This window comes from Episyrphus balteatus, chromosome 2, assembly GCF_945859705.1.
Source record: "Episyrphus balteatus chromosome 2, idEpiBalt1.1, whole genome shotgun sequence".
Lineage (NCBI taxonomy): Eukaryota > Metazoa > Arthropoda > Insecta > Diptera > Syrphidae > Episyrphus > Episyrphus balteatus.
The window spans coordinates 30,741,333-30,813,421 of NC_079135.1; the positions used below are offsets into that span (position 1 = coordinate 30,741,333).

General features: G+C 32.1%; 5 protein-coding genes across 15 annotated transcripts; 2 read left to right on the forward strand and 3 right to left on the reverse strand.

The window, feature by feature from the left end:
• Window positions 1–255: 255 nt before the first annotated feature.
• LOC129909140 (cilia- and flagella-associated protein 410) lies at window positions 256–28,800 on the reverse strand. Of its 11 annotated transcripts, XM_055986112.1 has the most exons (11): window positions 28,107–28,799; window positions 20,390–20,455; window positions 13,808–13,981; window positions 13,423–13,753; window positions 13,130–13,216; window positions 12,512–12,622; window positions 9,556–9,648; window positions 9,182–9,435; window positions 9,019–9,112; window positions 1,031–1,193; window positions 256–987 (listed from the first exon to the last, which is right to left on the reverse strand). In XM_055986112.1, the coding sequence occupies exons 1-10, from the start codon at window positions 28,184–28,186 to the stop codon at window positions 1,080–1,082; spliced, it is 1,404 nt and encodes a 467-aa protein (XP_055842087.1). In that variant the 5' UTR covers window positions 28,187–28,799; the 3' UTR covers window positions 256–987; window positions 1,031–1,079. The 11 variants fall into 11 exon arrangements, with proteins under 11 accessions (XP_055842087.1, XP_055842088.1, XP_055842086.1 ...); XM_055986113.1 differs by having other exon boundaries at window positions 256–1,193; window positions 9,019–9,109; window positions 28,107–28,800; XM_055986111.1 differs by having other exon boundaries at window positions 256–1,193.
• Window positions 28,801–31,899: 3,099 nt separating this feature from the next.
• On the forward strand, window positions 31,900–33,745 carry LOC129910040 (lebercilin-like protein). The gene is made up of 5 exons (XM_055987282.1): window positions 31,900–32,078; window positions 32,147–32,357; window positions 32,410–32,666; window positions 32,723–32,948; window positions 33,000–33,745. The coding sequence occupies exons 1-5, from the start codon at window positions 32,011–32,013 to the stop codon at window positions 33,723–33,725; spliced, it is 1,488 nt and encodes a 495-aa protein (XP_055843257.1). The 5' UTR covers window positions 31,900–32,010; the 3' UTR covers window positions 33,726–33,745.
• An 88-nt stretch (window positions 33,746–33,833) lies between these two features.
• LOC129910039 (ribosome biogenesis protein BMS1 homolog) lies at window positions 33,834–39,565 on the reverse strand. The gene is made up of 3 exons (XM_055987281.1): window positions 37,830–39,565; window positions 35,668–35,836; window positions 33,834–35,610 (listed from the first exon to the last, which is right to left on the reverse strand). Exons 1-3 carry the CDS (start codon window positions 39,459–39,461, stop codon window positions 33,932–33,934), a joined length of 3,480 nt encoding a protein of 1,159 aa, XP_055843256.1. The 5' UTR covers window positions 39,462–39,565; the 3' UTR covers window positions 33,834–33,931.
• A 3,714-nt stretch (window positions 39,566–43,279) lies between these two features.
• Window positions 43,280–44,002, forward strand: LOC129910932 (DNA-directed RNA polymerases I, II, and III subunit RPABC2). The gene is made up of 2 exons (XM_055988537.1): window positions 43,280–43,480; window positions 43,557–44,002. Exons 1-2 carry the CDS (start codon window positions 43,452–43,454, stop codon window positions 43,921–43,923), a joined length of 396 nt encoding a protein of 131 aa, XP_055844512.1. The 5' UTR covers window positions 43,280–43,451; the 3' UTR covers window positions 43,924–44,002.
• Window positions 43,944–45,905, reverse strand: LOC129910931 (protein downstream neighbor of son homolog). Its single transcript, XM_055988536.1, has 3 exons — window positions 45,764–45,905; window positions 45,557–45,705; window positions 43,944–45,496 (listed from the first exon to the last, which is right to left on the reverse strand). Exons 1-3 carry the CDS (start codon window positions 45,812–45,814, stop codon window positions 43,999–44,001), a joined length of 1,698 nt encoding a protein of 565 aa, XP_055844511.1. The 5' UTR covers window positions 45,815–45,905; the 3' UTR covers window positions 43,944–43,998.
• Window positions 45,906–72,089: the final 26,184 nt, after the last annotated feature.

The window sequence follows — 72,089 nt, forward strand, 5'->3', positions numbered from 1 at the left end:
AAAGTTATTTTATGCAAACTAGAAATAATAAATAAAGAATTTGATGCTGTTAAAAATTATCAACTTTAATATTTATTGCTGCTTATTTCTTAAAAATAAATAATTAGCTTGTAGTTGTTATAGTTTTATTATGAAAACTAAAGTTCATTAGAACTAGTTACAGTTATTTTGTCAATTTAATCGACAATTTTATGTATAATATCATAATATTCATCATAATTTCTTTAATAATCTTGTCTTTTTCAAATTTCTGTGTTTATTTCTTTTTTTTTTGTAAATGAGTATAGAAACTTAATGGACGTTGTATTGTTAAATTACACAAACTCTGAAACACTTATAAATTCATAACAATGCATTCTTAGTTTTATTTGCTTTGTGCGGCAGCAAGTTTAAAATTAACACTTATTAATATTATTTTGTATTCTTTTAAGAACAAGAACAAAAACAAATTAGCAACAAATTAAATTTGTTATAAAATAAGTACAAGCTACATAAACCTAACAATTTCATAATCTTATGTTAAACTAAATCAAAAAGTGATGTCTTTAACCAATAAAATAGTTATTTCTATGTAACATTGTCAACATTTAATATAATTTTTAATGAGTAACCTGTTCAAACAAAATGGATTGCACTTAGATGATTTTTTTTTACTTTGTTAAAAAATATAATTACAACTATCCGAAACAAAAAAGTTTTTAAAAATTGGCAAGGATTAAGATTATTCATAATTATCTACGCTTCTTTTAGTTATATATCTACGCGTAGTAGTCTTAAGATAATCTCTACATTTTCGAGCTACTCAATAAAATTGATGATAGCGATTTACACATTATACAATTTATATCTGGCTTAATTCAGTTTTTTTTATAAGTTAGGTAAGATATTTTGTGATAAATAATACATTTATGTAGGTTAAACCAAAACGGATTCATTATATTAAGATATTACATTAACATCTTGTGTTTATTGGCAGGATTAAGGTAACTAAAGTATTTAAATGAAAATTTTGTTTTAAAATGATGTATACGTTAGTTGAGAATTGTTTTTGTTCAGCATGAAGGCAGACGCCTTATTCATCATTCGGCCGATAGTTCGTCGATTCGACAGCGCACTGCGTGTTCTACAACTTCTAGGCTGGGATAATCGAGTTCCTTGACAAGGCATAGTGTAGCTGAGAGCAAATTAGAACTCTGAAAGAGAAATAAAAAGAAATGTTAAAAGACATCTAAACTAATTAAATGAACAACTATAACAACAGCATAAGGTATTCTCAAAAGTTGAGTTCCATTTTGTGTGGAAGGTGTTTTTTAAAAAAATATTTTCTCAGTGCTCTTTCGAATAGAAAACTATACATATGAGTGACAATCAATAAAAAATGAATTGAATGCATTTTTAAAACCTTTTTCTTAACAAAACCGAGAAAAACTGATAGAAAACTTAGTAACGATCAACTTGTTTTCTAATATTTTTATAATTTTAGAAATTAAAATGATAATTTTTTCAACATTAATCTACGAGCTTGTTCCTGCCATTTAATGCAATTTCTTAGAAATGGATTAAATTTCACATTGCTTTAAACCCTGCTTTGGGTCAAGTAAACCGAATTGTACCCTTTTGCTTCTAACTATAAAATAATAAAAAATATCGTGCAGTCTGGGTTATTGCTTTTTAAGTCGTAGGATTGACTCCCAAACTCAATACCCTGAGAAGGTTCTCCTCCTGTTTGGTATTTCGTAAAAATTTTAAAGAGTATTAGGAAAAATCATCCTCTACAAAATTAAAATTCATTTAATTTACTTCGTCATCAGTTAGAAAAAAGCATTTTCATCATTCGTAAAGGTTTTCAGATTTCAATTCTGCAGTTTAATTTTATATTTTTTTTTCCAGCAACGCTTTGAATTACTTCGAATCAGCCTTCAAACTCATCCAACGAATCTTTACTATTACAGCAATAAAGTGCAATTAAATCTATTTATTTATTAATTGCAAACAAATTACTAAAGCACATGGCCACGCCTGACTAGATTGTTGTATTAACTCAGATACTATGCTGTAGCATACTTAAGTATTGAAAACCCATTTATGCATATAATAACGTATTCATTTGAACTTTATTAGAATTTAAAAAATTAGTTTTTAAATCTATCGCCGGAAAGCATTTTCTATCTGAAGTGCAATGTACACTGAGTATCGGTAAGTTAATAGATTTATAAACAATAATATTAACACGTTGAAATACTACCAATTTTTATAATCAAACATACGTTGGTTCACTGTGGTGTATGTGTAACATTTTCTAAATCTATATACTTAATTCACTGTTCACAACATCAAAACTCACAGCTTTGAGAGTAAAAGATAATTATATTCGTTTAAAATGATCACAACAAAAACATTACTGTTAAAAAAAGAGCCAAGTTCTCCTATGTTGAAATTATGCTGGCACAAAAAGTACTGAGATGTAAAAGTGTACCAAGTTCTAAAGTTTGGGTTCAAATTGGTATCAATAAAATTTTGATTGTTCTCTTGACAATTTTTCTTAATTATCGATTTTTAAAGTTATTTCAAAAATTGCCAAGTAAACAATCAAAATTTTATTGATACGAATTTGAACCCAAACTTTAGAACTTGGTACACTTTTACATCTCAGTACTTTTTGTGCCAGCATAATTTCAACATAGGAGAACTTGGCTCTTTTTTTAACAGTAATGTTTTTGTTGTGATTTCACTACTTTTTGCAAGGTATGGCTGTAGAATATAAAATCTCTATATTTGATGAAAATTCAGTGAAAATGGGTGGTTGCCACGCCCCCTGCCTGAAATTCTCAAATTTAAAATTTTTTCCTTTGTATAAACTACCAGCTCTACCATTCTACCAAATTTCAAGATTCTACGACAATCAGAAGTGCTCTATAATAATTTATGAAAACTCAGCGGAAATGGGCGGTTGCCACGCCCCCTGGCTGAAATTCTCAAGTTTTAAATTTTTTCCTTTGTATGAACTACCAGCTCTACTATTCTACGAAATTTCAAGATTCTACGACAATCAGAAGTGCTCTATAATAATTTATGAAAATTCAGCGGAAATGGGCGGTTGCCACGCCCCCTGGCTGAAATTCTCAAGTTTTAAATTTTTTCCTTTGTATTAACTACCAGCTCTACTATTCTACCAAATTTCAAGATTCTACGATAATCAGAAGTGCTCTATAATATATGATGAAAATTCAGCGGAAATGGGCGGATGCCACGCCCCCTGAATTGAAAATCTCAAATTTTCGATTTTTTCCTTTGTATACACCACAAGTCCTATCACTGTGTAAAATTTCAAGTTTCTACGATATCGGGAAGTTCTCCATAATTTTGATGATCTGTCAGTGAGTCAGTGAGTCAGTGAGTCAGTTACGGTTTTTGCGATTTTTGAAGCCCTATATCTCAGAAACTACTCATCGTAGGAGGCTGAAATTTTGTGAGGAGTTTGGTTTTTACGAGCTCAACAAATGTAGTGAGTTTGAAATTTCTAGCATCTTTGGTGTGGAAGTTAGAGGGGGGTCGAAAATGGCCTGAGTTGTTTCCTGTAAATAAGGGTGTAGTGCCAAAGTTGCTAGAGAACTTGGCTGGGCACTACCGTGCCCCTTGATTTACTTTTACTTGTAGAAACGCCACAGTCACGAATATAATGATTATTTATTTTGCTTTCAAATCTTTGTATTTCCGTTTTTTTAGCAAATGACAAAGAAAATGCTTCGGTCTCGATTTTATAGAAAAGAAGAATCAATGAAATTTAATCCGTAAACTAAAAGAATTTTTATAAAGCGGGACAAAGTTCTTAGGAACGTTTTTTTTAATATCTCAATACAAGAATTGCTTTCACCTGATATCTCAATTTTAATAATTGTGAAAATTATTTACTTTTATCAAAATGGGTTGCTGTGGTCTATGTGGAACATGTTTTTATGAAAAACTTCAACCAAAAAATGTTCAGCAACTGTTTTCTTGTTATTTAATTGATATCAAGGGGCACGGTAGTGCCCAGGCAAGTTCTCTAGCAACTTTGGCACTACACCCTTATTTACAGGAAACAACTCAGGCCATTTTCGACCCCCCTCTAACTTCCACACCAAAGATGCCAGAATATTCAAACTCCCTACATTTGTTGAGCTGGCCGAACCTAAATTCCTCACAAAATTTCAGCTTTTTACGATGAGTAGTTTCTAAAATATAGGACTTCAAAAATCGCGAAAACCGTAACTGACTCACTGACTCACTGACAGATCATCAAAATTATGGAGAACTTCCCGCTATCGTAGAAACTTGAAATTTTACATGGTGATAGGACTTGTGGTGTATACAAAGGAAAAAATCGAAAATTTTAAATTTTCAGTTCAGGGGCCGTGGTAACCGCCCATTTTCGATTTTTAAAGCTAATTGAAAAATTGCCAAGCAAAAAATAAACATTTTATTTATACAAATTTAAAGCCAAGCTTTAAAACTTGGTACACTTTTACATTTCAGTACTTTTTGTGCCAGCATAACTTCAACATAGGAGAACTTGGCTCTTTTTTTAACAGTAATGTTATTTGTTGTGATTTATCTATCAACATTTATCTATCCACATTTATCTATCCACATTTATCTATCCACATTTATCTATCCACATTTATCTAGAGACGTTTATCTATCGACACTTCGTCGCCCTAGTATTGAAGTGCCGTATACGCCATTTTTACATTTTTAGGAAATCGCATTTAAATATTCGGAAGATAATTGCGAAAGAACTAACCACTGGTATTTTTTGATATTTTAGTATGATATATAATTAAAATGTGTCTTTTATATACATGCTATTGGACATCTGCAATTCGTTTTGTTTTCAAAATATTTAAATTTTTGTCCAAAATGAGTTTGCCGTATACGCCATGAAAATCAGAAGTTTCTTTTATTCATATACACGTACGTCAAAGAAAAACATAACGTACGTCAAAACAATTCTCAAAATTTTCTTGCATTGCATGAAAAATTTGACGTAAATACCAAAATTTCTGGTTTTTGTCGAAACAATAGTGAATATCTCGGCAACGAAAAAAGATAGAAAAAAACGGATAGCAGATTTGAAAAGAGCAACTTCGAAAACATAGGACTGCATACCTAGTACAAAAAATGCAATTTGGCGTATACGGCACTCCAATACTAGGGCGACGATTTATCTATAGACATCTTTCTATCGACATTTATCTATCGACATCTATCTATCGACATTTATCTATCGACATTTATCTATCGACATTTATCTATCGACATTTATCTATCGACATTTATCTATCGACATTTATCGATCCACATTTATCTATCGACATTTATCTATCCACATTTATCTATCGACATTTATCGATCCACATTTATCTATCGACATTTATGTATCGACATTTATCGATCCACATTTATCTATCGACATTTATCGATCCACATTTATCTATCCACATTTATCTATCGACATTTATCTATCGACATTTATCGATCCACATTTATCTATCGACATTTATCGATCCACATTTATCGATCCACATTTATCGATCCACATTTATCTATCGACATTTATCGATCCACATTTATCGATCCACATTTATCGATCCACATTTATCTATCGACATTTATCGATCCACATTTATCGATCCACATTTATCTGTCCACATTTATCGATCGACATTTATCGATCCACATTTATCGATCCACATTTATCTATCCACATTTATCGATCGACATTTATCTATCGACATTTATCTATCGACATTTATCGATCCACATTTATCGATCCACATTTATCTATCCACATTTATCTATCGACATTTATCTATCGACATTTATCTATCGACATTTATCGATCCACATTTATCTATCGACATTTATCGATCGACATTTATCTATCGACATTTATCTATCGACATTTATCGATCCACATTTATCGATCCACATTTATCTATCGACATTTATCGATCCACATTTATCGATCCACATTTATCTATCGACATTTATCGATCCACATTTATCTATCGACATTTATCGATCCACATTTATCGATCCACATTTATCTATCGACATTTATCGATCCACATTTATCGATCCACATTTATCTATCGACATTTATCGATCCACATTTATCTATCCACATTTATTGATCCACATTTATCTATCGACATTTATCGATCCACATTTATCTATCGACATTCATCGATCCACATTTATCGATCCACATTTATCTATCGACATTCATCGATCCACATTTATCGATCCACATTTATCTATCCACATTTATCGATCCACATTTATCTATCGACATTTATCGATCCACATTTATCGATCCACATAGATCCACATTTATCGATCCACATAGATAAATAAATGTGGATAGATAAATGTGGATAGATAAAAGTGGATCGATAAATGTCGATAGATAAATGTGGATAGATAAATGTCGATAGATAAATGTGGATAGATAAATGTCGATAGATAAATGTGGATCGATAAATGTCGATAGATAAATGTGGATAGATAAATGTGGATCGATAAATGTCGATAGATAAATGTGGATCGATAAATGTCGATCGATAAATGTCGATAGATAAATGTGGATCGATAAATGTGGATAGATAAATGTCGATAGATAAATGTGGATCGATAAATGTCGATAGATAAATGTGGATCGATTAATGTCGATAGATAAATGTGGATCGATAAATGTGGATAGATAAATGAGGATCGATAAATGTCGATGGATAAATGTGGATCGATAAATGTGGATCGATAAATGTTGATCGATAAATGTGGATCGATAAATGTGGATCGATTAATGTGGATCGATAAATGTGGATCGATAAATGTCGATAGATAAATGTGGATCGATAAATGTGGATCGATAAATGTCGATAGATAAATGTGGATCGATAAATGTGGATAGATAAATGTCGATAGATAAATGTGGATCGATAAATGTCGATAGATAAATGTCGATAGATAGATGTCGATAGATAAATGTCGATAGATAAATGTGGATAGATAAATGTGTATAGATAAATGTCGATAGATAAATGTCGATAGATAAATGTGGATCGATAAATGTGGATCGATAAATGTGGATCGATAAATGTCGATAGATAAATGTGGATCGATAAATGTGGATCGATAAATGTTGATCGATAAATGTGGATCGATAAATGTGGATAGATAAATGTGGATCGATAAATGTGGATCGATAAATGTCGATAGATAAATGTGGATCGATAAATGTGGATAGATAAATGTGGATCGATAAATGTCGATAGATAAATGTCGATAGATAGATGTCGATAGATAAATGTCGATAGATAAATGTCGATAGATAAATGTGGATAGATAAATGTGTATAGATAAATGTCGATAGATAAATGTCGATAGATAAATGTGGATCGATAAATGTCGATAGATAAAATGGATAGATAAATGTCGATAGATAAAAGTGGATCGATAAATGTCTCTAGATAAATGTCGATAGGTAAATGTCGATAGATAAAATGTTGATAGATAAATGTGTATAGATAAATGTCGATAGATAAATGTGGATAGATAAATGTGGATAGATAAATGTGGATCGATAAATGTGGATCGATAAATGTCGATAGATAAATGTCGATAGATAAATGTGGATCGATAAATGTCGATAGATAAATGTGGATCGATAAATGTCGATAGATAAATATGGATCGATGAATGTCGATAGATAAATGTGGATAGATAAATGTGGATAGATAAATGTCGATAGAGACATTTGTCTAGAGACATTTGTCTAGAGACATTTGTCTAGAGACATTTTTCTAGAGACATTTGTCTAGAGACATTTGTCTAGAGACATTTGTCTAGAGACATTTGTCTAGAGACATTTGTCTAGAGACATTTGTCTAGAGACATTTATCTAGAGACATTTATCTAGAGACATTTATCACAACAAAAACATTACAAAACATTTAAAGCCAAGCTTTAGAACTTCGTACTCTTTTACATTTCAGTACTTTTTGTGCTAGCATAATTTCAACATAGGAGAACTTGGCTCTTTTTTTAACAGTAATGTTTTTGTTGTGATAATTAATAAATTGGAAATAAACATTGGCATTTTATGGCCTATTAAGTTTTTTTTCTCAATTTTTTTTTAAGAGCAAATGAAAACAAGTAGCTATATTTCAAATATTTGGTACCATCTTCTTAAAGTACTATATGTCTGTATGTAAGTCCCTACATAAGCAAATGTTTTCAAATGGGGAGAAGAAAATTTAAATACCCCGAGGTCTCAGTTAAAAAAAAAAAACCATAGCAATGCAATCTCGAAGAAGAAACCGACGTTAACCATCTGAATGAACGAATGAACGATATCTGGATTTTTCCGAAAATCAAAAAAACTTAACGTGAAAATTTACTTTTTCAGATGATTTAAAGTTTTCACCTATTTTCAGAGGCTTATTTAAAGGGTTAATTTTTTTGTTTTCGCTTAACTTGAGCTAGTAAAATTGAAAATTGAACGGGAAGAACATAAACGGTCTGAGGTCGAAGCAGTCAAATGAGATAATTGAGGTACGAGCGAGTCAAAAATAAAAAACACTAAAAAATCGTGGTGTTGTTTGGGAAATATTGAAAATGAACCACTCAATCATTAGTCTTATAATATGAAGTGGATAATTTCTTTAAACAACAAACAAAATTACTGATATTTTCATTCGGCTCAGGTATATGTGTGTATTACTTCCTTTCTTCGCTACGCACTTTAAACATAATCCTTTAAAATGATGATGGTCATCGAAGCTATTTAATTCTATGTTCATTGGCCTAGATACATCGCATACTTCATACCAAATTCCCAATGGATACTTCAATTTTTTTCTTTCTACAAAGTATTCAATAACACTTTCCATCACTTAAGACCCAAATACTTATCAAAAATCTCTCTCTAAAAGCAAAATTCTCCATTCGTAAGAAATTACAATTTCAACTTACTCTATTGATTGGACGTCTGTGATACGAATAGTGATTGAGAACTGCTGTAGATACTACACTCGCCGAGTCATTAAACCTTCCCTCCGGTCGCCTGCTACAAAAGTCATCCATGAAATCAATCAATTATTCAATATTTCATTTTAAATTAAATCATATCACTCACCTCGCTGTTCGCGGTCGCTCCTCACGATCTTCCCAGTCTCCATTCTCTCGCACATTTCCATTTCTATAATTATATCTGTCTGAGATTTCTCTATCAGCGGCACCTGCACTTCGCCTCTCCATTGGATGGCCTCTTGGCGCAACACCATTACTATATTGATTATTGTGTTGCTGGTGTTCTTCCCATTCTGTCAAGTCTGTCTGACTATGTCGATAGTGAGCAGGATAGGATGGGCGATCTGACTGATAGTATTCCTATTAAGAATAAACACAAAAGATATATGAGCAATCTTTTCTAACAGGTCTTCTTGCGATTAATAACATGCTATTTAGATAGAAGAGTGTTTTATTAAATGTGAAAGCATTTATCTTCACCTTCATAGAATGGGTCGATATGCTGGGCGGAATTGGACCTCTTTCTCGATATCCTCCCAATGGACTTTCTTGGTCAGAACCCGGTGACCTTTGCTATTTTTTTTTCGTTTTTTTATTTGTTTGCAATAAACCAAGCCAGATGATGATGGTTGTAAATTTTAGCATAATTAGTTAAGAGAAACAAAGCAGTGATAAAATAGAATATGTTTTTTGAATAGGAACATTAAGTTAGATATTAAAGCCCAACCCCATTTGCGTGCATATTGGTTATGATTGGGTATGGTTTATCGTAATACATAATGATATAATGAAGCATGAGTATATTTTTAGTTTGTTTGAATCAGAAAACATTTGGGTTATGAAAGAGGATTTTCAAACTTTTTTTTTCTTTTGCATGCATAAAAAATAAACAAAAAGAAAAAAAAATCTATTTCATGGGTAGTTTTATTTTTTTACTCAGGCAAATTATTTTTATGAAAAGGTAAATATAGAAATAAATATAAAATAAGTGAATTTGTTTGTCATAGGATTTGGAACATATTTAATTTTGGCAAGCAAAAACATAGAAATTGTAATGTTTTAGTTAAAAAATGAAAAAAAAAAAAAAATTGGATATTCAATATTCAACAAAAGCTTTTAAAATAATATTGTATATTCATTAAAATGAATATTTTTGATTGTATAAATTTGATGGTATTGAAAGTTCAATTAGACTTAAGTCATTTTGATGGTGACTATCGAAACATCAATATTTTCAAAAGTTAAATAATTTCATAAATTTGTGTAACTGGAGATTATAGCAAGCAATCAATTTTTTTAATAGAGATCTTTACCATGCATAAACAAATAAATGCATGAAAACAAGGTGTAGAATTACATGCGTTGTTAAAAATGCATAACAAAACAATCTACATATCAATTTTAAAACCCGAGACTTTAAACATACATATTAAAACTAAATTCATGGAAGGAATTGACAGATTTTTGTATGTTTTTCACTGCTGTTAAATGACAAACCTAGAATTAAATATTTTCAACTAACTAGAACAGTCTTATAAAATACTTCAGAGTATAATAGAACGGAATTTATGTAAAGGACTAGCAATTATACTTTAATCTAAGGTTTCATGACATTAAAAAAGGTATTTCGCAAGAATACAAAAAAAAACAATTCAAATTTAAAAAATAGTTTTCAATCTTATTTGACGTATAAGCTTTTAATAATTTTTTTAAACTTACTACCTAGTTAACTTAAAGAATCAAATAAGGAAAATATTAAGCTCTTGTCATGTCTCAAAATATCGCCTGTCATTCAAAAATATTTGTAGGTATATTATGCAATCTGGGATTTTATGTGAATTCCTCAAAGTGTGTCTGTGATCTTTAAATGCATTTTTTCGTTTTTTGACCAGTCGTTTATAATTTTGTACAGTATAAGTTCTTTTGTAATTTATTATTTGGTTATTTATAGTTTCCCGCGATAAGTTCAGCTCTCCACAGATTTGTTTAACAGACACATTGAAATTATGTCTTGCAACAAAAGATGTACTAATTTAAATGTTTAGTTCCGTCATTTTTCCACTATTTTTACAAATCGGAGCCTACAAAGTTTAACAGTTTGATACATACTATGGAGAAATGAAGCCTTGAAGCATAAATACCCACCATATGACTGACTTTTACCATCATTAGATTCATCATAACATACTTATTAAATTACTGTCAACTTTTCTCTTTTATCTTTAACCGTTACAGATTATTCTTATCAGATCAAGAAATGTTCATTTTGTCAAAATACTTAATCAAATTATTGTACGACATTATTTTTAACCTCTTGAGACCTGAGCATTATATAAAAAGCACAATAATAGTGGATTTTTAATTGTTATAGGGGTGTTAATAGAACAAAATTAATAGCAATTTTTTCCCCATTATCGGAACATTACAAAAAAAAAACAAGGTGCAATAGCCCGAAGCTGCGGACCGTCTACCCATAAAACAATTTGACTTTCAACTTTAAAAAACAAAACATACAAATATGAATCCATTGATTTATCAACAAATATAATTTTCGAGTAGGTTTTTCGATTGTTATAGCTCTAAATTCTATTTCCGAGAAAAAGTCTGGAGTACTATTTAATTTCGCGCCTTATTGAAGTGTGATAAAAGTGTCTTATAAAAGGAACAAGTGCAAACATTGAACTAGGTAGGTACTTTATGTTGTGCATTTAATATATTTAAATGCATAGGATGGATTAACACTTAAGTCTAAAATCAGAAATAAGAATGCTTTCGCTTTCATGCATATGATAGTGTTTGATTTAAACTTCTAGCTTCTATTATTAATTGCGTGGCAATTTAAATAAATGAAAATCATTGTTATACTCAGCCAAAAGCTATTCAACAACGAGATCAGAACAATGACCCATAATGGTGCCAGAAGATATTAATACTTTGTTGTAACAAATAAAGTCGTACAAAGTGCAAAAAATCTTTTAGAAGCACAAGTGTTTTCGCGCCTTAATACAAAAGTATCATTGTCAGCTAAATCTAAATAAATGCATTAAAAAGTTACAACTTCCTAAGTTGACTCATTGTTTTTATTTAACTAAATGTTAATCAATCCCGCTAAAAGTGTCTAAACCATATTAATTGTGTACTTTGTTTCTGAACTTTGTTCAACAATGTTTTTGTTTGCTAAATAAGTTAATTTCATACAAAGCTTTTTGAGGAGAATGTGCGTCTTTGTTTTTGGTGTTCGTGTAAACGAAGTACAATTTTAAACAAAAACAAAAATTACTCCATCATGCAAGGAAAGTATTTTTTTTTGTAATTTTAATGATACAATAACAACGATAAGAAGCTACACGTTATTACTCAAAACTACAACAAAGCAATTGCAATAATTTAAAAATAAAAATCAAAAAAAGCAATAAATTATCGTTTTAACTCTTACATCATATTGCGTGTAAGATAGACGGTTTTCTCTAGACTGTTGGTTATATTTTGGAGATGGCGGATGAGCTTGCTCCGGTGGTGAATAATCCTGATGATTTGTTGGTGAACGCTGTAAAAGTTCATTTAATATTTCTGCTTTTGAGTTATTCGTTTGTAGACTATGTAACTTTAAGAGTTCAAAGCTTGGGTGTTGGATGTAAGAGATAACCAATAAAGTATATTAGTGTGGTCAAGTGGAAGTAACTTCGATGAAAACAAAATTCTAAGATATGTTTTTTGGTGGCGTTAAAGAAGAGGTGATTTTGGTTTCCTTCATTAAATCAAAATTCAAAATGACTACTTCTAGGTTAATTATTCGATAATTTGTAGAATGACAAAACCAAGCCCAAAATGTCTAACACCTTTTCCATGTCTTCCAAAAGCAAGTCTTAAAAACATAGTGTTCATCGAAGCAAAACATTTCACACCCATATAAATCGCTGTGAGTGAGACAATTTAGGCAGAAAATGTTAAAGGAAATTTATGATCGACATGAACGCAACTACTTTCTACTTAAACATACAAATCTAAATACGTAGACATTTTACATAGGGGAAAACAACGAAATGAATTATACCTGAAGTGGAGATGATGGGACAGACCCTTGGTTATTTGTTTCACTCAGAGATTCTTCAGTATTATCGGGGCTAATATGTTGTGAGTTCTGTTAGTCGTTGATGATTTTTTGTTTTTACATTAAAGATAAAAATAATTTACAGAATGTTAATGATTTGTTAGTAATGTTAGCGAAGTAGGTAAGTTAAAAGTACCAACTAAGTTAAATGAATCTTATAATTCTAGCACTTTTATGCAACAACTTAAAACATTTTTGATTTTGATCTTATGAAAGATTTTATCAATGAAGTTTACCTCTTTAATTGGACTTGAACTTCTTCTTTGTTGTGATGCATACTGTTGTTGTTGCTGTTGTTGATGTGAGTATTGTTGTTGTTGAGATTGTTGTTGCTGTTGTTGGTAGTGTTGTTGTTGTGTTTGTTGTTGCTGTTGTTGTTGGTGGTGTACTTTTTGTTGTTGTTGCTGGTGGCTTGAAGGTTGTGGAGGTGCTTCATAAGAATCCTCCTCTTCTTCTTCCACCTGAGCAGGAGCTCCATTTAAAGCCTCTTCAACTTCTTCGGGGGTTACTTCAACATTATCCAATTTTTTAAGATTTGGCAACGCTCGTAGAACTACTGCTCGATAGCTAAAAATAAATTATATGAATATATTTTGTTTAAGTTATTAATAAACAACATACCTTGGACCAACACTATCACAGCAGGGATTTTCTTCGAGCCATAAATATTTAAGTCTTGGAAGATTTTGCAAATATACAATTTCACTTATGTCCTGAATATTGTTTTTACGTAAATATAGTTCCTGAAGGTTTCGACAGTCTTCAAAGTGTTGCAAGCTGTTTATTTTATTGACACTTGAAAAGAAAAAAAAAGACAAAATACAAAAACTTTAAAATGTGGAACTCAAGACTGGTGTCAATGAAAAAAAAAATTTAGGAGCGAACGCAAGTTACCGACTTTGTGTCAACAGACATTTTAGTCGAGTTTTTAATCAATATGAAAACTTTTGAAAGTGCGCGCACTATAACAATTTAGTATTCGCCGATTAAAAGTTTAATTAGCCGGTAAATAAAATTGAAGGTACAGCAACCTAAAGACTTAAGTGTTTTTTACCCAACCAAGTTGGCTTGAGACAAACTTGCAGCTCAAGCTGACCAAACCTGGCCAAACACGATATTTTGCATTTATTTTACGGACTAATAAACGGTTAAAAAAAATTGATTCTTAAAAATGGCCTGGTTTCAACGCGGGCCACCTGTAATTGAGTTCTGAATTTGTATATCTTCTGATTGGGCAGAACCAAATGTCACCTAACTTCTTTTGACATCTGACTTATCAAAGCCACTAAAAATTCAGAGGTCCAGGGTCCAGGTGGTCTGCTGAATCCGGCAAATTATCAAAAACATCCTCTTAACCTCAAAAACATCCTGTAAACACACCCTATACTATTTTAAGCTATTGCATAAATTTAATCGCGGTCCTTGGCAAGGGGATCGAATAAAGAAATTTCGTAACGTAAAAACCTGACGCCAGCCACTTGGGTGGTTCGCTTAACGTACGACTGTACGAAGCTTCCATGGATCGAGAAGAGCAAGAACAACACCTGTAGGAGATCGTTTGCCGACAACAGCCACCAGTGAGGGAAGTACGGTAATCTCAGTTTTAATTTTGACATGGTTGTCTTAAAAAAAAATTGTAACTTTTTTTGTAGGTGTCGTACAGATATGGTTGATGCATATTTTAAAAGGTTAAATGATAAGCATTCCAATGAAATAAGATTTACTATAGGTTGTCATGTAAAAATATTGACAATATGATGTGTAAAGAAAAAAAAGTTTTTTTTTCATGCTTTCTTTATGAAAAGTGTGTGATTTCAAGAAATCATTTTTATCATTTTTACAAAACATACTCCCCTGTACAAAAATCTAATAAATACGACTGATAGTCTTTAGTTATGGTTTAATTTTTAAGAAGAAATATATAAGGCTTATTAAAGGTATAATTTTTTTTTGTACTTTTGCATGTGTATACAAAAATTGACATAATGAGAAATGCAAATTTTTAATTTAATTAAATTTAATTAATTTGTTTTGCTTTTTTATTACGAGTTTCAAAAATTTTAAATTATGACGTTATCACGTAAAATTATCGTGCGTAAAGCGGATTTACAGACAACCACTTTTTTTTTCTTTGAATTGTAACTTGAACAAATTAAAGAAAAAAAAGTACTGCATAGATAAAAAATAAATAAATAATTATAATTGCACAAGTTGCTAAAAAATATTATGCAATAGCTTTACCGCGGCAATCCCCGAATGCCACAAATCTTTTTTAAAGTATTTTTCTTTTGAATACGGAATACCTATGCTTTATACAACTATAACATTCATATTATTGAGTAGTTTCAAAACGTATTTCATGTCGAAACTTTTTTTTAGTGGATATTCCGAATTTCCTAAAATTGTTTTCGAGAATTAAATCATCTAAATCTCAAAATCTAAAATTAGGTTGCGAAATATTACGAACTTAGCGATGATTTCAAACAGTATTTTTCTTCTAAACAAGTTTTGATATTAAACTAGTTTTGAATTTATTAAATAATATGCGGATCTAAGATTATAACTCATATCCTGCATTATATTCTACAAATAATCAAAATTAAAAAAAAAAACTTGAAATATCACAAGTATGTTTGTGCTACCCACTCGTGTATGAAATTTATTTAACTTCCAGAATTGAATTTCAATGTGCTTTTGTTTTCAATCTTATTTTGGACAACCACTCATGTTGAGTGGTAACCTTAACTTAACCAAATTAAGTAAGTAGGAGATTTTACAATTTCCTCATCAGTAATTAAGTGTCAACAAGACCTTCGATATAAACTTGAATTTGGCTTAGAAAAAAAAACAGTTAGGTAATTCAGCATTTTTTTTTTAGCCGTAAATAAAAAAAAAATCTTCTAAACCAATGCAATATTTTTTTTTTTTTTGCAAGGTGACGTACATACGTGCAAGTATTAATTCTTCCAAAGTCTATCATCTCATGTTTTATTTTTTTACCTAAGTATATTTTTTTGTAACAGACTAAAAACTAAGGTGTGTATGTGTCATATCAATGTCATACGTCATGTCATGACATAATCTCCTTCATTTAAATAAATTTAATTTTTCATATGAAAATTGTATTTCCTGATGCAAAGGTGGAGTCAGTCTACAGTCAAGTCGTTCAATTTCCATTTCAGACATTTCTATTCAAATTACTTTCTGTGACAAAAGAAAATCTTTTGCAATGCAATAATAAAAAGCTATTTAAATAAAATATACATACCTACATATCAAGAACCAAGGATAGATTTTTTACCACATGGTGTGAAATAGTTTCGTTTTTCCATTTAAAATTAGAATTAAAAACGATTAAAGACTATTTTGTTTATTTGTTGACGAATAAAATTCCAGAGCCATCAAGAGTAAAGTCATTTGGGATGTGGTTGTGCCTATATCGTGTACTAATCTCACTTAATTTAAAGCACAATCGATTGAAGCAATCGAAAACTATTTTTAAAATCCGTTGACACAATCGATTGTGCCAATGAAATTTTGAAGTGCAATCCTCCTAAGCATTCTCCTCTTGGGTTTGGTTTTGGGATTTCAATAAATTATTATACGAATGCTCACGCATAGTATCTATACCTACAGAAATATGTTTGTATACAATTTGTGTAGATGACGTTGATTTAAATACATTTTTTCATCTCTTATACTAAATTACAATTGAATCTGATGGATGAATAGAATGAATTTTACTCCGAAAGACTGCATTATTACATTTTGCTCCCTCGTCTTTGGAAATTCAAACAAATAACACAAATTATTATGACTAATCCATACTCGGAAGTCTGAAGACCTTGACCTATTACAGAATTTCGGAAAAAAAGTTTTGTTTTTGTGTGTGTTATGATTTATGAATCACACGTAAACATCGTTTTTCAAGTCCGAGGCCAGGTCATAATTTAGAATAAATAAAAAAAACTTTCAGAAAGTCGTATAGCAACCCAGGTACCTTTATTATGTAGTTAACGTAGCTGAACTTAATTAGTCGTTTAGTTAAATCTTTCTTTTTAAGCTTGTGGGCGGAACGCGGAAGTGTTTGCGTCCATTCTTTTTTCAAAAAAAAATAAACTTTCATTGATTGAAATGTGATATCACGTTTCTAGTTCCTATATGAAAGAGTCAAACCGGGTGTTGTTTTAATAATAATTATCTTGCACACTATAACTCACCTAGGGGATAAATTTAAGTCAAATGTGATCCAAGAAAGGAGTTCAGCCAACCTAATTTATATAAATTATTATGATACGCTTTATGAATTTTTTTGTTTACTTTATCAAATTTCATTTGTATTAGGTTCGCGCTGCGTTGCGCCGCACCGTCTATGTCATGTGGAAGTCTATTTTTGTTTGTTTTGCTTATCTCTTGGAGCAAACGACCTGGTTCCATTGTTCAAGTTGACACTTTGGAGTAAACGTCAGTGGTCTTTTAGCTTTATTATCACGCCTTTCGTGTTATTAAATTGCCTTAGATGAAAAATGAGATGTGTTTTTTGTATTCATGTTACTGTACGATATATGTATGTAATGTGTAGATGGTATCTAAAAGATACAAACGTTGATAACCTTTTTACTTCAAAAAAAAAAAACAAAAAATCGATAATAATGCTCATTTAATCATGATAAAAGGTTTTTGGATTGCAGTAGGTACTAGGTACTTATTCTAATGAAGTTTTTAGGCAAAGGTAAATGGTTTTTTATAAAGCGGTTTATGCGAAATATAAACCCTTGATTTGAACAAAGTCGGAATTTTTGTTACAACAACAACTGATAACTGTTTCTGTAGTTAAGCATTATTTCTTTGTTTATGAAAACCATTTTAACCTCTGTACCACCAAAGTTTCAAATGTACTTCGTTTGCAAAATAATAAAGTAAAAAGTCTTCACATTTCACGATTGGTTAAAGAAAAAAGTTTTTGAGGTGTTATTTAATTATTTGAAAATTTGTTCAAGAATTATTAAATGTTAATCATGGTGGATCGAAAAGATCGACGAAAACATGTAATGTGGGAAATAAGGTCGTACTTTTAAAATAAAAAAAAAAAGATTTTTTGGACCGTTATTAATGGATCTTTCCATAGAACTGTTTTATCAATATCCAACTTTCTCGTAAGCGACATGATCGATTTCAACGAAATTTTTTTTTACAAAATTTTTTCTTATACAGTATATCAAATGATATACTTCGCTTGGAGGTTGAAATAATTTAAAAACATTTAAAAAGGTGTTTTCGTTATTAAAATACAATTTTTTTATATTTTTTGTACATTTCTTTCATAATTAATACCAACATTAAATTAAAATTATTGCAATGAATATTTATAAAAAAGGCCTAGTACGCTGCTCGCGCTAAATTTTAGGTCCCATAGAAATTATCGAAAAATTTTAGCCGAGCTAAAATGAGTCCCATACAAATTATCGATAACTTTTATGGAAATCGATAAAATCAGTGATCGTTTGCAGAGTCTACAAAAAGTTATAAGCTTTCCAGCATTAAGAAATATTTATTAATCAATTTCTTTATTCATTCCAATAGCTTTAAACTTAAATTTGACTTACAAAAGTTGACTTACAAAACATCATGTCTATTTATAGGTTTGCAACCTTCTCCAAATTTCATTGTCACCGGGAAACAATGAAATTTGATGCGAAACGTTCGGGGTGAGTACAAAAGTACTTTCTTTGTTTAAAAAACGCGGCTAATCCGAGAATTTTAAAAATTATGTCTGTAAGAAACCGTGAAAGAAAAGTTATATTCTCCAAATTAATAAAATTTTCGAGCCATTTGCGAATTTTTTTCAACGTCAGACTGGAAATACCTATAAATTTTTCAAATCGTCTGAGTATATATTTAGCCACTAAAAATCCAATTATGACTTCATTGAAAAAAGCACCCATGAGCATATTAATTGGTATAGGTAGGTATATAATATTGAAAAAATAAATATCTAACTTTTAGCTCTATTAATAATATTACATTTATCTTTGTTGGAAAATGGAGAGTTTCCACTTTCTCATAACTAACTACCCACAACATTAAAATATTTAAAAAAAAAACTTAAATAGACATATAAAGCATATTTATTCGACCAAGTACAGCGACTCAGTGCATTTTATTCCTTTTCTTTTCTAGGTCGAAACTGCAAGAAGTTTTTATTTTCAGTAACTTTTTATATTTTAACTTTCCGAATTATGACTGCAACTTGTTTATTTTTAAAGTTTAACCTTCTTTTTTATTCTCTCTAGCTACATGCTTCATTAAATCTTGACCTCTATGAAAGTATAATAAAGAATCATGTCCATAACAAGAATCAAAAATAATTTGAAACAAAAGTTATTTTTTTTTAGTTTTAAAAGTGTTGTAGTTGAAAATAAAGACAGGCAAAAAACTTTATACTTAATACCAGAAAAGAAGTTAAACGGCACTAAAAAGCAATACAACTTCAACCTACATACACAGTTTCAAGTAAAGTCGCCAGTTAACCTTGGTTGTTTTTTCGTACTTGGACATCCACCAAAAAAGAAACACATCTTTGACTACATACAACCATATCGTATTCCTTGTAATAAAATTAAAGATTTACAAAAAAGAAAAAAAACAACAAAAAATCATTGGTCGACTACCCACTTGTTTCGAGCATCAACAACACACCAAAGTAGAGTCAAATACTCTCAGTCTCTATATTATAAGTGAGCCGGGCCAGTCCGGTAATGGCGAACATGTGTGTTTTTGAATGTAATAATAAGTTTTAAAAGCGTAAAACAAAACTGAGAGTGCAATTTATTCAATCAACTTATCACATACTAAGTACGCGTTAGCAATTTTAATTGAAGTAAGCTGAGCTGAGTTCAATTAGACTTTATTCTCCTTCTTGAGAGTTTAAGTGGGTTGATTATGTAAATTCCTCGAATCTGTCCATTTTTGGTCAGAGTCTCCCACGACAACATCAACATACTTATACAATTTACTGACTAATACAAAATAATCGTTATAATTAGTATGGTGGTGATATCATAGTTTCTATCTGTTTTGTGTGCCTTTGGAGGTTTTAAGTTAGCAATTTCATTTATTTATTATATAAATTTTATACGTTCCGGCTTTGATAAATTTATTTATTATTATTTTATTAAATCAAATTTCAATGGCATTACTTACCTTAGCGCCAAAACTTCCACACCACGCATTCGTTTTATTATGGAGACATCGCTGAGTTCACTTCCCCTGTGCAGAAGAAGAAAAAAAAAATAAATAAAAAGAAAATTTAAATAAATTAAATTAGTTATGATGACTTATGAGGCTATGAGCTTCGAGAAGCTTGTTATTGTATATTTTTATACCTACACAAAAAAAAAATCTAATAAATTGACTGAGAAATTCCGTTAGGAATTTTTGCAAAGCCGGTAGAGGCACAAAGCATGACAGTGACCCCATAGTTATTATTGTTTGGCTGATGTATATTAAATTTCTTTTTGCCTCGTAAAACTGGAGTTCAAAGGAAAATAAACAAACAAAAATATTTGTTTGTATATACCGTAATTTGTTTAAAAGAGACGGTCTAATTGACCGTTAAAAGAAATTTGAGGAATAACACGAATAGAAAATAATACAATTAATAATCCTAGATAGGTAGTTATTTACAAAAAAAAAAAACAGTAAAACAGAAAAAAACAAATTAGCAGCAGGTCTAACAATAAACGATGCAGCTGGAACAATATTGATCTTGAGAATGTTTTGTTATACAAGGGCTACAAAACATCAAAAAGCTTCATTATGTTTTGAATTATGTATTCCCTTTAATTTGATGAGAAGAACTAAGTTGTAAATCTATAATCCTTTGCAAAAATAAAGACCGGTTCCAAAATTCGGACCAAATTGAAAGAAATTTTGCTGTTGCCAGCTTTTATCGCAAGAGAACGTCGAACGTTTACTGAAAGCGTCTATCTTAATCCTCTGTGAATACTGAAAAGAGGCCATCAGGGTCCCCAGTGGAAGCACTCATGAGCTGGATTTTCAAAGGCACCAAAACCAAGCTTATGCATTCTTGCCTTTTAATGTCGACTTTAAATTTAATGGAGATTGAATAAATTAGGCCTTAGAGTTCCTTTGGAAAGTGAAACAGTCTATTTTTCAAGAGGCGAAAAAGTTAACCGAAGGATAACCTATCGCCATGAAAATGATGATACTGTTTGAGATATACAGCAGGTGCTGATAATTTATATTGAACGTTTCTAAAGTCTTTAGAATGGCAGAACAAACTAATTAAGCGATTGTTCCTCAAAATATTCGTTAACCAAACCTACGAAAAATTAAACTCATAAGATTTATTTCGGACAGCTTAGCTTACTTCAGAAGGGCAGGTGACTCGGATACAACCATCCACTAGCAACGCGTGATTACTCTTATCAGTACGGTATTAAGCCAGATATAACCGGCTGTTCTAGTATTCGTTCAAATTTGAAATGGGTCGACGAACCCGCCCGAAGATTCTTTAATTTGTATAAATCCAAAGATCTAATTTAACCTAGCACGCACAAGTAAGTTGAGCGAAGCGTCAACTAACTTGTAGTGCATAGTTGAACTTACTGGAGAAATATTTGACTGTTAACAGTCGAATTGTTTTTTCCTGAACACCGTTTATTTTAAATAAATATGATTTAAAATCATGAAAAAATATAAACCAGCATAAAAGTGTTCATATATGCGTTTCGCCCCGATGTAATGGTTGGGCTCATCAGAAGATGACCATTACACCTTGTCTTGACGCATATTTTCCCGAATAAATCGAGATTCCATATAATCCGAGCTGCATAAAGCAACTGCGAATTATATAGTTGCTACAAGTCTTCAAAGAAGATAAATTGTAGCTATTTTTATTGCCTTGCTATGGCATTGGAGAAATATTTGACTGTTAACGGTCGAATTGTTTTTTCCTGAACACCGTTTATTTTAAATAAATATGATTTAAAATCATGAAAAAATATAAACCAGCATACTGGAGAAGGCTATTTGTTGAGAAAGACATCTACCTTGTTCTGTAACAGCTATTTACAGTACTGAACTTAAAAAATTTTGGAATTCTTGATTTTTTATTTACTTTGGTAGCAAGGAATCAAAAGAAAAAAAAATAGTTGACCCAAGGGTGTACATTTGAGGAGAAGTGTGAAGGCTGGCCATACAACAACTTTTCTGGTACAATCTAGGTACATGCCACATCATTTGAGGATATTTTCCAATACTGAAACTTTGATTTACGAGCTTTTTCAAGACTGTTTGGAAAAGAAAAGTATTATTTTTCTACTAAGATTTCAGGGATCTCAAAAAGAATGGAAAACGATATTGCACTACTACTTTTATTGCCTACTCGTAAAGTGCATAAATGTCTTCCTATTTAAAATAAGTCGATGTCTCTAATCTTCGAATCTGAAAGGAACTGTTCGTTCTCACAAGCTACAAAAAAGATGAATAATCCTCTTTTTTTGATGAAAGTGCTCTGGTTAATACCTTGCAGGAGTTCCCTTTATACGGTAACAATTCTGGTTATGTGATGCTTTAACCTAAGTAATATGTCGTTCGTTCGGGTTTTATTTATTGCAAGTGGGTCAAATCTTTTTTGAAATAACGCACTAAGTCAATGAGTCAGCGATCTATCTCGATTACAGCTATTTTTTGGTACTATTTATCGTTATAATACTACATCGTTATTACAGCTTAATTTTAAAATTCCCCAACTAGGAACTGCAAGACTGGTAACAACAATAATAACACTGTGTTCGAAAATGGAACTTTTTTTTTCCGACAGAGGGCTCTCATATCTACTAAAGATAATTCGAGTATGCTGAACACGATGGCGCACTTAGTTTTTCTGGATTAGGTCAAATAAGAAAGATTTTTGCGTTTGAAATTTTGTTTGCACATGCCAAAACTGAGGGTATAAAACACCATATATTTTCCAATTTTCGATTTCTTATCGATGAAAAATGATGGAAAATCTATTTTTTCGGAAGTATTATTCGTAAAAGAAGTTATTTTAAAAAAAATCTTCAGTTTTGGCATGTGCAAACAAAATTTCAAACGCAAAAATCTTTCTTATTTGACCTAATCCAGAAAAACTAAGTGCGCCATCGTGTTCAGCATACTCGAATTATCTTTAGTAGATATGAGAGCCCTCTGTCGGTTTTTTGAACTATCACAGTGTAATTGTTTACTATCACTCACATCCAAAACCTGCTGCGTTCTATATTTCTTGTTTAATTTCTTGTCCTATAAGACCTAATTCTATGGGATTGTTAATTTTATGGGATTTATAGAATTTTTAAATAGATCGTTCTGATAAAAAAAAAACTTGTCCTATAAACATGATTCTGTATAATTCTAATTAATGAATGAAAATTCTTTACCTGGCTGTCAAGTTAGCAAACAAAAGCTCTAATGCAAAAAATGATACTAATTTTTGTTTGATTAAAATTTGAAAAGGAAATATATTAGGTGAAATATATAGAAAGCTTATGTACGAAATGATTTGTAGGAAATGTTCAACGAAATGGCATAAGTTGCGTGAGGTATACACTTATTACCAAATAAAGTAAACAACAATGTGATACAGTTTATGAAAGGCTTTTGTATACATAGCACGTATAATTAATGAGCTAATATAACTTCCTGAGTAGATTTCCTAAAGTTTTGGTATATGAATTTAAATTGACAAAAGTTTGATTTTATATAGTTTTTTTTACAACGCAATTTTAGTTAAATATATTGTTTAAGCTATGAAAGCTTACAATATCAACAGTTTAAACAACATTTTAACTGTCCATTCACTTTTTTTCCCACACGACAACAATATAACCAGGCTATTTGTAATTCAAAGTTCTCTCAAAACCTATTTGAAATGTACATAAATTACAATACAAAATAATAGTTAAGCATTTCTGATACCTATTATACCTACGTGCGCAATACACCTCTCAACACCAATCATCTAATTAATATGAAATCATATGCATTGTGCATTTATTTTCCATTGCAAGGTGTAATCTTAAAAAGACTATATTCAATTGTCTGATAAATATCTACCATTATACTTATCTGTCCACTTGATCATTATTTCTTTCTTAACGGTTTTATTATGCTTAATGCAATAAATTTATTGTTTACTCAAACAATCGATATGCTATCAATATTTGTATCTGATTGAGATAAGTCAAGAAAAACTTCGTCACAGTGATGACACAAAAATAACAAAAAACCAGAAAACGTAAACAATAATGATACTATTTCTTGTTGTGATGAATAATTTTTTGAATCACCACCGCATTCCGAAGAAAAAAACCTGTTGGGGAATCTGATTCAGTGCTGGACTTTATCATGACAAGTGAATCTCTTGGAGGCTTTGTTAATTCATGGAGAGCAACAGTAGCCCCGACGATTTAAAGAATTAATGATAATGAGTGAAAAAAGAGCGAGGTCGGAACACAGGGCTGTGTCTTTCGTTGGTTTTTAAAAAAGGTCCAATGTTTTGAGACCTAAACAAAATAGGTTGCCGCCATTAAGAAGAGAGCCAGATCACCGTCGACTTGAATTAAACATCAAGATGATGGGCAGTTATAATTTATAATAGGAAGAAAGGTATATCCTGGTATAAACAATTTCAAAAACGTCAGTTGGCCTCAGAAATAACAATACAAAACCGAGAGGCTTGCCGCCGATTTCTGAGTTCAACCCAGCGAACGTGTTATGATACCTTACATCATTTTCATTTTTTTAAATTCATAGATTTACAAATAAGAATGTGTTTTGATCGAGTTATGTTTTATGTGTTGTATTTGGTTTGCATTTTTCGTGTTCCATGGATTTTTGTACGTTTGGACGTCATTCTTTTTTTTTTGTTGATTTTTTTTCAAATTTTTTCTGCTTTAGGAATATCTTCCAAGTCAATTGCAATTTCAAGAAATGAACCAGGTAATAAAATAGGTGTGAGAGTATAATGATCAAATAGAGGATCAAATAAATTAAAAAAAAAAAAACATCTGATAACAGAAACAAAAAGTTCTGAAAGCGGCCAACTCAAGGATTTGAATACATATGTATAACTTATTTTAAAACGGATAACAAAACGCCAGAAAAATATGAGTTAATTGTTGATAAGCCAAAGGATTCCCCCAGAGGATTTTTTTAGAACCCTGAAATTTCTTCCGGAATTATAAGAATTAACATTGAACTAAAAAAGAAAATAAACATAATGATGATTGTATTGGTCAGTGAATTTGAAATTGAAATAAATAAGTTCCGAGAGTTTCCTCACGAAACAGCAAGATAGCTCGTTCATGAATATCTTTGGTATCATATTTCATATGCCTCCAACTCTGCATAAGTATTTCTTTCATTCATGACACTGAGATAATAAAATGTGCGTTGTTGCCAAATGGCCAGCATTCAGAGGAAGCTCAGGAAGCCCGTAACATACACTTTAAAAACATAAGAGAACATTTTTCAAGAAAATCAAGCCGTTATAAAATCTTCAATTCGAGGATATCTTCAATTATTATAATACAAACAATTATAATTATAAAGATAATTAGGTATCTTTTGCTTAGCTCGAATCCAATCATTACGAGCAAGCAAAAACTCTTAAGAAAAAAGTATACAATCTTTTCCCCCAGAGACAATTAACCATATCTTATTTTTCCGTCACTGTTTTCATTAAAAAAAAAATAATTTAATAATAAAAAATATTAAAAAAACATGTATAATTTTTACTTGCTCTATAGGGCAAGTATTGGTTTCGTGTAGAAAAAAAAAAATCGAGGTTTTAATCAAAACCAACATTACGATGATGGAGAAGATCATAAAAGTGGTTTTCGTCATGCCGTCCGTCGGTCTGTGCGTCTGTGCGTCTGTACGTCCATCTGTACATGGAGCTAGGGCCTAAACGGATGGATGGATTTGCTTGAAACTTGGTACAGATGATTTTTACGTAATTCCCTAGGACCGTTTTTTTTATTTTTTTAATATCTCTAATTTAACGCATATCTCCCATATAACGTTTTCGAGGTATTTCAAATTTCTCGAAAACGGCTCTAACGATTTCGTTTAAATTTGGTGTGCGCAGTACTCTTGTTGATTCCAACAAAACTGCGTTTTTAGTTTTTCTCAAAAAATGCCGAGAGCGGAAATATGGCGTTGCCGTTTTTCAAAAATTGACATTTTTTTAAGTTCATATATTTCATCAAAGCATAAGTCAATTTTTTCAAAATTCACAGACATCATAGGTATTGAAGTGTAAAATGTAAAAAAAAATTAAAAAAAAAGTTTTTCAAAAAATATTTAAAAAATTGAATTTTTTTAACTTTCGATTTTTTTTATTGTTTTTATTTTTTTTTCTCCACAAAATCTTAAATTTCCAATAGATATTTAAGATAAAGAAGCTTTGAACTACAAGAGCAAGTACGTGCGACCCAGTCGTGCATTTTATTTATTCTACTATTATAGAGATTTGCATAGGAAAGCATACATAGGTAAGAGGTAATTAATTGTAGCGTGGCAATAATTTAACTAGGAATCACTGTAAGAGCCCCCGCACACTACAAACTTTCTATCGGCCGATAGTTTAGTCGGTCTCTTAATCAGTATGAAAATGTATTAGAGTGCGTACACTACAACGATTAAGTATCGGCCGATCAAAGAGTTTGTTTGATCGAAAAAAAGTTTGTTTTGCTACACAAATTGCCTTCAAACAAAAATATTTCATACTAAACCGACTATTTAGTCGGCTGCCTGTGCCCACACTAGGACCCCAACCCGACTTAACAATTGGCCGATAGAAAGTCTGTAGTGTGCGGGGCTCTAAGAGTCTCAGGAGGCTAATGTGAAATTTCAGCTCCCTAGCTCTACTGGCTAATTTGATGCCATGAATTCAGTCATCTTGCCCCGGTGTGCGCTGTTTCTTCTCTCAAAGAACTGTAGAAGCCTCATATAAGACCTTCATCATCCTGCCCATTGAGGCATGGACATTGAAAAGAGGGGATCTGGGTTGTTTTGAGGCAAAGTCTTTGAGTTCAGATCCAGAGTGTATCGCTAGAGAGTGAAGAAGAAGATTCAATGACGAGCTATATGGACTTAAATGACCATATGGACTTTATGGCTTAAAAGTCAGCGGCCATCGTTATTTCAAAGCCTTCTTCCATAATTTAAACCTCATTATTGTTTAGAAACCCCAAAAATTGAAAACTTATCAGAGACCTATGAAAATGGTTCATAGTTTAAACTTTTCAATCAAACAAAAATGTTCTTTTGGAACCCTTATCTGAGATCTAATAGCAATAAATCCGGCACTGCCTAAGCCATATTATCTTTAACATAACAAAGAGTTCCAAACTACTTATTTATTCAAGTGGGAGTTTTCACCTCAGTTTTTTGTTAAATTTTATATAGTCTCGTTATAAGAACTGAGACACAAATAAAACATACCAATCGGGTTTTGGTAGCTGCATTTGCAGAAGGAAACATCACAAAGCAGAGACACACCAAAGCACATCAAAACTCTATGTTAAAAAACAAACCAATACAATCAGGGGCACTTTCATTCATTCATTCATTCGCATCGTCGATAAGTTCATAGACCGGTAGAGCGTAAATAATTCGTCTAAAAAACCAAGGGGGACACGGGCACTATACCGAACAACAAAGTGGGTATAGGCTCCCACTACAACAAAACTAAACAAAATGCAACAATAACTTGCTCCAGAGCCAGACAACAAACAAAGAATCATTATACCATGCCATGGTGTCTCTATTCCAATTGTTGTTGTAACAAAAACTAATAAAATGAAGTAAACATACGTTTCTAAGCTAAAGCTACCATCATGCAACTTACCAACAATTCAGCTTCTTTATGGAGCTCAGGTCAGATTGTTTGGATCTGGCTATAACCATTTCTTCTGTTAACCGAGTCATGGTGATGACTTGACTCAGATGAGGAGGAGATTTCTGGTTCTTTTTTTTTAGTGAATTTTCTTCTTTATTCAGAGCACCACAAACTGGGAAGGAAAAATGTTAGTTCACTGGGGAAAAATATAGACAAAAAGTAGAAAAACGCGTATTGTAATTTTTCTTACGTGTGACTACCTAATTTTTTGTGTGTTGTTTTTCTGTTTTGTTGGGATCTTTTGGGAGCAGCCTAATTATTATGCGTTATTTTATTATAAAATATTGTGGGGCTGGGCTAGGAAATAAAAATGCTCTTCTATTCTAGTAATGAGAGACAACAACGAAAAGAAGGTACACTTTGAATGCAGCAGACACTTTTTTTTGCAAATCGATTTTTTCCTGCATTTGGGAGGCCACAACGATATTTCTTTTAATTAAGAAACTTAATTTACATGCAATTGTACACTATTCTTGTTTGTTTTTCAATTTGTTATTAAATTTTATTCGATTTGAGAAGTAAAATACTACGAATACTTAATTTTTTTCGTTTGGTTTTGATGGAAAAAAAATTATTCGAATTTATTTTTTCCCCCGAAGTGATGACGTCTACCATAAACGAGATACACGCGCAAAATGACAGCGATGGCAGATTGGAAAAAAAAATTCTCTCTCATTTTGGTGAGAAAGCTGAGAAAATTAAATAAAAGCTTTTTTTTAAAGCTTTTTTATTTAGGAGAATGAGTGGAATATGCAAGTTTGATTGAGTGATTTGGTTTGTTTGTTGATGGTGATGAGAAAATGGGAAAAATGTCAAAACAAAAATAATTTGAGTTGTTTACGAATATGAAAAGTAAGAGGAATTTAAAGATAATCGTTAAACTTTGGATTGTTGCTTCTTTTTAAATTAACGGTAGGATGGTTAATCGATATTCCTTTGTTCCCAAAGGAACGCAGCTAGTGATTTTAGGCCAGTCATTATATACATTTGGAAATGCAAAATCATGGTATAAAAAGAGAAGGTATGATCATTAGAAAAAACTCTGTATCGAGAACTGTCAAAACTTAAAAATGGCTACTTAAGGTTTTGACAGCTGCCCATTGAAATTGTTGTTGTAAACAAATTTGTCTTGGAAATTGTTGTTGCTTTTGACTTTGCCAAATATTAAACGTCAAAACCTTATTACCCCATTTTGTAATATGGCGGCTCTAATGATCATACCGATCATACCTTGTCTTTTTATACCATGATGCAAAATGGCCGAGAAAGCTAAATTTTGGATATGTTGTAGAGGATGCTTAAAAAAGCTTAACTTGAAGTTTTCGACCAAGATTTCCTATGAGCTTCTTCCGCCATTTTGAAAAAAAGGATAAAATTGGTTTTTTGACAATAACTCGGCTATATGAAAATTTTACAAGAAGCTTTTTTGTAGCTTTTAACGAGTTCTACAATTCATGCATGCATATTTTTTGTGTATCATGAACCGTTATCGAGATATCGATTAAAAAAGTCAAAAATTTAGGACATGCCATTTGTTTTTTGACATACTCTATTTTTGGGTGATGAATATCGAAAAAATTATTAAAATAAAATTTGTAGACCACATTCAGACCTACAATGTCGTATTTTTATATTTTTTTTGGACAAAAATTACGACTTCCAGCCGGCCGCAAAGTCGTTTAGTCCGCGCCCACCACGAGGCAAACCGCCCGTTCGGTTGTAAAAAAAAACAATCATTCATGTTTTTTTTCAATGTTTATATTAGGTGTGTTTTTTTGTTTATCTATATAGATTTTGTGCAAAAAAACGACATCGAGATTTTTGAAATCAAAACAATTTACGTGTTAAAAACAACAAAAACTTTATCTGTATAGATTTTTGGAAAATCCAGATAATTATCCAGATTTTACTTTCTCTCGATAAAAACAGAAGTGCCAAGGTAGTTTAATTGTTGTGTTCATACAGAAATATCTGAAAATATTAAACAAAAAAAAAAAAGCGGAGAAAACGAGGTTTGAAAAAAACTCTCATAGAAAAAAATAATCAAAAATTTGTTTGACATGGTTGCATTGAAATGTTAATATCTCGAGATATACGCAATGCACTTTTCAGATAAAAGTCTTAAATGGATCCTGATAAGATTGTTGAACAGATATGTATATAAAATTACCAAAGTTTTTTCGAAAAATTAGAAATAAAATTATAAATGTTTTCACATTTGATTTTAAAAAAATCGAAAAAAATTCAATATGGCTACATTCAAACGCTTATAACACAAGAACGACGCAACTAATGTTAATGGTCATGGTCTTAAAATGTAGCTAAGAATATACAGATAATTTTTGGTTTTTTGTGAAAAAACAATTTTTTTGAATCCAACATTGATGCCATGGCCATATGAAAATTTTTGTTTGCATCCAACATGGATGTAATGGCCTTCCCACTTCGGAGTTAAAAAAAAAAAAACAAAAGCAACATTTTTGACAGACAGCTGCTAAAGTATATGTACAGTGGTGCCAAATGTTTGCATGGATTTCAAAAATCCCGATGTCGTTTTTTTGCACAAAATCTATATAGATAAACAAAAAAACACACCTATTATTATATCAGTAACACATACAAACAAATGTATGTATTTATTTAATAAATAATGAGAAGAAGATGGTAATGATTTTTTTGTAACTCCAATTTTATTAACCCAAATTTTGTAAATACAGTATACCGGCTTTTTGTGTTGATTTTGCATTTTGTAATTTGCTTCAATCTCAATATTATTTAGTTCATCAAAATTGCAATTAGATCAGTGCCAATAATTTTTGAAAATAAAAAAATTATTAGCAGCATATGGGTGGTTGGAAAATTTAGGATATATGGTATATGAAAGCGGAAAAATAAATTGCCCACAAACGCCAGATTTTTTTTGGAAAAAAAGTCAGAATATTTTTTTTGGTCAAAATATTTGTCTCATGACACATGTCTCATGATACATGTCTCATGATTCATTTGTCTCATGATACGTGTCTCATGTATCATGAGACAAATGTAATTTGTCAAATTCATTTGTCTCATGATACGTGTCTCATGTATCATGAGACAAATGTCATGATACATGTATCATGAGACATGTATCATGAGACATGTATCATAAGACATGTATCATGAGACAAATGTATCACGAGACAAATGTATCATGAGACATGTATCAAGAGACATGTCCCATGAGAAATGTCCCATGAGTCATCACTTACCGATGCTAGGAGCTGACTGCCGATGTTAACTCGTTGACGACCACTACCGGAAGCGGATATATTTCATGACCAAAACTACCTGTACAACGCAACGGTTACGCTAGAAAAAGTTTCAAAATTCATTTTTTATATCTCTCGTAGGACAATTTTTTCAAGAATAATAATTTTGCATAATAGATTATTGTTTTCGATACAATTTCTATTTATGTACTTGATGATTTTATTTCTGGTCAGGGTGATTAGAATGAAATTAAAAAAAAAATCTATTTCAAACAATTTTACCAAAAAACAAATAAATTGATTAAACAACATATTCACCACCAAAATGCATTCAACTATGACGAATGCGCTAGACCAAAATAAATACTGAAAAAAAAAACCCTTCGCCAAAACATAAAATGCATCCGTTGCCATAGTACCCATACTTAACAAGGAGAAACATAAACCAAAACCCCCATTATTCTACCTTCGTCATTGAAAATTATTTGCAAAAACAGAAACCCTTGTCAATTATAGAAAATAAACAAAAATTAAAAATATTTTATTTAAAAAAAAAAGCTTAACAGGAACATCGTTTATTTTTTTTTTCATCGGTTCTCTTGCTAATGGTGGCTCCTAATAGAACAGGTTCAGGATTATCATTGATCCCGGAAGAAAATTCTCGAAACATGCCGTAAATGATTCATGTTTTTCTAAGGTGTTTAAAATAGATATTACTTAATTGCTGATTTGTTTTTAAAGGTCTTCATCAAAAAGTACAGAAAGTTTGTACTCAAATACTTCTAGTTCAAAAGGTTCTGCAACGATACTCTATCGAAGAAATGCTCCTCTTGGACGACATTCGGTATTCATACCGGCTACAACCGAAGTACGCCAACGTGTCTTATCGGCAAGACGTTTAAGGATGAAAACTTTTCAAAACCAATTAGCTGATGCACAGCAACATATTTCGGTTAGTTCTAAGATCTTAATTTTTACAGTGTACTTAAATTAATTTTATGTAGGAGTTAGCCCATGAAAATCGAATGCTTCGTACACTACACAAACGACAGGATCTAGCTTTGTCCAAATATGAAAGTACCAACGCTGAGTTACCCCAACTTTTGCATTCCCACGCTGAAGAGGTCAGAGTATGGCAAATGAAATATCGGAATCTTCAAGCTCAAAATAAAGAACTTCTCTTTAAGTTGAAGCAAAAGGAAAGTCTAATTCTTTCTTTGGGTGATCAAAATAAACATCTTACCCAACTGAATAGGGATAAGTAAGAAAGTCGGTTATGTGTATTGGCGATAGTAGTTTTAAATCTCATGTTTACAGAAATCTAGAAGATCGACAACGATTAACAGAGAAAGTACAACAGCTCGAAACTCGTTTACAAGAAAAGGAAACTGACATGAAACTCTTAGCTAGACGGCTTCAACTTGAAACCAAGAATTCCAAAAAGGAATTGTTTTCAGAGCAAAAAAGACGAAAGGAAGCTCTAATGCAATTAGAGAAAGTCAAACAAGAACTTTCCGGTTATGTTAAGATTGATGAATTAAATGTAAGTTTTCACTCCTTTAAAATGGCTTATAAACTTCTTCCTATTTTACAGTTAAACGATAAATTAACCAAATTATCAATCGGTTCTTTGAGCAATATTACCAATGGAATTCATGGATATGATGAGAGGAACAATAAATCCCAAACAATTCTAACACCGTTGGATAAAAAATCTAGTGACCAATCGGGTGATCAAAGTAATAGATCATTAGGAACAGATAGATCTGATATTTTTGTAAATACTGGAAGAACAAGTCGTAAACTATCTGGAAATAAGTTAATAAGAACATCAACTCACCGTGGTGGCGGAGATGGTCCTTCGGAGGATGATCAACTTAATTTTATGAAATCCGTTGAAATAGAAAGTACTCCTGAATCACACACTGATCTCGTTTCATTGGATTCCAAATCGGAGGATAATAATTTCTATGATGAGGATTATGAAGAAAATGAAGACGATGATGATGGAGATGATGGAATTGAAAATGTCCGTGAGGTAAGGTCAAAAGCTTATCCAGTGAATTGGTTAACTATGTTTTGTTGTTTTCAGACACCAACTAGTACCAGTAAGATACCAATATTAGAGAAACCTTCAAAAACCGAAGATATTCATTTCATTCGAAAGGAAATTAATGAAGATTTCAAACAACGTGAGTCCTTCCTTAATACTTTTTGTAGACAAACTACAAACGAGTCAGCCAAGATAAACATTAATCGAAAAACCAAATTGCTAGCCGCACTCAAAGCCATCGATGGAGGAAGCTCTTCCCAGGATTGAGGAGGCGGCATCATCAAATTATCTACTTCTGCACACATACATATTCGTATATTTTTGACTACATATAGATTTTGCCTTATAAAACAAATAAACACGAAATACTTTTACAAATATACATAAAACAAATGTAACTCTAAAAAAATGTATTTAGATTTTTTTTTCTGTAAAAACAAACTTAACCTAAATCCTGAAAAGAAAATCCCTTTCTATCCTTTAGATTTTCCTTTCATTTTACTCAGCGCACGAGAAACCTTCTTACGCAGTTCTTTTTGTCGTTTAAGTTTTCTAACTTCGTCAGCTTTCTTTTGGACCTTGAAATTCTTCAGCCGTTGCTTGGTTTCATGCTTCTCACGCTTCTTTTTGTCCTCATAATTTGTTTCAATCATTTTCATCATTTTGGCAACCTTTTGCTCATGGGGGGACCGAATCACAGCTACACGTTCTTCTTCCACTGTTTTTTTAGGATTGGCGGAAGCATGTTTTGGTTTGTCTTTGTATGGAAGTGCACGTTGAAGAGCTCTGGGAATGGTCAGTGGTTTGAATATTTTCGGTTCCCGTTTGATTTCCGTGTACAAACTATCTAATGTTGCTTCGTTTTTGATATTGTTCTCTCGCTTCAGTTGGCCAAGAGTCTTCATACCTTGCCAATGTTGTTTTTTATCCAGTGACAGAAGAAGTGAAGTAACTGGAGCATAAAATCTTGGCACGTCGACACGGAACCACGTTCGGCAAAACACAATGTCACTCAGAAGGATTTTGTCTTCAAAAGTGGCACGGAACGATCCTTCAGGTGTATGATGGGATTTTTTAATTTGACCTCGAATACCAGACACTGTTTTAATTTTAGCTCCTTCGAACTTTGCAACTTCCAAAGTGGTATTGAACATTCCTTTGACGAATGCGGACTTTTTGTAGATTTTAAAAGGATGACCAACTAGTTTAAGTTTCTTCATGATTTGTGCAGACTTATCCAACTCGGTCACACAACCAGTGGCAGCTATTCTAAAGCCGATTCTCTTAATTTCTTCAACATTGTGACTAACACTCTGTAGGGCTAAGAATCCGGTATTTTGAGGAGTGATTGGACCCCAGAATGTCATTCCACATGTAACATGGTTGGGTGTGTATTTCAGATAACGATGTCTGAAATTATCTTCGACCTTGGCGTAGATAGGAATAGTCTGAAACCGACGCCATCCCATCGATAGAATGAGAGGATCTCCAGTTTTGAGAATCTTCTTGTACCATCTGTGTTTTTTGACTTTGCAATTGACAAAACCAATATTCTCTTCTGCCATATTAAGACCACCAACCAAAACTGGATATTTTGGATCAAAATTCTCAATAAATTCAGCTGGTATATTTTTGAAACCCAAACGAACATACATTCCAGGGCGGAAGCCTTCGATTTGAACTCTCAAATCGGAGTCTAGACTTGCAAATTCACTCTTATTCAATTCTGACTGTTGTTGGGCTTTTGTTTTTAACTCTTCGTAGTATGAATGATCACCTGTTATACGAGTTTCTTCTTCGCCTTTGTTATCATATTCAGAATCAAATTTAGCTTTGAGTTTCATCTTTTTGGCCATAAGTTCGGTCTTTGTTAGATTTTCTTCTTCTACTCGAGTCATTTTCCGTTTTCTTGAGTTTTCAGATTCTTCTTCTTCTTTTTCGTCGCCAGGTTTTTCGGAGGTCTCATCTTTTTTACCCGAAATCTTCTTTCCAGTTTCTAAATCTTCATAGTCTCCATATAGATCACCATCATCACTCATATCGTCCAGTCTTAACAAATTTTCAGCATCTTCTGATGCCTTCCACTGACCAGTTACAAAGCAATTCTTGATTAGTTCTTTGTTTGATTCTTCAATCCAATTGAGTGTTTTACCTAAAAAGAGGAATAAGATAAGTAAATTTTAACTAATTATTCTAAGAGTATATTTACCAGAATATTGCTCAAAGAGACATGATTCATCTTGATCCTTGATGTCCTTTTCTCTCTGCAGTGCTGATTGTTTTTTTGCAGCAACTTTGAAAAGTCCACCAATTGCATCATCGTCAGATTCGTCTTCAGATTCACCGTCATTTTCGTTTTGCGACTGCTTCTTTTTCTCCTGTAATTTTTATTTTGTGAGAAATATTGGACATTTTTCAAATACTAGGAATAAAAATGATCAAGGTGCAACTAAGAAAATATGGAAAGAATTATTATCTCCACCGAGATTTTCGACAGCTTTAGGAAATCATCGTATTGATTTGGAATAGTAAAAATTAATGTTTTAGTTAGAGATATATGTATAGACATGTTCAGATTCCAATTTTTAGTTGGTACAGTCCAAGAGTCTAGGTTATTAACTGCTTTTCGTAATTCAATTTTGGCGTACAAGCTTTAGAAATGCAGATAATAATCTTAACAATATGAAGTAGATATCAGACAAAACTCATGGAAAAATTAAATCTGAAATACGTGAAACTATTCTATGCGATGTGTCAATAAAACGCCAATTTTCGGTCGTAATTCTTTTCCTAGTAAAAAAAATCTATATAATAAGGATAGGCATGATACATTACGGCGGTACTCAAGAGCTGAGATTGTACATGCAATGAACCTATCACCTATTAAAATAATTGTTTTTAAAGCGCTATTTGGATTCTGTTCAATAGCTCAAATGGGTTTTTGGAGCATCTGCTCAGATATTAGACGTTTGTCTTTTTATCCATTATATTGGAACTCATACAGTTCTAGAACGTTATTTTGACGTGTAATTAATTTTTAAATTATACTCGAGCTTTGGACGAATGTATGCTTTGTAAACTGTAGCTAGATCAAAAGGGGCAACAAATGTTTTTACCTAAGTATTTCGAGTTTTAGCAATATCGAATATGTGCTCAATCCACAGAAGGTGGTCTTCGGGTTTCATTTTCACAATAGTAAGCAGTATTGTGGTTTAAGCGCTACGCGCTCTCTTATTTCAGAATTTAATGAGGTTTTCATTTTTTTTGTCTTTGAAGTTCCAAATACGAAAGCCATGGGTGTGAATCCTTAAACGAATATGAAAAGCTGAGGGTACTATCATCAGTGAAAAATTAAGTGAATTAGAACTTTCAAAAAGCAGATCATTAATTCAAATAAGGACTCGGAGACTAAACGGATTCCCTGGGGCACACTACCGTTTATAGTCATAAAGCCATCCAACACAATTTGAATTAAACGGTTCAAAATGTAATTTCTAATCCAACGAAGAAAAGATTCATGAATACCGAATGCAAGCATGTTCTTTGAGAGCTTGGTGCAAAAATCTATCAAATGTTATTAAAATATCAAGCGGAATAATCTTACGCTACAACACCATGGTCATGGTCAGCCCGATCATTGGGCAGAAGATTCACGTTCTTATTTGAACTTTCAAAAATAACACAAAGAGATGTGAGATTTAATGACTTCATACACATTTTTAAATATAATAAGGCCTCATAATGTCTCCAATTGAGTTTGTACACATTTAGTGCAAATGGAACCAAATATGTGTGAAACGAGCCTTTGTGTTGATAGATATAAGCCTTTCATACCAGGGTGGGACCGTGAAGACATATTTTAAGAGGTTAGTTAATTTAACAAGATAGACCGAGAGCCTACAGTAAATTTTAGGAGTGAAGGTGTAACCAAAATCTGAGTATGCAGTTTTATATCCTTATGCGTTCTAATAACGAATTCAAAAGTCTGGCAACTTTTAAATCGCGGCTTTATATGGTTTTCAGAGGGTTAGCCAACGTGAGTCTTCCAATTATTGTGAGTATTTTACATTCAGAATATAAAGACTGATGTTGTTATTTTCCTGAAGTATACGATCTCAAGCATTAGTTCCTGTTCATTATGTCAAATAGAGTGGATTTAGCTTACTCACATTTATGGAAAACTCGGGATGTTTAACCTTTAACCATATAAAGTCTCGACTTTTGAATTCGTTATTTGAACGCTAAAGCTATAAAACTGCTCTTAGACTAAAACTAAAACCAAAAACTATAACTTACGTAAGCCATAATACTTCCTGTTACTATAACCCAGGAATACATTGTTTTGCATCAGCTTCAATAGAAATAACTTACCGAACTATTGTATATTCCATAGACCAGCTTCATCAAACTCTTTCCTTCAGATTGTCTTTCCAAATATGCTTTTCTAGCTTTCTGTGCCAAGTTATTCTTCCAACTCAAGTTACTAGCAACAACTTTATCTTCTTCATCCTCATCATCATCATCACTCTCACTATCGTCACTGTCAGCATTTTCTTCATCTAATTGATCCTTAACATCTTGATACTCTTCATCAGAATCAGAAGAAGCTCCTTCATTGTCTTCAAGTTCATCCTCACTATCTGCCTTCCATCCTAGATTCCCTTCACCATCATTCGATTCATTTTCATCTTCCATACCAGAATCTTCACTTTCATCATCATCTTCCTCACTATCGCTATCATTTTTAACCACTTCTTCTATGAAATCTTTCGACTTGATTGCACTTCCATCAGAGAACAATCGAAATTCCTGCTCGTCTATTTGCAAATCCATAGTTTGTTTCTTCTCCACGAGTTTACCAACCAAATCTTCATGTTCTGCTGCATCTGGGCCTTTATCCTTATGATGGCTATGTGAACCTTGAAGCTCAATATAAACAGCATCTTTGTCATAGACAATACCACCAACTCCAGACATTGGTGCATAAAGCAATCGCTCTTTTTCTAAAAGACTTCTCTTCTTTTCGGTACCTGGCAATGGACAGGGATCCGCAATGCTACTTAGCTCATTTAACCGGGCATCTCCCAAACCGGCTATATGAACCATGAACTCCTGCTTCATTGGAACGCCTCTTACATACCCATACAGAATAACATCTCGATCACACTTGGAATTCTGTCGAATTAATTCAGTGTTTGTAATGTCCTCAACTCGATCGACGAGGAGGTAACTGTGAGCTCCACGCCAAGAAAGTGGACGGAACTTCATAACAGAAATGAACCTCCCCAGATTCTTTATTTCATTTCGCAAATACTCTCCATGAATCAAACCCGAGAGATAAAACAACTTGGCTCCATCGTATACTTCCGTCCAGAAACGATGTTTCAGTTCCTTCTTTCGTTTCCTTAATTGCTTGGGATTCTTTATCATGTCCAAGTGGGTTAGAACTCCCATAATCTTGGGCATCCCATGAACCTGACAGATATTAAGAAACTCGAAAATTTCCATTTCAAACCCGTAACTGGCATCGCAGAGTAACAAAACCAAGTCAGCACACTTGGCAATGTCAATCATGGAATTGATATCATTATTGCATTCGATTAATGTAATTCGTCGTTTCTTCGACGTTACAATTGTGATTGGCCCATTGATATCGGTAACATTTGTTCGGGTGAAATTCTTAATCAAATTATTGATCAAAGTTGACTTACCCACTTTTGGTGGCCCAACAACAGCGATTAGAACTGGCGGTGGTTCTTCTGGAGTTTGATCAACCAACGGGATATGTTGTTTCTTTGCTGTTAGATCTTCTTTGCGACGGAAGTTTCTTTCAGCTCTTATAGCAGAATTAATTGCAAAGGCCTTGGGATTTCGCTGGCGGGCTGTGAGATTTTCTTCTTTTTCTTTAGGTTTTTTCTTGAGTTTCTTCTTCTCGGCTTTGACGCCAGATTGACGAGCACGATGGGATTTTTTCTTATCAACTCCTGGATCGTCTTCTTTCATTTTAAAATTGATTTATATTTGTGCAAATTTAATAAAATTTATAGGAAAAATTAAAGATTTTGAACCACACGTGGGTAAAAAGAAATTTGTTTTGAGGTTTTGGCGTTTTGACGTTTCTATTTTTTTACGTTTTTCTGGCGTTGAAGTTAGGTCTGTTTGATTTAACATTTGTGTTTTGGGAGTTAAGATATGTCTTTGTCTTTTTTCTTTCTATCATAACTGTTTATTAAGGCTTGGCCACACCGGAGGGTATGCGGTAGCGGTACGGGTAGAGGTAACGGTACTTGTATGAAAAAATTCCAAACTGAAATATCAAGGCTTGGCCACACCGGAGGGTACGCGGTAGAGGTACAGGTAACGGTACGGGTATTTGTATGGAAAAAATTCCAAACTGACACATCAACGTTCGGGTGTGGAATTTTTTTAATACAAATATCGTTGCCGCTACCCGTACCGCTACCGCGTACCCTCCGGTGTGGCCAAGCCTTCAACGTTCAGATGTGGAATTTTTTTCATACAAATATCGTTACCGCTACCCGTACCTCTACCGCATACCCTCCGGTGTGGCCAAGCCTTTAAAGAAGTACAAGAAAAAACCATAAAAAAAAACATAAAGGCTTGACCACACCGGAAGTTATGCGGTAGTGGTACGGGTAGAGGTAACGGTACTTGTATTAAAAAAATTCCAATCTGAACGTTGATGTGTCAGATTGGAATTTTTGTTCATACGAATACCTTTACCGCTACCCGTACCTCTACCGCGTACCTGCCGGTGTGGCCTTTCCTTAAAGGCTTGGCCACACCGGAGGGTATGCGGTAGAGGTACGGGTAGCGGTAACGATATTTGTATGAAAAAAATTCCACATCTGAACGTTGATATGTCAATTTGGAATTTTTTTCATACAAGTACCGTTACCTCTACCCGTACCGCTACCGCATACCCTCCGGTGTGGCCAAGCCTTAATACACGCTTTTCCTCAGAATTGAAATGTCAAAAGTTTTTTTTCTGTTTTTTTTTTTTTTTATTTTTTCTTTGACACTGAAGTTTGGCTTAAAAGCCCAATTAAGGCATGGGTCACACTTTGTTGAATTGCTTGCAAATTTGTAGTTGCATTTTATTTTTATCTTTTCTGGGGTCGAATCACGGCATACGTTTTGTTAGCGTATAGTCGCTATGTGTCCCTATCTTTTTCTACTGAAGCCTGCGCCCATGTTCTGTAACTTTTATCACGGGCGATAAAATATTTGAATGACTTTAAAATGCATTTTATCTCATCAAAATAATGTCGTTTTCTATTGACTTTTGAGATTTTTGTGTAAAATTCTCAGATTTTCCACTGCAAATAGAATATGAAATCTAGTTTTGTAATTGTGTGCGAAATCTGTGCGTATAAAAAAAATAAAACAACAACAAATGTTCAGACAAATGTCAAACAGAGGAGTGTATGTGAAAGTGCTTGTGTTTGTATGCGTGAATCTTGATAAAAATCCAGAATCAGATTCTTGAATCTCAGATTCATTTTTTTGTCATTTTTTTGAATCTCAGGACGCAAATAGATCATGAAATCTGAGATTTGTCCACTATTTCCCCTCTTCAACCCCCCTTTCAGCTGTCAAATTCACAAATCTCATTCTGAGATTCGTCAATAGAAAACGACATAAAAGAAATTTCGTTCAAAATCATAATTTCTCAATTCATAAATTCTGAATTTATAAGAAAATTTGCTTTATTTACATATGTAAGAAAATGGATTTTAGAGACGTTGAAAAACGTTTATCGCCAGTGATAAAGTTACAGAACAGGGGCCCTGGTACGCTGCTCGCGCTAAATTTTAGCCCCCATACAAATTATCGAAAAATTTTATCTGAGCTAAAATGGACCCCATACAAATTATCGATAACTTGTATGGGAATTTTATCTCCGCTAAAATTTAGCGCGAGCAGGGTACCAGGCTTACTAAATAAATACAGATAGTCAAAACGATAACGTATGATCGTAATCGTGTGCCTCGATTCGACCCCTGATTTCAGGGGCGGGAAAATATGCACGTCAAGTGAAAAAACTTGTAAAATGGGAAAAGACGGTTGTCAAATTCGAAAAGATATTCGTATTATCAACAAGACAAGACGCCCGTTAGGACCCACAAAGATGCTACAAGGCCCAACATGTGGGAGTGTGACATGAAGCAACACCATGTTGACTTGAAGCTGCATCGACATTAAAGCCTGGTACGCAGAGCTCGCGCTAAATTTTAGCTCCCATACAAATTATCGATAACTTTTAGCCGAGCTAAAATGGATCCCATAAAAATTATCGATAACTTGTATGGGAATTTTATCTCGGCTAAAATTTAGCGCGAACAGCGTACCAGGCTTAAAGCCTATAGTACGCTGCTGATGCGAAACAAAATTTTCCATACAAAATTTCAGCATTTTTTCGTTAGCATTTTCGCTGTCGACTTTGGAGACTTGAAAATTTTTCGTTTCGCATCAGCAGCGTACTAGGCTTAAAGGCTTAACTACATTGGCTCAAAAAGTGAAAAAGTACAAAAGTGAAAATTTTCAAACACATTTTTGTATAGTTTTTCGGGATGGAAAATTAAAACAAATGATGCAGAAAGCTTATTTTTTGGTCTAAAAAAGAATTTGTATTCTTTTTCTTACAAAAAAATTGCGCTAGCCAGAAAAAAAATAATTTCACTTTTGTACTTTTTCAAAAAGTGGTGTATGTAGTTAAGTAAACGATAAAATTTTTGAATCCGTTTTATCTCACCAAAATAAAACAAATTTTGTCCGTCGTCGGATCCATTTTATCTCGGCTAAAAATTTTCGATAATTTGTATGGGAGCTAAAATTTAGCGCGAGCAGCGTACCAGGCTTCAAGCTACAAGCGGAATGACTTTTGACGTTTCTAATGTGGTTACTCAGTTAAAATTACTAGGGGTATTCACGATCCGGTGTAACAAAAAGGTGTAAAAATGCAAAATTTTGTTTTCTACTACTACAACTACAATAGACAAATTTTGCACCATTGTATTTTATTTTTGCAATAGGGTTGGGGTATAGCAAAAGTGTAAAAGTGTAAAAGAATTTTAGTCTGTATATTTGGTTGTTTTATTTTAAGAAAATATTACACTTTTGCACTTTTACAACGATACAACACCATTTGCATCGAATCGTGAACCCTATTGCAAAAATACAATGGTGCAAAATTTGTCTATTGTAGTTGTAGTAGTAGAAAACAAAATTTTGCATTTTTACACCTTTTTGTTACACCGGATCGTCAATACCCCTAATGGTGTAGCTGTGGCTGTAGCTTGTAGCGCAAGTTGAAGAATTCTCAACTTTTTGCTCAGCTGCCACCAACTTCTGTTGTTGTTTCCCTCAGTAAAATTTTGACAGTACTACAAGCTTCAGCCACAGCTACACCATTGTATTCAGCCAGAAATATATTGAATTTTCTTCAAAAGAAAAAACAATTTTCTAAAGGCATTTTTTTATATGGAATTCTGCATTCTGTTCACTGTCATTTTAGTCGTTGGGCTGCGCGACGAGTGACGCATTCTCAGCTCTTAACTCTTGAAGCCTGGTACGCTGCTCGCGCTAAATTTTAGCGGAGATAAAACTCCCATACAAGTTATCGATAGTTTGTATGGGATCCATTTTAGCTCGGCTAAAACTTTTCGATAATTTGTATGGGAGCTAAAATTTAGCGCGAGCAGCGTACCAGGCTTGAACCCACAACAATAAAGGTACAGTGTAAACATACCCTTGTCACACACCTTACGAACACACCCCCATTAGAAATGTCAAATCGACAAACGTCAACGTGTTCTCACAAGTTGCAGAGAACCAGCAAAGCGATAACACTAGCACGCAAAAAACCAAAACTTTCAGCTTTATTTCTAAAATTTTGTATTTTTAATTCCAAAAACTATAAATTAAAACATTTCCTTGTTTCTTATTCATCAACAATAAATAAAATAAATCATGGATGAAGGAGATTTCGATAACGATGAGTAAGTTTTACACAATTCTACTTAATTCCTCAAAACTAACCTAAAAAAAAAATACAACAATTTTTTTCCATCTCAGTGTCGGTGGTGAAGACTTCGATGATGTTGACGAAGATGATAACATTGACGACATCAATCAAGACGAAGAAGTCGACAACATCGAAATAATCGCCCAAGGTCAAGGTGGCGGTGGAGTACCCAAATCTAAAAGAATCACAACCAAATACATGACTAAATACGAACGTGCTCGAGTCCTCGGTACTCGAGCTCTACAAATTGCCATGTGTGCTCCAATCATGGTCGAACTCGATGGCGAAACAGATCCCCTACAAATTGCTATGAAAGAACTCAAACAAAAGAAAATTCCCATCATCATTCGGAGGTATTTACCAGATCACTCCTACGAAGATTGGAGCATTGACGAGCTAATCATTGTCGATCATTAGAATAGTAATACAATAGAAAGTAGATTAGTACATAATAATTTTTTAATAAATAAACAAATATATAACAAACAAAAATCAACTCCATGCGTAGCCAAATCCTTTTTTAAAGCAAACTCTTTCCATTAGACCGACAGAGTTCTCCCCAGTTCGACAAAGGGAATCTAGCAATTCTGTGTGAAGACCACAGTCTGAGAGATTCTCTTTGCCGAATACCTGCTCCCCTGATGCCTCATCTTCCTTCTTCACAGATTCAGTAAGTTTCGCTGAAGCTTTACTGAATGCCAATGTCGAAGTGTTGCTTGCCATCGTAACACTGAACGTCTCCTTTGACTCGCAAAGCAAAGAACAGGCATATGGCAGGACAGTTGGCAAAACTATTCCCTTAAACTCGACACTGAAATAGTCAACTCCATCCATTCTCACTTTGTTTGATCTTGAACTGAGATTTTGTATCGTCGCTTTAGGGAATGCAATTGGAGCCAAAAGTGTCGGTGGCACTCCAGCTAAACGACCTACGCTGGTAATAGTGCTCTTGGCATTCAAAAGAAAGTTAAAGAACGCCTGACACTCGACTCCTTCAATTAAGGCCACAGATATGTCACTGAAATCATCAGCCATATCCTTGTATTGCAACTGCCTGGCATGAGCATTGTTGATTTTCTGCATTTCCTTCTCATCCATTCCCAGACTCTCAAACCATTCCTCATCTTCATCGTCCACAGCATCTTCAGCGACATTGTTTTCTGTCCCATCAGCAGATGCCTCTCCTTTTCCTTCATTAAAACTTCCATCGGCGGATTTATTCAAACCAGAATCCTTTTTGAGGGGGAGACTGAACTCGATACCCTCCTGTCGAAGGGACGATCTCATGCCTTTTGAAGTTGGAGCCATGAGAGCGTGTGTCTCCACTCTCCCACCAATTCCAGCTGCTCGAAAGAGTATCGTAAAGGAATTGGCACATAGATAGAAATATGGACATTGTCTTGCTCTCAACAATTGAAAGAGTCCTCTGAAACTATCACTCCAATCGACAGCAAGAGACTTTCGTTCTCGTTCGCCAATATGAATTCCATTGTTATCTTTGGAATTCCTTGGGAACATTGTTAACCAAGGAAGATGAGGATGTTGCCAATAGTAAGTGGCTTGATTCAGTCTTGCTGCTGGGGATATATCTAACCCTCCAGAAGAGTTTCGAGTGTCAATACATCTCACAAAGCCAGTAAGTCCACTGGCTTCTTGACTGGTTTTTAGTTTAGTAGCTGGCATATCGGTTTCACAGAAAAACCGTGCTCGAGTTTTAAGACTCCAGTCGACAGGCAAGTTCTTGGTGAATTTTTGTTGTTCAACAATCTCTGAATCATCTTCATGAGATTCTTTACTGAATAACTCAGAGAAGGCTTTTGGATCGAATGGTTTTAAGGTCAATTTGGCGGGGGGAGAGCGTTGGGGAGTTTCTTTGACAACAGTCTCGACTTGTTTAGTCACAGGTGGAGTTGTGATGAGTGAAAGGACGGAATCGTCATCGATTAATTCAGGACCATTCGATTTGAGTTTCTTGGATGTTTCTGATGATCTAAAATAACTTTCTCTATCGAACTACGAAACTATTGGAATTGGAAATGTTGTGACTTACTTGGCAAATGGATTTTTTCGTTTTTGGGCAATGACAGCTTCTAGGAGTTTTTCCTTGTCATTTGGTGTGATTTCGATGTTGGCTTTATTGTTGTTTAATCGCGCTGTTAGTTGTTTTTTCTTTTGTTGCAATCGATGGAGACGAATGAGCTGTGGAAGAGACACATGTTAGTATCGTGGTATTCACGAGTTGGAGTATTTTTATTACTTCATCTGGTTTCTTCCAGGATAAAGATGTATTTGAATTTGTTGATGCCATTGTTGTTTAGAAATTTTTATTATTAATTTTAGTTATGAAAAATTTTAAAACAAAATTATAAAAGGCGCATTTTTTTGCATGGAGTTGATAAATTTTTTTCAAGCAAAAAAAAAAAACAAAGGCATCTGTCAAAAATTGGCAGCTGATTTTATTTTTTCTTTCTAACGAATTTAGGAACTCTGTTGAATTTTTTGTGTATTAAATGGTTTAGGTATTGTATAAAGGTTGTGAAATAAGATATGTTTAACTGATTTTGCGATACCAAGCGGGATTTTTATGAACTTTGTTCAGGGGCTGAATAAAGCACTAATTTGGAATCGGGCGCTATATACACTTCCGGTCAATAGAATAGTTTCACCTTGTAACCGGCATAGGACAGTTTTTTTTTCTTTGAATGCAGTTTCAAAGCATGTGTTTTTTTCCTACCTGATAAATCAGAAAGAGGTAGTTGAAAAACTAATGTAACGGCAAATTTATATCCTGTTGTAGAATGTTTCTAAAAAATGGCATATTTTGATGGGTCAATAGAATAGGTTAACCCAGTTTAAAGTAATTTTGGGTTCAAAGTAACTTAGATCAGTGGGGGGTTTTTTTTTGTGGGGTAAAGTGAGATTTATTTAAACATATTATAAGTTAAAATGGAACATTCCAAGCGCCATATATTTCGAAGAGATATCAAGATTTTAACCCAGAAAACTCGAAAATCATATTTGAATAAAATGCACGACTGGGTCGCACCTTACTAACAATTTTGCTTCTATAATGCTTTACAGAAGCAACAATTGCATCTGTAAAGCTTTATAGAACCAAAATTGTTTGTCGGACACGTACTTGTATTGGAATTCAAAATGCTGAAATTTTTAAGATTTAGGCCGTGTGTGAATTGCGGTAAATAGTTAACCCCTTGTAAAATTTTTGACGCTATTGAGGTGAATAAAAAAATTTCTGCTGTATTTTTAACAGGTCCAATTTTTTTATTCACCTCAATAGTGTCAAAAATTTTACACGGGGTTAACTATTTAAGGCAATTCACACACCGCCTTATTTATACAAATTTGGTAAATTTATATGAAAATAAAAAAAATTAAAAAAAAAAAACATAAAATTCGTTCCTCAAATGATAAAAACAACCCTTTAAATGAAATCGAGCTCCAAAAAAAAATATGCAGTTTAATTTCTTTTATAAAGATGCATTTAAAAAATCGTTTAAGCCGATTTTCAAAAAACTAATTTGTTATGAATAATTTTTTGAGAAAAATGTTTTTGAATAAAGTTAGTATGTCATTTAGTAGAAACTATGAATAAACACCTAAAAGCAAAATTTCCAAAAATTCAATGTCTTGTTTTCGAAAATTCGATTTTTCAAAAAAAAATTTTAAAATTTATATAAAAGTAGTGCTCGATTTAAAAAAAAAAAGTTTTTTCCTTGAAAAGACAGATCTTGTCTAAGAATTAATAGAATACTTGATTTTTTTTTATCAAAATCGTAGGAGCCGTTTTTGAGAAAATTAAACTTTTCCAGGTACCGTTATTTTTGGTTCAAATTCATTCCATTTTTATGATTTTACTAAATAGGTTATTTTTATGCTTGGAGCATTTATCGAATATGCAAGGAAAAAAGAATAATAAATATAAAATAGCCACTTTCAAAATCTATTGTTTTTTTGTCTATTTGACACATCTTTTTACAAATACAGTACCTCTTGCCATATTATTAGGCCCAAGCCAAAAAATAAAATTTTCATGTTGCTGAATTTTTAAACTTTATGTCGAAATATCTGAGTTTTTTTTTTGTCTCATTTACTTACACTTATCATGTAGATACGGATTGATTTAAAAAAAAGTTGTAAACATACTGTGATTAGCTCTGCTCGTCGAAATAAAAAAACTACCCCAAATCTAAGAACATTACTTAATAACCAGGCGATCAGATCGTCTATATTTATGCAAGATGGGACTTTTGCCATAAAGTTAAGAATGTCACGTTATTCTTCGATACAAAAATTTAAGTATTGGACTCGTCTGGAAATTTTCCGTTCACGAATTCCATAGAAAACTTCTTTTGGAGCTTATTCCCTTTTTCACGTTATTTTATATCAAAATTTATGAATTCTTTTACTTTTTTTAAGTCAATCCGTAAGTACCTACATGATAAGTGTAAGGAAATGAGACAAATAAAAAATTAAAGATATTTCGACAAAAACTTGTTGTTCATTCAAAACCTTCAAAAACTTGAAAAATTAAGCAATATGAAGGAAAACATTGTATTTTCTTCGCTTGGGCCTAATAATATGGCAAGGTACTGTAGATAGTGATAAGCAATAGTTTAAATGTATGCATTTTTTATTCAAAAAACTTTTTTACAATAAATTCAAACTATTAAACCAATCTATGCAAGAAGATTTTTAGATGTAGATAATAAAATATTAAACATTAAAAAAAAAAATGGTAATTCTTTTTTCATTTGAAGCATTTTATAAAATCGTGAAAATAGTTTCGGGATTAAGGATAAACTATTATCATAGTAAGGTTTTTTTTTTTTTTTAGAAAATAGAGGTGTAAATTGATGGAGATTAAAAAACGTAAAACAAGTCGAACATCACACTTCTTGTTCGCATGCATAAATCAGGGGTCGAATTACGGCATACGTTCGTTAACGAATGGTTGCTATGTGTCCCTATCGTTTTTTAATAATTAAATAGAGACAGAAATAGTCAAAACGTTCACGTATGATCGTAATCGTGTGCCGTAATTCGACCCCAGTTTAGGCAAATAAACGAAGTGCGTAGTTTTAACTTATTGTTATTAAAAAAACTTCAAAATAATGTGTCATATGGCCAGATTGTGTACACTTAAATTTTCTAGCTTGATCAACTTGATCCTTCCTTACTCTTGTATATGCGGTTAAAAAAAAAGCCACTTCAAAAGAGCAAGTATACGCCACAGTGCACGTGGACAGCATGCAAATAATAATGCTTGGTGTTAATACAAAATACACCCTAATCAAAATTAAATCTTTTTATCGTTAGTAAATAATCATAAAAACAAAATCCTTTAAATACATGAATCAAAAATTTAAAAAAATAAATTAATTTCAAAATACTACAAAAATTTTAAATAAATTCACTTTAAAATATTTAATGATTATTTAATGATTTTATAGAATTTTACGAACAAATTTGAAAAATACCTTATTTATTGACAAATAAAGTTAACTCAAGTGAATTATTGTGTAAAATCAACATAAATGTCCCAAGAAGATCTTTTCGAAACTTTGAACTTTTAAATTTAAAATTAAACCGAACTGTATGTGGTCAGCATGAACCAGTCTTTGCAGCTTGTGTCGATTGTAATAGTTATATGGATTATATAAATTTTAATAAGAATTCAAACAATTTAAAAAATATTGTTGAAAAATTTAATTGAATGAAAAATAGGCTAGGAATATATTTTGTAGCTAAATAAATAAATAATACATTATATTAAGAGCCAATTTTTCAATCTTCTAATAAACAGTCAGTTAACTGTTCGATGAATAAAGTTATTAGACTCATAAACAATCAGATAAAAACATTGAATTTTTCAATCAAAAATAATTTATTCTACAGAATAACAAACAAAAATTGTCAAATTCAAAAATATTTAAAATTAAACGTCATTTTTATTCATGATTGTTTTTGTTTTCCTGTGTTCCACTGTATTTTTTTCAAAATTCTTTCAAAACTGCTTTGACAACTGACACAATATTTTTGTTGAGATTATTCCCTAGAACAATTTTTATTCGTTTCTGAAAGAAGCAAATATTTTTATTCTTAGGAATAAGCTATATCTGCCTGTTGAAAAATTGATTTTTTCTCTATCCTGAGGAATAAGTACTAACTGACTGTTTAACTGACTATTGAAAAATTGGCCCTAAGGCTTATTAAAACATTTATACAGTCACTGCAATTTCTTTCCAATTCAATCCCAGTATAGTTGCAAATTTTGATTTATGGTCTTAATAATTCGCTAAGTCACAGCTCGACATTTTTTCTGATAGTTTCCGTTTTGTTTTTTTACTTGAGTGTATACTGCAAATGACATAGATATAAGCATCCTTAAATATTTCCACTACAAAAAAAGAGGGCTTTTGTATTGCTTGATGACTTTACTGTCATTTGAACCCAAAACTACGCCCGCGATATGTCATCCAGGCGTGTGCATACGTTCGATGCAATAAAATATGACACATTTTTGGACTTTTTATACAGTGGTAGCCCTGAAATTCATGGGAAGTCTCATTAATTTATGGACCTTAAAAAAAAGACCCTTCAAAAAAACAACATCCTTTATAGTGCAGAAATAGATACATTTAGGCTCTGGGTAATACATAAAGATACAAAAAACATAACCCACAATAACAAACACTATATATTTTGATTCGAAACGTTTCTCACTTCATTATTTCTGAAAAATGAGTCCAACCCCCTTTATTCGTCCAGCACCAGATTTAGGGATGCGATGACATTTCGAAACAAGGATAACTAGTCCAAAAATGAACACAAGATTTATGCGTGTTTTGGCTCCAGAGCCAAACGAAACAAACAGAATACAAAAAAAAAAAAAAATGGAATTGATGATATAGCATGACTTTTGCTTTCTTTGGAAGTTATTATTTTATATCATATCCTGTGTACATGGTCCAGGATCTATACAAACAGCAATATGATATTTGGGCAATGTCAAATAATAATAAGGACTCGCGTGGCGCATTGTTATCACAGTCAATCGTGTTGGGGGTTACGCTCTCATTCTCGTTCTGTATCATTAAGCTTTAAGATGGTCCAGCAGATATCTACAAAAAAATGAACATTAACACGCGCATAAAAAACTTTGACAACACAATAATTCTATAAATTCCTTTGGGGAGACGTAACAGAACAGTGCCTTAAATTTGCCCTTAAACTGTTGAATCTCTGCGTAAATTAGGATAAAAATATAATTCAACCAAGATTACAACATTTTTAAAACAATTTCCCAGGGATGAGATTTGAATTTAATTTTTATTCTGTTCGCTTCTTTTTTCAACTGGCTGCGCTGCGGTGCTGGGTGTGCGCCTTTGATCCGTTTTTAATTTAAATTTTATACTTATGGAAGGAGCAAAAAAAAAAGAAGAGATTAAAAGTAAATTGGAGCAACGAAAAATGAAGAAAAAAAAAGTAAAAAAAAAACTTATGGAAATTGAGTATATACAGAGAAAATGCCGATTCAAATTTATTCATTTCCGATCAGGACGCGCTTATTGGAAATGTGTGGTGAATAGCTATATCATTATATTATCTTTTATATCTATTTCATCAAGAAAAAATAAAAATGAAAAAAAAAGAAAGTTAGAGGGCGGTTATAACCTTTAGATAGATAAGACTTTAGGCTAAGAGTGAGGTTAATGCATAGAAATTGAAATTATTTATTGAACATTATTTTGTAGAGACGATAGCGAAAACATATGCATTATAGCCATATAATTGGTTCCTATCACGTTTACATGTTACATTCTCAAAATTCGGTCTGTAACTGTTTGGATTTTTTAAAGAAGTAAAATAGCGTGGGATGAAAGTAAATTTTGAACTGGTATTTGTTTTTATACCTTGCAAATATAAATGTAGACTAGCCACTTTAGGTGTAACAATTTTTTTTTTGTAATTAAACAGTTAACCTATTATCTGATCCGAGTGTTTGTACCACCCCAATTTTGGTTTCACATTCGATAAAAAATTTGTCAAAAATCAAAAATGGATTCTTCGCAATTTTTGGCCGCCATTTTGTATTTTAGCTTAAGTCAAATATCTCGGTTTCTGTTGATTTAGGACAAAAAAAAAAATCGTCAGGCGTTAAGAGCAGTGAATTTAATTTACTATTTCGTTTTCGATATTTTTTATATAAAGGAAGGAAGATCAAGAAAATGGAACAGAAATGAATTTTTCAAGTTCATTTGATAAACTAAGCACTTTTTTTTTATAAAAATTTTAAATGATTTATTAATGGCACGTTTGATAAGTGTTAAAAGCCTAGTACGCAGATCAGGGGGCACGGTAGTGCCTAGCCAAGTTCTCTAGCAACTTTGGCACTACACCTTTATTTACAGGAAACAACTCAGGCCATTTTCGACCCCCCTCTAACTTCCACACCAAAGATGCTAGATTTATTGAGCTTGTCAAAACCAAACTCCTCACAAAATTTCAGCCTTTTACGATGAGTAGTTTCTGAGATATAGGGCTTCAAAAATCGCAAAAACCGTAACTGACTGACTCACTCACTCACTGACAGATCATCAAAATTATGAAGAACTTCCCGTTAACGTAGAATCTTGAAATTTTACACGGTGATAGGGCTTGTGGTGTATACAAAGGGAAAAATCGAAAATTTGAGATTTTCAATTCAGGGGGTCCGCCCATTTCCGCTGAATTATCATCAAATATTATAGAGCAGTTCTGATTATCGTAGAATCTTGAAATTTGGTAGAATTGTAGAGCTGGTAGTTTATACAAAGGAAAAAATTTAAAATTTAAGAATTTCAGCCAGGGGGCGTGGCAACCGCCCATTTACGTTGAATTTTCATTAAATATAATAGAGCACTTCTGATTATCCTAGAATCTTGAAATTTGGTAGAATGGTAGAGATGGCAGTTTATACAAAGGAAAAAATTTAAAGTTTGAGAATTTCAGCCAGGGGGCGTGGCAACCGCCCATTTTCACTGAATTTTCATCAAATATAGAGATTTTCAATTCTACAGCCATACCTTGCAAAAAGTAGTGAAATCACAACAAAAACATTACTGTTAAAAAAGGAGCCAAGTTCTCCTATGTTGAAATTATGCTGGCACAAAAAGTACTGAGATGTAAAAGTGTACCAAGTTCTAAAGTTTGGGTTCTAATTCGTATCAATAAAATTTTGATTGTTTACTTGGCAATTTTTGAAATAACTTTAAAAATCTGTAATTAAAAGAAAAATTGTCAAGAGAACAATCAAAATTTTATTGATACGAATTTGAACCCAAACTTTAGAACTTGGTACACTTTTACATCTCAGTACTTTTTGTGCCAGCATAATTTCAACATAGGAGAACTTGGCTCCTTTTTTAACAGTAATGTTTTTGTTGTGATCGAGATAACAAGATTTAGAATTTCAGCGGAATTGTTTCATTTTATTCATTTTTTTGTAAAGACTGTTGACTGAAGAATGATTGATTTAGAGTGATTAATTGAAAGTATTTCGGTTAGTCAGTTACTTCGGAAAGTATCGATGTATTATAATTGACCTAATTGGAATTTGAGGCCTTAGTGTCGTACTTTATCAAGAGCATTACGAGCTGCGACTAGAATTTTGACGAATTGTATAAATTTACGTTTTCCTTTCTCTTAGTACGTGCATACAAATTTTTGTTTAATGTTGATATTTGCGGATAGCTTTGCCAAAAAGAACGACTTGTTGCACAGCAAATTTGCAAGGATCTTTCTGATTGCAAATATAATTATCTTTCTTTCTCTAATTAATAATTTTTCTCTTTTTTGCTTTTTATTTTATTTTTACCTATGTATATTTTTTAAATTTTTTGTTTTTATATTTTTTAAGTTTATTATTTAAAAAAAAAAAAACCAAACCTGTGAAAATATCTTGTAAAAGATTAATTTATTTTTCAAAGACAAATTTAGAAGGGCGGGAGTTGGCCTACCAATGATTTGTAATTTTTCCGCAGAAGAAAGTTGCGCTTTAATTTGAACGTAAACTGTATGTTTTTTTTATAACATGGACTTATACTTTACCACTTTCAAATAAAACGACTTTAATGCCGAATTCTTAAAAAAAATTAATTTAAAGCGATCTTATTTTTCTAAAATAAATAATGTGCCGAACATGTTTAATACACTGCATTCAAACTTTGCTTATGTCACAACTTTTTTAAGATTTTTCCCCGTTGACTGAACTATTAATGAGATCATAATAACAAGAATTCATCACAGATTATAAAGCTATGATTACACGGTCAACGAAATCGGTCAACGCGTTGACTCTCTGACGTAAAAATGACGTCACAATCTATCCCAAGAGTGTCACGTTGTGTGATTGTCAACGAAAACTGTTGTCATTGCGTTGACGGGTACGATGACACTCTCGTTGACACACATTTTTGGGTCAACGCATTGACTATTTTCGATGACCGTGTAATCTCTCTGTCAATGCCATTGGGACGCGTTGACAGGGTTTTAGGACTAGGTGTCATCGCAATGACCCTGTACCAGCGTTGACGCGGCAGAAATTAATACCGTGTCATCGTTTTAGAATGACATTGTTTTTTGTATAGAAATATGATGAACGTTGGATTGGGACAAATTTTTGTAGGACGATTATTTGAATGGTGTACCGTTTTGCAGGGAGGGGATTTCTCATTTCACCTTTTTTTTTTTTTAAACTTTTTGTTATGGCCATAACATCCATGTTGGATGCAAAAAATTTTGTTTTCACAAAAAAACCAAAAACCATTTGTATATTCTAAGCTACATTTTAAGACCATAACCATTAACATTGGTTGCGGCGTTCCTATACTATAAGCGTTTGAAGGTGGCCATGTTGATTTGTTTTCGATTTTTTTAAAATCAAATGTCGAAACCTTTTATATTTTTTTTTCTAATTTTTCGACACAAATTTAGTAATTTTAAATTTGTATTCGTTCAAAAATCTTATCAGAATTCATTTAAGACTTTTATCTTAAAAGTGCATTGCGTAATATCTCGAAATATTTACATTTCAATGCAACAATGTCAAACATATTTCCGTTTAATTTTTCTATGATTGCTTTTTTCAAATCTCATTTTCTCCGCTTTTTTTTTTACAAAATATTTTTGGAAAATTTTTGCTTTGTGTCAAACAGTGTGATCAACAAAGTTTTGCGAGTCAACGCGTTGACACTGCTAAGTAAACGTCACTTTGACACACCTGCGCGTCAACGTAATTTAGGACAACATTGACGCAGTAGTGTCAATCGTGTGATAGTCAAATGGGTTCAGAAACGTTAGGGACTAAATATTTTATTAGGTAATTTCTCGGTCTCAGATTGGTCAACTGTCAAAAAAAATCCTTCCAATTTAGGTAATTATATTGGAAAGCTAACTGGAAAGTTAGGCAAGAAATTTTTCCCTAAACATTTAGGAAAGTTTTTTTTGTCAACATGACAGCTGATTGTTTTTAATTATAGAATTTCGTTAACAGAATTAAATTTATTTGTGTGAAAAACGAGTAAAATGTGCATTATCGGTTATAATTAATGTTATTTATTTATTAAAATGCGATCATAAATTGTTAAGTAGATTTTGAAATTTGACAATAACATCACATCCAAAGTAATTTAGGGAATTTACTCAAATTTCCGTTCAGTAAATGACGTTGCCTAAATATCTAGTCCCTAATATTTCCTGAACGTGCCCAATGTTTTATGCATTGACACTGTGAACGTTGACGGTGAGATGACAGAGAGAATATGGATTTTTTCTTGACGTCAGAGAGTCAACGCGTTGACCGTGTAATCATAGCTTAACAGTTTGGTGAAATGGAAGTGAAAATGGCTATCACTGAATTAGATTGTGTACAAATTGGGTTTGATTGTAGATAATATTGTGTCAATTAAGGACACGACACAGCTGGTAATGCAAACATCGCATTTTATATTACCAACCATCACCTTTTTTTTTTTAAATAAAAATTTGTAGAAAAAAAAAACATTATTAAGCTGGTATTTAACCTTGAATAATTATTTCTACCCTTTTATTAATCGCATAATCCAATCGACAATTAAACAATCACGAAATTAAATATTTCAAAACGATTTTAAGTTTATGTATGTATGTTCATTAATTTTATGATTTTCTTTAATATTTATGAATTGAATACAAACGAATATAGGTCGACTTACCGCCGTTTATGATTCAAATGCTCTGGACAGAGAGAACGGTGACTATTATACAAAAATGTAACCAAAAACTCAAGGGTATGAAAAATATGATTAGTTCGTAGGAAGCAAAAGCTTTTTATGAGGCCATTTAAAACATTGCATGATAAGAATTATGGCGTTTGTGAGCAATTAGCTATGATTGAGATAAATATTAACACGATTTTTAGTTATTTCTATAAAAAAACAGTGTCCTAACGTAAAACCAAAAAAAACTTAATATAAAGTGATTAAGTCAAATGAAACAATTCGGATAATATAATTGTAAGCACTTCTTTTTTTTTTAAGGAAATTTGTGTTTTTACAGCAAAATAATAATTTCCTTTTGTAAATGTTTTTTAATTTCATTTAAGGGGTGATAGGAATTAAAAGAAAAAAACCGGGTTCAAATAATAAACTATAATATTTACCAATCTCCCCAAAAAGGACCTTTTATAATAGATTCTAAAGTTGGCTTTATTATTTTTATAATTATATATATGCGGTGACCCATCCAGTGTGGAACCCAATGAAAACCCCATTGTCTACCGGTTTCTTTACATAACTACGAGGATTTTAAATAAAAAGAAAAATCACAGTATTTGCGGGGTGTGACGAACATTAACAGCCCATATCGCTTTTGCAATTTCCCATTAGCACACATATAGAAAGAAAACAAGGATAATTACCACACGGTTAGGGAATTGGATAAATCTGCAAATAATTATACAGGACGGGTTATGTTAATCTTGAACTGAACTCATCCTGGTGCTTTAACCCCATTTCAAGGAGTCCTTGTGTCGTCGTTGTCGTCACCGAGTCTTTTCAATTTAAATTTACTCAGTATAAATGTTTCAGCGCCGGGATTTCATTTTGCTCCTTCATTTTACCACTCATGATTGTATGTATGTGGTGGATCTTTATTTTTTTTAGCTTTAACGAGTATGTTTGTGTTAATGTGTCTTTAAAACGTTTAAAGCGGTTTGTTAACAATTCTTCCTGATGTCGTTATGCTTGGGATCAACTGTGTTCTTTGTTTGCATTTGCACAAGGATGAATATTTTTCTATTCGTATAGGTACCTTTAAGCTTTTGCGAGAAATGATGGTTCTGGCTGTTAAAACAGCGACAATGACAAAACGGAACCAAACGATTTGCATACTTAACTACAAACGTAGGTAAGAATTTCGAAGTTGTCATAATTTATACATTTGCACAAACATATTTGTATGGAAAAGTAGGAAGCTAAGTTCAAAAAAGGACGAAATTCTTTTCCCGACAGATAACAATTTTCTGAGATTAAAAAAAATATTATTTTAATGAAATGGTTATAATCATTTAAACCATAGTTTATATTTAAAATTATTATTAAGTTTTTATAAGGATTAAATGTAACGTTATTGTTGCCTTAAGTCTGTAGGAAACTTTTTGGAATAAAAACCATTTTAAATTTAGCAGTATATTTTTTTTTTAAAGTTTATAATCCAGTCAAATAAGGGTTTAACCTCGGAATGAATGTTAGTAGAATTTTTTTTTGCTCAATATCTTCCTTTTGCCATTCTATAACATATCTCAAAAGTCTAGAAAAATCTCATGTCCGCTTGTCGCGATTTCAAGGTCAAATCGCGAAATGGAGATTTTCAAAATTAGCAAAAATAGGCTATGGTATTATATACACATATGATACATGATTTCAAGGTATTTTTTAATGTTGATTCCAAAAAATCTAAAATCAAGACAATCTGACGTCTCTGGAAAAAGTTATACCTGTTTTTCATCTGTCAACTCATATTATTATAACAGTTGCAAACTTACTGCCGAAAAACCCTTAAAAGTTATGGTAGATGAACCAAATTTTGCATGAAGATTTTAGAATCCATCATTATTAAAAATCAAAACAATCCATTACAAAAAATATATATAACTACGAAATAATGGCATTTTTTTGATGGAGGGGCAAATTTTAGGATATGCACTAAAGAAGATTCTTGTTCATCTTAGGAATAAGTGCTAATAGGCTAATTTTTTCATTTTAATCTTTGTTTGGATGTTCTTTAACTACCCTCAAAAATCTAAAAAAATCTCATGTCCGCAAGTCCTAATTTTCTTGGTTTGAAAATAAGGTGCAGATTTTAAAAAATTAATAAGAAAAGTTTAAATTTTTATATGTATACCAACATAAGCGACATGATTTAAAGGTATTTTTTAACACTTATTCCAACAAAACTCACAAACAAGTCAACCTGACCATCCCTGAAAAGTAATGCACTTTATTCATGTTGATCTGACACAAATATCTGAAGTGTAGTTTTTCAATTTTTTTAAAATCTGCACCTTATTTTCAAACCAAGAAAATTAGGACTTGCGGACATGAGATTTTTTTAGATTTTTGAGGGTAGCTAAAGAACATCCAAACAAAGATTGAAATGAAAAAAATAGCCTATTAGCACTTATTCCTAAGATGAACAAGAATCTTCTTTAGTGCATATCCTAAAATTTGCCCCTCCATCAAAAAAATGCCATTATTTCGTAGGTATATATATTTTTTGTAATGGATTGTTTTGATTTTTAATAATGATGGATTCTAAAATCTTCATGCAAAATTTGGTTCATCTACCATAACTTTAAAGGGTTTTTCGGCAGTAAGTTTGCAACTGTTATAATAATATGAGTTGACAGATGAAAAACAGGTATAACTTTTTCCAGAGACGTCAGATTGTCTTGATTTTAGATTTTTTGGAATCAACGTTAAAAAATACCTTGAAATCATGTATCATATGTGTATATAATACCATAGCCTATTTTTGCTAATTTTGAAAATCTCCATTTCGCGATTTGACCTTGAAATCGCGACAAGCGGACATGCGATTTTTCTAGACTTTTGAGATATGTTATAGAATGGCAAAAGGAAGATATTGAGCAAAAAAAAATTCTACTAACATTCATTCCGAGATTTACCCCTTTTTTCTCCTTATTTTACTGTATTATTAATCCGAAATTATTTACTTTGAGCCAAAATTTTGTTTTTCTGAGTAAATATAAGCCACTGCCTTAAAATTAAATTATTTGCAATCTGTTTCAATAGATAATTCATGTCCATGATAGGCGTTCAAAACTTTTTTACGCAAACAAGTTGTAAAAACCACGTTCCATACTTTGGCGGACACTTTGACGAGGAATCAAAAAAATTAATATCATTAATTGTAGATAATTAAATTTTAAGTTTTTGCGCAAACCAAAAATTACTAGCTCTCATGGTTTTTGAGTTATTAAATCTTCTGACAAAATAAGTCTGTAGTTAGCGGACAAAATCTGAAATAATTAAAAACAATAGGTTTGGCTAACCTCCAAATTTGTAGCTTTTTAAATGCTTTTCAACAACAGTTTTTTTGCTATTCAAAATTCCGCTAAAATAATAATGAAGTTAGCGGACGAAAATTGGAAAATTATTATTTCTTAGATGTTTTTTGTAGCTTATTAAATCCAAATTTGTTGCGCGTGTCATCTGAGTCTAGGTTACTTGAAATCTCGGCAAAAAAGTAATTGAATTCCGCATTTTTTTTTGTTGGATTTTGAAAGCTTTGTTTTGAGCTAACCTTTTTAAACAAAACCTAGAATATTTTTAAAGGTGTTGGAGCTAAAAATTTGGAATTAGCATTAAAAAAATTGTTTTCAAAAGCTACAATTACTGGCAAAAAAAAATTTTAAAGTTATTTTTTTTTTAAATGTCTCCACTAGCCTAATCAAACTGGAAATGTACTTCAAGTTGAAATAAAAATTGCCTGGGTGAAGCTACAAAATTATTTTTTGTGCAACATACTAGCATTTAATCAGCTACAATTTTGGATTGTGTTTACATAGCCGAATATTATTGTTAACCCTCTGTCGGCACACGGGTGCGAATTTGGCAGGACAAAAATGAATAGTGGTCACAGAAAAGTGTCTTTATAAGGGTGAAAATACATTTTTTTGGAATTGTGAATACAGTATTCGAATTCCTCGGAAAATTCTACATCAATTTCATATATGATTCTCCATAAAATAGTGAGACCGAAAAAAGTTCTAGCGCCATGAAAAAGTATAAACCAAATTCGCAAAAAAGAGGTGTGCCTACAGAGGGTTAATGCTTTGAGTCAGAAAGTTTTATCGGCATAAGTTGCAACAGTTTCGATGAACCAATTTAAAATTCACACGACCATAGGCGGGAGGAGAGAACAGCCGCCTTCTCAAGGCTCTGGGCCCAATCATTACGATTGCGAATGTATTTAATATTTTTGATAAGGACTTTCAACAAATAAAAAAAAAAACGTGTGTGTACACATGTACACGCGATTGAAGTTATACTTCTCACTCATGGGGTCTTCTTTTGGTAAAAAAATCCATTTATACTTATACAATGTAGTACAGTCAAAAAACTGATTTTGACAGTTTTTACCTTAGATAGGCAAAAATCATTTTTGTAATCAATTTTGTAGATCTGGATTATTTGGCATATTTTATGTCGTTTTGTAATGTCGTTTTCCAAAATTATGGGAGTGAATCACTCCTTTTTCGTGCAATTTTGGAATTTGTTCACGAAGAATTTGACAAGTGGAGTGATTTGACGTTTGCTTTGCATGTGTTTGTAATACGAAATAATGAATAAAATAATAACACAATCTTTTAAATTCACTTTTAGTGATTTTTTACAATACTTTATTGAATTTTTTTTGTAAATAAATATAATTTCCTTCACAAAAAAAAGTTAAAACAACCACCCAACAATTTGACAAGCAGTCCATGAAGTCAAATGTAGAAGTATTGGTAATCACTCCGTCACTCCTTCAAAATTTTGGGAGTGAAGAATTCACTCCAAAACTTCACTCCTTTTTCAATTTTGGAATTTGAAATCACTCCTTTTGGAGTGATTATATAGCTAGGAGTGTCACTCCTTGAATTTTGGAAAACGACATAAGATGATTGAAATGAATCACTCCATTTTTGTTTAATTTTTAATTTTTTCACGACGAATTTGGTAGGTGGAGTGACTTGACGATAGTTATACATGTTTTTATTTTATTAATAGCAATACTAATAATAACACATTTGTTTGTTTTGGGGAGCATGCAAACGGACCTATTAGAGCGTTCCCATTGACAAAACCAGCAGCGACAGAAAAACTCTAACGAAAAGATATAAAAGAATACAATGAACAACAGAAAACGGTCCTCCAGATTTATATAGGTACATATTATACACCCGTACACCCAATCATACATTTTCAATTCTCAACACCTGTATGAATATTTATGAAATACTGAAGGATCATTTCATTTTCACCCCAAGTACTAAAAAAGAATGAAAAACTATTTTCACCGCGTATTAAGACTTTTTATATGGAAATTGGTAAAAAAAAATAAAAAACAAATACTAGGAAAAATCAACATCTTAAATCAAATTGATTGATTTATTTGTATATCTATGCTTCCCATTTTCTGATCCACACCTATTGTTATCATATTCCTATTCCTCTCATTTTTTAATGGAGTTATGATTCCCAAGTGTGGAAAGTTCAAATATCTGGGGTCTATGATTAATAGTAAAGCTACTTGTGATGACGATATCAATAATCGCGTAAGCGCCAGGGTGAATGAAGTGGTGGGAAAATTAAGCTGTCTTCGAAAAATGCCCCTAAGGTGAAAGGAAAGCTCAACACTTTGGTTGTGCGTCCAGCACTCACATAAGATTCACAATGTTGGACAATCTACAGAAAGTATAAGGGTTAGCTAACGGCAGCTGAGATAAAGATTCGTATGGCAGCAGGAGTCAAAGCTTGATCGAATTAGAAGTACGAAGATCGGAGGAAGTCTTCATGTTAAAAATACCAACTCCCAAAAAATTTAACACGACCGACTCGTTCGTATTGCCATGTTCAAAGGAGAGATACTGCGAACCTCGTTAAAAGGCAGTATCATACAGCGTTCCAATACGGATTCAAAAGAAGTTAGCATAAACACTTTTTTTCATAAACAAATGCCTCAGAAACAAAACAAAACCGGGAGGCTTGCCACCGATTTCTGAAGTCAACCGGGCAAACCCCACAGGCTGATCACTAGTGTGAAGCAGATACGTGGGAGAGTTATGATGATCCCCTCGACTTCGAGAAAAGAAAACAGAGCCGAAGAAAAGCAAGATGAAAGGAATCAGATTTATAGAAATTAATATTTATATCTTTATATACAAATATATACCTGTTTACACACTTGAGAATTTTAATTCCAACTTGAGAGTTTGTTTTTTGTTTTACACATTCATATTTATAATTATTTATATAAAATCATTCCAAAGATAAATTAGCTTCAATAGGAGTAAGAGGAATTAAAAAATGATGAACGAACCTGCCGGACAGACCATCGTCGGGTCATGTAAAATAAACTGTTTATCATTCGTCGTGTTAGCTGTCATTTTTAGTGAGATTTCTCAAAACAAGGTGGCGCTAGTTTCACTACGCCCTTCAAGCAATCGAGTCCTACCTGGGACCGAATCGGCTCCAAAGAGAGTCCGAGCTCGGCCTCGAAACGGGCTCCATCACGGCTCAAATTAGTATGGAAATTATAATCACCGCGGAGCCGATTGCGTGCTCTTTAGGTTTTTTTCTTTTTTCGCTCAAAAGTTGAACTGTTTTTAACATCGCCGGGCGAAGAGTTGGACGTTTATGGTTTTTTCATGAGCTGCTTTTTATTTACTTTTTTATTTTTTTTTATTCTTTTCAAGTTCATCAGTGGAACTATTTGTTTAGGGCCAATCATAATGAATACCTGAATTTTTGCGTCGAAAGAAAAAAAAGATTTTAAAAGGCATTTTTTTATATGTAATTTGAGGGCCCGTCGCGCGACTGCATTCTGTTCACTCGTTCTTTGGCGATTGGAAAGAAAATTTTTTGACAGCTCTCATTTCAAGCCATAACTACCCAACTAGCACAACAGCTTCTATAAATTGAAATCTCGCAGGTTCTACTTTTTATACAGCTTGTATTGAGCTTGCTTCAGAATTTAACTGTTTATAGAAGTTCGGACTTGTTTAACAACTTCTAATAAGTTGTTTAAATACTATTAAAGAAACTTAAACCAAGAAAGTTTGTTTTTCTTATAAGCCTGTTTAATGAATTTAAAGAAGCTTTACAGAAATTACCAAGTTTTGTATTTGATTTTTGGTTTTGATATTAAATAATCTAGCTCGGACACTATTTGGTTTTGACATTGAATAATTTAGCTCGGTTCTGCTTTGTATACAGCTTGTATTGAGCTTGCTTTAGAATTTAATCGCTTATAGAAGTTCGGACTTGTTTAACAACTTCTAAAAAGTTGTTTAAATACTGTTAAAGAAACTTAAACGAAGAAAGCTTGTTTTTCGGATAAGCTTGCTAAGTGAATTTATAGAGGGTGTACAGAAATTATCAAGTTTTTATTTGATTTTTGGTTTTGATATTGAATAATCTAGCTCAGACACTTTTTGGTTTTGACATTGAATAATTTAGCTCGGACATTTTTTTCTTTGACATTTCTGCTATTTGAAGTGATTAAGTTTTTGATTTCATTAATGAATATACTAGGATGGCCGAGTGGGTAGAGTGATGGACTACTACCAAGCAGATACTAAGTTCGATTCCTGGGTGGTAAAAAAATTATATACTTTTCAAATTATTATTAATAGATATACTAAATACTAATGGAATGTTATATATAATCTCAGGTCAAAAGATAAAATTCATGATTTTAAAGGCTTAACTACATTCACCACTTTTTACCGACTTCCAAAAAGGAGGAGGTATTCAATTCGTCTGTATTTTTTTTTTTTTTTTTTTTTTTTTTTTTTTTTTTATGTTTGTTACCGCATGACTTTGGACTGAGTGAACCAATTTTGATAATTCTTTTTGTATTGGAAAGCTGTTGGCTGCAGTGTGGTCCCATTTCAATTTCGTTAACTTTCAGCCATAGGAACTATTTTAAAAACCATAAAACCCAGTTTTGATCCATGGAAGTCGGTTTTGTTTTTTTGCTAAAAATGATTATTGAAAAAGTACAAAAGTGAAAATATTTTTTTTATCGCCAGTGGGATTTTTTTGTAAAAAAGAGTTTACAAATTGATTTTTGGACGGAAAAATAAGCATTCTGCATCATTTATTTTAATTTTCTAGCCCGAAAAACCATACAAAAATGCGTTTGAAAATTTTCACTTTTGTATTTTTCACTTTTTGAGCCAATGTAGTTAAGGCTTAAACCTGCTAAAAAAGAATTCTTTTTTGTTTTTGTAGCTGTTTTTTTTTTTTAAATTTCGATAAGACATGTATTAAAGAGCTATACAAGCTCTTCCGAAGCTATCTGTCAAATCTCAAAGCTTCGGTAATGCTTCGTTTAAGATCCTTATAGAGGGTCAAACTTGTATAACGTTCTCCTTTTTCCGTGCCCAACAACCTTACTAAAGTTTAAAAGAAGCTGAAATGTAGCTTTTGTAATATCTTAACCGAAGCTGAAATGTTAGGTGGGAAACCAGTTAAAAAAGAATTCTCTTTTGTTTTTGTAAGTTTTTTTTTTTAATTTTGATAAAACATGTATTAAAGAGCTATACAAGCTCTTCCGAAGCTATCGGTCAAATCTCAAAGCTTCGGTAGAGCTACGGTAAACCCACTTTTAAGATCCTTATCAAACTTGTAAAACGTTCTCCTTTTTCCATGCCCAACAACCTTATTAAAGTTTAAAAGAAGCTGAAATGTAGCTTTTGTAATACCTTAACCGAAGCTGAAATGTTAGTTGGGAAGTTTAGCACTGGTATAAGGCCCATAAATGTTAAAATAGCTAAATCCATACTTGAACCAAAGTCGATCCACGGCTAATCCGCTGAAATCGGTGAGTTAAATTCCTGATCCGATGTATAAACGTGGTTCAGTCTTGGTTCAGGAAATTTAATTAATTTTAAAATATTTGGACCTTGAAACAGTGCTAAATCTCAGCTATACTAGGTGTGTTTTTTTGTTTATCTATGTATATAGATTTTGTGCAAAAAAACGACATCGGGATTTTTGAAATCCATGCAAACATTTGGCACCACTGTACATATACTTTTGGCAGCTGTCTGTCAAAAATGTTGCTTTTGTTTTTTTTTTATTTTAACTCCGAAGTGGGAAGGCCATTACATCCATGTTGGATGCAAACAAAAATTTTCATATGGCCATGGCATCCATGTTGGATTCAAAAAAATTGTTTTTTCACAAAAAACCAAAAATTATCTGTATATTAGGTGTGTTTTTTTGTTTATCTATATAGATTTTGTGCAAAAAAACGACATCGGGATTTTTGAAATCCATGCAAACATTTGGCACCACTGTACATATACTTTGGCAGCTGTCTGTCAAAAATGTTGCTTTTGTTTTTTTTTTATTTTAACTCCGAAGTGGGAAGGCCATTACATCCATGTTGGATGCAAACAAAAATTTTCATATGGCCATGGCATCCATGTTGGATTCAAACAATTTTTTTTTCACAAAAAACCAAAAATTATCTGTATATTCTTAGCTACATTTTAAGACCATGACCATTAACATTAGTTGCGTCGTTCTTGTGTTATAAGCGTTTGAAGGTAGCCATATTGATTTTTTTTTCGATTTTTTAAAAATCAAATGTGAAAACTTTTTTATTTTTATTTCTAATTTTTCGAAAAAACTTTGGTAATTTTATATACATATCTGTTTAACAATGTTATCAGGATCCATTTAAGACTTTTATCTGAAAAGTGCATTGCGTATATCTCGAGATATTAACATTTCAATGCAACCATGTCAAACAAATTTTTGATTATTTTTTTCTATGAGAGTTTTTTTCAAACCTCGTTTGCTCCGCATTTTTTTTTTTGTTAATATTTTCAGATATTTCTGTATGAACACAACAATTAAACTACCTTGGCACTACTGTTTTTATCGAGAGAAAGTAAAATCTGGATAATTATCTGGATTTTTCAAAAATCTATACAGATAAAGTTTTTGTTGTTTTTAACACGTAAATTGTTTTGATTTCAAAAATCTCGATGTCGTTTTTTTGCACAAAATCTATATAGATAAACAAAAAAACACACCTATTCTTAGCTACATTTTAAGACCATGACCATTAACATTAGTTGCGTCGTTCTTGTGTTATAAGCGTTTGAAGGTAGCCATATTGAATTTTTTTTCGATTTTTTAAAAATCAAATGTAAAAACTTTTTTATTTTTATTTCTAATTTTTCGAAAAAACTTTGGTAATTTTATATACATATCTGTTCAACAATCTTATCAGGATCCATTTAAGACTTTTATCTGAAAAGTGCATTGCGTATATCTCGAGATATTAACATTTCAATGCAACCATGTCAAACAAATTTTTGATTATTTTTTTCTATGAGAGTTTTTTTCAAACCTCGTTTTCTCCGCTTTTTTTTTTTTTGTTAATATTTTCAGATATTTTTGTATGAACACAACAAATAAAGTATCTTGGCACTACTGTTTTTATCGAGAGAAAGTAAAATCTGGATAATTATCTGGATTTTTCAAAAATCTATACAGATAAAGTTTTTGTTGTTTTTAACACGTAAATTGTTTTGATTTCAAAAATCTCGATGTCGTTTTTTTGCACAAAATCTATATAGATAAACAAAAAAACACACCTACTATCGATTTCAGAAGGTAAATGTTGATAAACGACGTATTAAATATTTTTAATGTACCTAAGAAATATAAACGAATATTTGTTAGAGAAAAATAGAATGCTTTAAATTAGTTCACATCCTTAAGTTGTTTGCATTTCAATTCATGCTTCTTCTTTATAATTAGGTTTTGAGCAAGCGCGTGTAGAGATAAAAATTGTGGCGCGCGATCTGCGTACGGGCTAAGCTTCAAAAAGAAACTTGGCAGCACTTTTAATACATACTTAACGAATCTTTTTCACGTTCAGATGTCTCTCAAAACAATTGAGAGATTTAACGATACCGATAGCCAATGCAAAATGTAAACAAAAAGTGAGAACAGTTACCTACAAAAGATGGCTGCAGTGGAATTTTATTTTTGTTCCGATTGTTTTTTCGGTTTTATTGGTAAATATTATTTTGTTTTTAAACCAAAGTTTCTGTTAAATATAAATTTATGGTGTTCCAACTAATTAATATTCTCTGTGATGGTGAATAGATGCAAAAAAATTAATAGTTTTGGGCATATTGAATTGTCAATTTTGTGCAAAATAGAAGAGACGTGAAAAAAAGAAGTGTATAATATGAATAATTTTATGAAAATTTAAGTTAACTAATGTTTCGTATAAATTGTATAAAAAAACGAGAACACGACAAAAGGCAATCGCTCTTTTTATCGTTGTCCTACATGTTTACAAAACATGCGCCACATATCATATTCATTGTACCAAAATCAGCAGCTACATTGGATCTTTGTATTCATGAGCAAATCGAGTAAGTTTATTTTATTTAAATTTCTTTTCCAATTTCCACATTATTGCCGTTTCTATGCATGCATTTTCATTTTATCAGCCTGTTCGTCGACGTCTTCGTGTTCGTTGTTTACATTCATGTTTACGGTAAAAAAAAGTTAACTAGTAAAAAAACTGTTTCAATTTTGAAAACTAGATGGCGCGACTTTGGTTGCAAATAGTATAACAATAACTAGCTATGTGGCGCTAGTTGCTAATCCTTTTGACAGTTCTTGTCAAAAAGTAAAATTTCATACCCATCGAGCCATAAGAAGTATAACTTCAAAAATACTTTCTGTCATCTTTCATCCGATCTCTCACCCTCGCCTAAAACAATTTTTTTGATTTTGCCCCTTCTTGAAAAAAATCCTTCGTAGATCATTTACCAGAAATAGTCTCAGCTTAACAATAATTAACTTTAATTTTGTAAGGTCGGAACAGGTTCTCACAATCTTAAAATTTAAAGAATTGCTTGGTTAACGAATCCTTAAGATATAATTAATTGTAAGTTATTTCCTCTTTCACTTTCTTAATTATTATTATTATTCGAAAAAACGATTTCTCACTTTAATAAACTACGTAAATCTGCGTCAATTGCTATTGCGAAATTTCGATTCTCTCTAAGCACTTTGCTATGACAATCTAGGACGTCGTCGACGCAAGGAAGACAACTCTTTCATCGCCCCCTCCAGGTTTAGCTTCGATGATGACAGAGAGATCTGCATCAATTTACATACATTTCAAAGAGTTCATTTGTATGAATCCTTTTTACCAAACAAAGCCCCGTCTGTCTAAAGTGGAATCTACTTGCTCTTGTTTGTTGTGCGTAGCAATGGTGTGTTTTTCAGCAGCTGAAAGCTTCAACCCAAGTATATACACACAATGGGTGACAATCAGGTGACAATCCTTTTCTATATAAATTTTAAGAATTACAAAAAAAGAGTAGAAATAAATAAATTCAAAGACCGACCAAACCATAACAACTTTACACAGTTTTCCTGGATAGTGTTTGACTTAATGCACCTTGTCGTCGTATATTTTTGAAGCATCATTTTTCATGCTTTGTATTTTGAAAAACGAAGTGGGATTATTCTCACACCATCATCTCTATCACATTTATGCTCGAATAGAAGGAATGATGATATTTCCTATAGAATTAATGAAGCATAAGTCTTTCAGGGCATTTTTAAATTCCATAGGACGAATGTAACAACAACTTTATGTTTACTTTTTACCATACACAGGCATGATGGACAATGTTAGCAAATGCCCAGGAGGGAAATTGTGAACGAAACACACAAAAAATAATAAAAATTGAAACCATTTATTTGGACCAACCAATTCAATTTGAAAGCAATATATTCAGTTTAACCGGACATTTGATACCTATGGTCGTTTTTTTTTTTGTCTTGTATTGTAGAAGGGGTGAAAGGGTTCAAATTTGTGAAGTTATTACTTTTATGGGTTTTTTTTTTAAGTAAAATGGTTTGAGTGGCCATCTAATGGGGTGATGTTGAGATATTAGACAAATTACCCTCCTCGATGCTTTAGAAAAATATATTTTTATATTAAAAAAAAAAAATGCTTTTGGGAATTGAATTTAAATTCATGAATTCAACTACCTACTTTAAGAAATGAAAAAAATGAAGATGAGAAAAAGATATAATATATTTTCTAACATGACTATAAAATGCAGTTTGTAAATGAAATGAATGAATCGTTCATTAATTTTCAATACTCTCTAATGAACTACGATTGGGAAAATTCATTTAACTTGATCTTAAACTTAAAATAGAAATAAACTTCTGGATTTTTAAAAATTTTATCTAAATATTTCAGATGTTGCCGTTCTTTTCAAATTTTTTTTTTTATGATTGAAGTCAATTGTTTGTAAAATTGATTCTACTGCTTAAACGATGGAAAACTGTCCTTCACTACGTCCGCACCATGATCAAACATTTCTAAACCACAGCACCACCAAACCCCGTTACACCGCGCGCCGCCCCACCTCCCCCTCCTCCCAACTTTGTTTTTCTTACTAACGGAAGCAGGTATTTTCGACTTAAGGCTTCAAAGTCATGAGTCTAATAAGAACAGACAACTCGATGAAGGTATAAAAATTTCAAATCAATTTTTTTCGGATTTTCGAAAAAAAAATACAAGGAGTACCCGTTGCCTAAAAAATATTTCAGTTAGTAAAATTTCCATCGAAAGACACATCAAAAGAAAGGTCTTTTGAAACTCTATTAACGACTGAAAACCAAAAGTGCCTGTGAGATCTAGTTGCAAAGTTATTTCGAATCGAAATAGGTATGTACATATTTTTTTTTTTCACTTTCGGATCCAAGGTTTTGTTTAATGACATGAGTTCAATATCAACAGACGAATCGATTAAGGTATACAAATCTCAAATCTATTTTTTTTCGGATTTTCGAAAAAAATAAAAGATACCCCTTGCCTAAAAAAAATCCATGTAGAAAAATTTCTTCCGAATCAATCGAAGGACACACAACAAGAATGGTCTTTTAAGGCTCTGAAAACCAAAAGTTTGTTTGAGATCTGGTTGCTTTGTTAATCGCAGCAAATTTTTTCATACAAAATTAAATGGTGCGGCGCACACTGGGGAAATTTGTATGGAAGTGCGGAAAAAATTAAATAAAAACTGAACCACTGAATAGATTTGGATGAAATTTTCAGGGATGACAGTTTTCGTCGTAAGAAATTATTATTATTCATTTCCGCCCACTGCCACGCCCTTTTAAAAAAATTTGTGAAAGTAATAAAGAATTCCGATTCTCAATTTACTTGTACCTACTTATAGCATTTTTTTTTAAATTTTTTTGTATTATTGGAACCACCTCACCGATTTTAAATACATTAAATGGAAAAGAATAACTCATAGTAGGTACTGTTGTCGAGGTCCACGTCCACGCAAAATAAAAAACCCAAATTATAGTTAAAAATTATTTAAAAAAAAACACTTTTTTCATTTTTTATACAAATTTTTCAAAAGTTTATTCTTTTAAGAGAGCCATTTTTTCCTCAATTAAATGACTCTGATTCTTCTTAATAAAGGAAGGGGTCAGATGATCTGTATTTTTCAATAATAATTTCAATTTCTGCTTGGATCTTCGCATGAAATGCTTAAAATTCCCAATATTAATAAAATGTATAATAATAAGACTCATAATCCCTTTTCACTCGTTTTTAATTTGAATAGTTTTCAATAGGTATATACATACATTTCAGTTACATATAACGAAAATTAATTTTTCTGAGCCAAGTTCAAAAAATCAAATGTAATTTTATTGTATTACATAGATTTGTTAAAAAAATGTGTTACGAATTAATTTTATTTTCTATATTTGTCTTTTGGATAAGAATTTCAAGCTTGCAGCCAAAAAAAAACAAAAATCTGACAAAAAGGAGATTTTTTACTTTCAATTTTCAATTTTCTCGAAAACTAGAAGGCATAGAAACATATGGTTTTCAGTGTTTGGTAAGGAATTAATTAAGGCAGTGTTCTTTATCATTCAAATTGAATTCAAATCCCCAGCCTTGTCAAAAATAGTATTGGATATGTTTTTTTATTTTTTTTTTTCAAAATTTTGACTTTGAAATCGATTATTTTAAAAACAATTCACTTAAAGATCTTAACTTAAAAGCTCAAATTAAGCCTAATATTTTGGCTTTTAAAAAAAGTATCATTTATAACTGTAAGTGTTACCATTGATTTTTAATATTTTTTTTTGTTATTTTAAGTAATTTTTAAGAAAATGATTTTTGCGACCAAATGAAGTTTTCAATTGCCAATAAAAAACGCAGTGGCACCTGGTGGCACCCAAATTTGGCCTTCATCGAAAGGGAATTTCATAAGGAAAAAGTTTTTAATAGTCTCTAACTGTAGGCAAGTGTAGCTAAAATAATATATACAAAAATATGAAAAAATCAAGCCATTTTTTTCTCTTTTCTTTAAATAATTATATAAAATAATTAACATCTTTAAAATTAATAATTTCTTCGATTTACAATAGACAAACGATGGCTTCTTTACGGAAAAATAAAAGTGTATGAGTCAGCTCAAGCTAAAAAAAATTACACAGCTTTAATTTGAAGGTATTTTCACTTCGTTTTTTATACTTTCAACAACTTGTCCCTTTACAAAGCTCTAAAAAGTAAACTACAAGTCCGATTTTAGTAATTCTTTCTGATTTTGATTCAGATTTTATTCTAGAATTTAGAAATACTATTGAAATATTCTCCGAGGATCTTTAAATTTTGGACTTTTTTCCGCAAAATCCCCAGTGTGCGGCGTTTTGGTGCAGTGAATTTTTTTTATATACAATTAAACGTTGCTGACGTAGTGCCGCTGCGTTGTGGTCCGGCTGTCAAGAATTTTTTTTTCTTTAAAAATTCAATTTCAATTTTAACTCGGGTTTTGGCCGGGTTGTCAAGTTAATTGCTTTAGTTACTCACCTCATTCGTGATGAAATATAATGTATAATGTATTGGAGGTCCAAATCATTTTTAACCTTAAAATTTTTTTAATTCTTAAATAAATAATTATTTTTTTCAATAGCCATTTTTATCAAAAAAAAAACCGACTACCATGGATCAAAACGGGGTTTTATGGTTTTTCTAACAGTTTCTCCTAACTAACAATTTTGCTTCTATAAAGCTTGCTGCTTTTGTAGCTTTTGTAAACCTTAATAGAAGCAAAATTGTTAGAAGAGCTATGGCCAGAACTAAACGAAATTGAAATGGGACCACACTGCAACCACCAGCTTTCCAATATGAAAAGAATTATTAAAATTTGGTTCACTCAGTTATGA

Coding starts and splice junctions, on each gene's coding strand:
- LOC129909140 (XM_055986112.1), bottom strand. CDS start 28,186: ATGACTCGGTTAACAGAAGAAATGGTTATAGCCAGATCCAAACAATCT. Junction 13,982..20,389: donor GTGGAAGTTTTGGCGCTAAG/GTAAGTAATGCC, acceptor TTTCTTTTCAAG/TGTCAATAAAATAAACAGCT. Junction 13,754..13,807: donor TGTGATAGTGTTGGTCCAAG/GTATGTTGTTTA, acceptor ATTTATTTTTAG/CTATCGAGCAGTAGTTCTAC.
- LOC129910040 (XM_055987282.1), top strand. CDS start 32,011: ATGGTGGCTCCTAATAGAACAGGTTCAGGATTATCATTGATCCCGGAA. Junction 32,079..32,146: donor GAAAATTCTCGAAACATGCC/GTAAATGATTCA, acceptor TTGTTTTTAAAG/GTCTTCATCAAAAAGTACAG. Junction 32,949..32,999: donor TTAAGATTGATGAATTAAAT/GTAAGTTTTCAC, acceptor CCTATTTTACAG/TTAAACGATAAATTAACCAA.
- LOC129910039 (XM_055987281.1), bottom strand. CDS start 39,461: ATGAAAGAAGACGATCCAGGAGTTGATAAGAAAAAATCCCATCGTGCT. Junction 35,837..37,829: donor ATGGAATATACAATAGTTCG/GTAAGTTATTTC, acceptor TAAAAATTACAG/GAGAAAAAGAAGCAGTCGCA. Junction 35,611..35,667: donor TCTCTTTGAGCAATATTCTG/GTAAATATACTC, acceptor TCCTCTTTTTAG/GTAAAACACTCAATTGGATT.
- LOC129910932 (XM_055988537.1), top strand. CDS start 43,452: ATGGATGAAGGAGATTTCGATAACGATGA. Junction 43,481..43,556: donor GGAGATTTCGATAACGATGA/GTAAGTTTTACA, acceptor TTTCCATCTCAG/TGTCGGTGGTGAAGACTTCG.
- LOC129910931 (XM_055988536.1), bottom strand. CDS start 45,814: ATGGCATCAACAAATTCAAATACATCTTTATCCTGGAAGAAACCAGAT. Junction 45,706..45,763: donor CCTGGAAGAAACCAGATGAA/GTAATAAAAATA, acceptor TCTCTTCCACAG/CTCATTCGTCTCCATCGATT. Junction 45,497..45,556: donor CGAAAAAATCCATTTGCCAA/GTAAGTCACAAC, acceptor AAGTTATTTTAG/ATCATCAGAAACATCCAAGA.